Genomic DNA, 72,089 nt, shown 5'->3' on the forward strand with positions numbered 1-72,089 from the left:
AGGAGGATTTTTACAGACTTAGTGAGTGGGCAAGAACATGGCAGATGGAATATAATGTGGAAAAATGTGAGGCTATCCACTTTGGTAGAAGGAACCGATGTGCAGAGTATTTCCTAAATGGTAAGAGATTAGAAAGTGTAAAAGGGACCTGGGTGTCCTTGTCCATAAGTCACTGAAAGCTAACATGCAGGTGCAGCAGGCAATTAGGAAGGCTAATGAAATGTTAGCCTTTATCGCAAGAGGATTTGAGTACAGGAGTAGTGAAGTCTTGCTTCAATTGTTTAGAAGCTTGGTTAGACCACACCTCGAGTCCTGTGTGCAGTTTTGATCCCCTTACCTCAGAAAGGATATTATTGCCATAGAGGGAGTGCAATGAAGGTGCACCATACTTGTCCCAGAGTTGGCGGGACTGTCTCTTGAAGAGAGATTGGGGAAACTGGGCCTATACTCTCTAGAGTTTCGAAGAATGAGAGGTGATCTCATTGAAACTTACAAAATACTTAAAGGAATAGACTGGATAGACGCAGGTAAGATGTTCCCCTTGGTTGGGGAGTCTAGAAGCAAGGGACACAATTTCAAAATAAGGGGGAAGCCACTTAGGACCGAGATAAGGAGAAATTTCTTTTTTCAGAGGGTTGTGAATCTTTGGAATTCTCTACCCCAGAGGGCTGTGGAAGCTCAGTCATTGAGTATGTTTAAGGTAGAGACTGATAGATTTCTGAATAACAATAACATAAAGGGTTATGGGGATACTGTGGGTAAAAGACATTGAAGTGTTTGATCAGCCATGATCGTATTGAATGGCAGGGCAGGTTTGATGGGCTGAATGGCCTTCTCCTATTGCTATGTTCCTATGTTGGAATCATACCTAGCACAAAAGAATATGGTTGTGGTTGTTGGAGGTCAATCATCTCAGTTCCAGGAGTTCCTCAGGGTACTGTCCTCGGCCCAACCATCTTCAGCTACTTCATCAATGACCTTCCTTGCATCATAAGGTCAGAAGTGAGGATGATCGCTGATAATTGCACAATGTTCAGCAGCATTCGTGACTTCATCAGATACTGAAGCAGTCCATGTCCAAATGCAGCAAAACCTGAACAATATCCAGGCTTGGGCTGACAAGTGGCTAGTGACATTCATGCCACACAAGTGACAGGCAATGACCATCTCCAATGAGAGAGCATCTAACCATCACCCCTTGATATTCAATGACATTACCATCGCTGAATCACCCACTATCAACATCTTGGAGGTTACCATTTATGAGAAACTGAACTGGACTAGCCATATAAATGTGACTACAAGAACAGGTCAGAAGCTATGAATCCTGCAGTGAGAAACTCACTTCCTGACTCCCCAAAGCCTGCCCACCATCTACAAGGCACAAGTCAGAAGTATGATGGGGTACTCTCCTTTTGCCTGGATGAGTGTAGCTCCAACAACACTCAAGAAGCTTGACACCATCCAGGACTAGGCAGCCCACTTGATTGGCACCCCTTTCACAAACATTCACTCCCTCAACCACCAATTAACAGCCAGCCAGCATGAAACATGCACTGAAATGCTCAGCACTGCCGGGGTGGGGGCAGGAAGAGGGCGGGCGCCAATGTAACCGAGGGTGTGGGTGAGCTTCCCCAGGGAGCTGCAGACCTCCACGGGCTAAAGGACACAACACAAATGCTGCAAAGTATGTCCATGCAGCACAATCAAGCACCAGAAAGCATACCTCATACAAAACCAATACCCAGATATCTCTTTTTATTTTATTTCCCCACATAGATTTCATCCCGCCCTGGATCAAGGTTTGAGCAAAAATGTGAATGCTGTCTGAGAGACTGGCCCGTCCGCCAACTGTAAATCTGGACAGGCCACATAAAATCGCTGCTGACTGCATCGATAACAGGCTTAATTGCCCACTTAATTGTTGGCGGGCGCGCTTCCAACTGCTGCGTGCACCGCTAAGCAAAATATCGCACGACTGCACACGATGTTGGGACACTCTCCCAACATCACGTGCTATTTCACGTCCATTCGGGTTGGGCGTGCGCCTGCCCATGGGATGTAAAATTCTGGCCAGGATCTCCACATGCAATATACACTGAAATTGAGACAAAGTGAGTGCAACCAGATGTTTCAGTTCTGAAAACATGAGCTTTAGAGTGGCCTATAAAATAAAGCCACCATCATCAGTCTCCCAATAAAACTGTGGGCTGGCAGAACTGCAAAGGATCTCATTCTGCATTTACGGATAATCATTTTGACACCTTGGGACTGAAATTGTTTGGCCTTCTAGTACACTCACCATAATGTTTTTCGCTACCACAGCACTAAGATCCCTCATCTTAATAAATACAAAAACTATTTCCAATGTTTGCTATTTAGCATTTGCAGTTTACTTGCAAGTGATAACAACATCCTGTTCCTGTCCTCTTTAACCTGTTTGGATATAATTCCATGTGTATTACAGTTGTCATTTTGGCCAGGTGTAACCAATAGGTTGACAGCCAAGGGCAGCTGACCACTCACTTATTCTTCTACCCTCAAAGATGTACACTGACAGTTCTGCAAATAAAAGACAAGTCAGATCTCTCCATCTTGGTCTTCCTCGTCCCAGCCACATGACTCAATCTGTCCTTCCTGTGGGAAATCAACTTCTAGGTCATAAACAAACTCTGGGTCATTGGGTTTTCTCCGGTTCTTTTCAAACAGTTCATCCATGATTTTTTTCTTTTTCGCCAATTCATTGTCATCGAGTTTGTTGAGATCCTCCTCTGGGTTGATGGAGTTTTCCCTCAGGATTGTCTCCAGACTCTGGTCAAGGCTCAATCCATTCAGGCTATCCCTCAGTAGCTGGTGTAATTTCTGCAACTGCTGCTGTGACACTCTATTCAGATACACTTGGTGCCGAGGGTTGTTCTTCAGCTGTTCCGCAGCTTGGCCGCAATCTATAATCAAATATTTTTAAAAGGAGAAAACATATTATATGCTGTCATCATTCAATGTTTCTTCCATTTCTTTCCTTTTTTCCCTTTCTAACAGCTTTGACTCAATTGAAGTATGGTTTGCAATAATCTAATCAAAGAAGAAAATAACTGACGTTATTTAAAGGTCAGATAGCAGGGGTAATATAATCCCAACGTATAGTCTTTTGTGATGGTAGCATGGCCTTCGGCCCCTTCACCCAAACTTTCACCTAGTATAGTTCCATGTTAGGAGAGTAACCTCACAACATTACACTGCCCATGAACGCAGAATTAATGTACGAAGGTATCAAGAGTGGCGAAAGCAGGTTCAGTGGTAACTTTCAAAAGGGAATTGGATAAATACTTGAAGGGGTGATATTTGCAGGGCTGTGGGGAAGAGAATAGGCGTGGGACTGTTCAAGTAGCTCTTTCAAAGAGCTGGCAAAGGTATGATAGGCTGAATGGTCTCCTTCTCTGATGTATCATTCTATGATTCTAGAGGGATGAGCTGAATGGCTGTTTCCCATTTCTTGCTTTTCTTATATAGAAATAAATCACTCCTGGTGCAGAACACCAGTAACCAGAGTGCGTATCAACAATTTGGTGGTTAGTGAGTTCCACTTGATTTTCCATCTACCAGGACTAACAGATAAACACACTGACCTCAAGACCTGGATTCCTGATATATGCCCCAGTTTCAGAGCCTGCGTTGTCCCATTAGCAGCACTAACTTGTAGCTGCAATTTTTTCCCCTCAATTCTCCTTTTGTTAGTTGTCATTCAACTGGTACTGCATAAAGACAAGGAAAAGGGAATGGAGCAAAGTAGTCTAATTTCTGTCCAATATACATAGGATATATGGCTCAATAGACCTTTCAGCCTAACCAGTTCATGCCGGTGCTCATGCTCAACCTGAGCCTCCTCCCATCTTTTCTCATCCAGATCTATCATAATTCTATATTCCCATCTCCCTCATATGCTTGCCTGGTTTCCCCTTAAAACATTATTATTTGATTCAACCACTCCCTGTGGTAGCGAGTTCCACATTCTCACCATTCTTTGGGTAAAGATGTTTCTTCTGAATTCCCTAATGATATATTGATAGCGTCTAGTTATGCTCTTGCCCACAAATGGAAATATTCTCTGTATTCACTCTAGCAAAACCTTTCATAATTTTAAAGACCTTTATTAGGTCACCCCTCAGCCTTCATTTTTCAAAAGGAAAACAACCCAGCCTGTTCATCTTATCTTGATATTTATACCCATTCATTTTGGGTATCATCCTTATATGAGCATTATGTAAACTCTCTCTTCAGGTCTACCAGCCTGACACACTGTCTATTCCCTCACTTGTCTCTTTTTACCTTGTGGAAATTCTCATGTATTGTGTCATGAAAATATAATAATTTTCATAATATTGTGATTTATTGTAAAGGTAGGTTAATAGTGGGGTTTGGATCAGTTTCTCTGTGTGAGGTTGTGTGTGTGGGGGTTTAATTGAATTGCAGACAGCTAGTCTGGAGCTTTTGAGCTATCAAAAGGGAAGCTAGGTTTGAAATGCTAAATACGTAAACATGGCTGAAGTTTTAGAATGTGAGGTTTGAGGGACATTTGCATTTTTAGATAAACCAGAGTCATGAATTTCAAAGAGATGGTAAGGTATTACACCTAGCCAACAGAGGCTAAGCCAAACAGTGTATTTATTTTTCCCAAAGATTATTGATAATATGAGTACTATGGAAGATTTATATTATGGAAAAAGTAAAGTTGCAAAGACACATTGGGACAATGGGATTTACATTAAAAAGAAAGAAACCTGTATAAAGGAGATGAGGTTATGTGTAAGGAGAAGGCATTCTAAGATCTAACAAGTATGAAGAGCCTCCAGCCTCTGTGTATCAAGCTGCTGTCTACAGGAACCAAAGCTAAGAGAATTCACTTTGAATATCACTGTCCAGGGTATTGTGGGCTTTGCCTGGGTCTGTTGAAATCTATCTTGTTTTATTGTTGCCTTAATGGAGGTGTAACTGGGAGCTAGATTAATTAGGGATTTAGGAGTTACTCTGGTAGTAATTTGTAGACCTATGTATGTGCTTAAAATCTTTTCTTCTATTAATAAATGTTTAATTTAGTTTTGTAAAGAACCTCTAAGTCTCAGTGGGCTTATTACTACTGAATTCAAGGCACACATCTCGAAATAGAGTACAAATTGAAAACAGTTGTGGCAGCTGTTTCAAGATTCCCTCTGGGATTTCAGCAGCTCAGCATTTACCATCCGCTGTGCCATAACAATTGTTCCTTTGGCTCATTATTTTCTTGCATGTCAACTTCTTACGATTTGCTACTTCAAAGCACTTACATTAAAATTTCCCAGCCCAGTTTGGAGGTCACACTTCAAGAGGAGATGTGGATGAGTTGGGTCTGTGAGGGGAGAAAGGGCAAGTGTAACATGACCACAGTGCACTGTTCTGCTCAGAGATAACACCTCAGCTATGTGAGAAAATGCACCATTCCATTTGGTTGTGCATCTTCCTATGAGGAGTGAGATGAGCTGTTAATTTGTTTTTTTGTGTGGTGGTTGGCAGCAGCGACACATTGGCTAGGAGATTGGAAGAACTCTGTTCTTCAAAGAAACTATTCATCTACATCAGTATTTGTAGACAGAATTTTATCAGGAAATCCTGAGTGGGTTTAGCTTTTTAAAAAAATAGATACGAAAAAATTTACATTCATATGATGCCCTAAATCTCCAAGGGTGTGTAAAACACTTCACAATCAATGAACTACCTGTGTAGTGTGATATATAGCCAGTGCAGATTATCACCACACAATGTGTTACACTTAACCAAACAGCTTTCATGTTGTGAGATAGCTTCTTAAGTTTAAGTACATCACCTTAAATTGCTCCCACCATTAACTACACCAGTGGGAAAATGTGTAACTCATTACTTAACCTAGTGTGCTGTAGTTATATTACACAAAATGTTCCAAGTTTGGAAGGGAAATGATTTTAGTTATAGTGTTTGTTCTTTTTAATAGTCTAAGTGGATGGAAAACTTCACTTACTCAGCATGCTTTACTGAAATCGTACTGTCAGCACTGTAATACCACTCCATGTTAATGTGATCATTGTTATTTCCCACTTACTGCTGGGATTAGCATCTGCTTGATTGGTGCAGTGTTTGATGGGCTACTTGAGGATAAACATAAAACTAAGTTCTCACCTGAAAATTTGGAGAAATTTCGAACAGGTATCAGCCTTTGTCGAATTTTTTTAGTATTTTCATCTTCATAGATTAAAACAATAGTAGGTGGTTTGAATTTAACACCACACTTCCTTGGAACGTAGGCCATCTTGTTCAGCTACAAGAGCCTTCCAGTTTACAGGCAATTCATCAGCAAGGTCGGAGAGTCAGTGATGTTGTGACACTCAACCTTTGTTTCTGGCTCTAAGGATCTTCATAACCTTTTTCTACATTTTAAAGCATTGGTAAAGAATAATCCACAAGGAATATCCTGTATGGAGGGAAAATAAGTAAATGTAAGTAAATGCGTCTGAATCTCTCCTGTAAAATTAGAGGAAATAAGTTGTGTTTAGAACACAGAGCAGTTAGTGGCAGTAGTTTTGAATACAGGTGTATCATAGCTCTTGATGTAAATGGAACAGGTCACCGATGTATTTTCCTGGGGAATGCTTCCATTGGCATTGGTACCTTCCAGTAGCTCACTCAAGTAGCCATTGGTCAGAAGCAAAATTGTACAGTATGTATCCACAAGGAATTTGACTGTGATCCTCAAGAATAGTGAGCCTGATTATGCCCACATGTACGAGTTTTCCAATAGGAGTCACTGGTCAGCAAGCAAACACAAAAGCTGTGGCTGATTTTTTTCCCATTCCTATTCTTGGGATCATGAACTTCGCTGGCTGGGATCAGGTAAATCAGCATAAACTTGGCCAAAACCAGATCTTCTGGTCTGTATGGCACATTTACTTCCTGAGCCATTGGAAAAGCTCACCTTACAGTGTTAATGATATACACAGTGCACAAGATTTTCTTGGCTTCACTGTAGTCCTTGGTTAATGTGAGCATCATTCACAAATACGTTGAGTACTGGTATTTCTAACTGTAGCCTTCCATCTCCATCCTGATGACGGCAACAGGAAGAGTTGTTGCTTTATTGACATTGGCAGCCTAGTTGACCTGACATGGGAGACTCATCATCTATGGACTCCAACTCTGGCTTCACAGGTGAGCCTTATCCTGTCCAACAGTAGCCAGTGAACAGCAATTTAGAACAGGAAGCCTGTTTGTCCTTGGGCACAAGTTGAAAATTTCACTTAAGGCAATTGCAATGCCTCACCAGTTCCCTGGCTAAGATCAGCCCAGACAAGGGTTGGAACCTAGGACAACACAGTGCAGTGGGCATATCAATCATTTTCATAATGAGCTATGATGAAAGCCCAATTTAATTTTAAAAGGTGAATTGTCAGAAAGTTTTGACTTTCAAGACTGTAATTTGTGCCCCAAACAAGTTGCCTGATTGTCAGGATGCGATGAAAGACAGGGGTTGGTTTCCCATTACTCGGAAGCTGTTTATGTAATCAACGTGATATTTTTCAATCTTGGTGACATTCTGTGCCACTATTAGCCTTGACCTTTCCCTAGGTTTGTCAAAAAACAGCTGTAAAATTATTCAGCTCTAAATAACTCACAGGTGATTCATATGAACATATGAATTAGATGCTGGAATAGGCCATTTGGCCCCTTGAGCCCGTTCGGCCATTTGATAAGATCACGGCTGATCTGATTGCACCCTCTACCCTCCCGTTTACCCACTATATCCTTTGACTCCCTTATTAGTCAAGAATCTATTTAACTCAGCTTTAACAGTACTCAATGGCCCAGCCTCCTCTGCTTTCTGGCGAAGAGAATCCCACAGACTAACGACACTCAGGAAAAAAAACTCATCTCCGTTTTAAATGGGAGACCCCTTATTTTTAAACTGTGTCCGCTAGTTCTAGTCTCTCCCAAAAGGGGAAACATCCTTTCGGCATCCACCCTGTAAAGTCCCCTCAGGATCTTATATGTTTCAATAAGATCACCTCTCATTCTTCTAAACGCCAATGAATATTGGCCAACCTGCCTAACCTTTCCTCATAAGGTAACCCCCACCCCACCAATCCCAGGAATCAGTCTAGTGAACCTTCTCTACACCGCTTCTAATGCAATTATATTCTTTCTTAAATAAGGAGACCAAAACTGTACACAGTAATCCAGTTTTGAGTTTCAATAGTTCTGTGCCATACCACAGCTATTAAGCCTTTAGTGGAGATGTAACAAGCAACTGCAAAGAATTTTAATCCAGTTTCTCAGGTTGATTTTTCCACTGCATTTCTTTCTTTGTTTTAAGAAGACTTTTGCCTCAAACCCCATGAGTGGAAAACAGCATTGAATTGTTCTTGCGCAATATTCTGTGCAGTTCAGTGCAGTCAAAACACCTAAAGAATGTGTTCTTTAAGATGCATGTCTGCTGAGAAAGCCATTACCCTCAACCCTCACATCCCTAACAGCAGTGTGTGTGTACCTGCACCATATGGATTGCAGTGGTTCAAGAAGGTGGCTCACCATCACCTTCTCAAGGGCAATTAGGGTTGGGCAATAAAAGTTGGTCTTGCCATCAATGCTCATATCCCAATAAAGAATTTTTAAAAGTTAGTGGCTGAGCTACTTGGAAGTTCTCAGTTTCGAAACATGGTTTATGGTAAATTAGCTGATCTCACTTAGGACAGGGGAGGTGCACTTCAATAGATTTCAGTGTCACTGGTTTAGGAGCAGGAAAATCAGCCAGATTCCTGCTTCCAAATGCTGTCAACAAGCCTTGCCAGAAGTACACAAAATGTATGTTTAATGAGGGCAGGTTTGGGCTCGGTTGTGATGTCAAATTAGCCTCGACAATCATCATCAAGTTTTACAAATAATGGCCACAGAAATGAGATACCAGGGAATGAGTTGGACCCACAGAACCATAACCCAGCATGGAGAAGAGGAAAAGAAGTGATGGGATAATAGTAGAGTTTGCTAAACATATGGTAAGGGCAAGGCTATTTGCTGCTCAATTGTGGCTCTTTTTCTTAAATTAAAAGATATTTAAAGACTAAGCATTCTGAGAGAATAAGTCTATCGATGAAACCTGACCCAGGGTTCTAGACTTTGTCAGAACAGCATGTTTCAGATGATCAAAGTATTGCTGGCACAGAGGCCCTCATCATTTAGCTCTGCTTGTTGATGGTAGTGTCACTGTCACTTGTTAAGAACAAAATACATTTAGGAACAAGAGAGGTTACTAAAACCAACAAACCCATCCCCTTTTCATGAATTTCAACCCCAACACTCCTAGCTCTTAAGAGATAATACTCCAAAACCAGGCGTAATAATTATCATTATGATTGCTATATGTAGTGGACTGATTTGGAGGCAGGAGACAGAGAGTAGGGATAATGGATGTGTACTCCAAATGACAGAATGTCACCAGCGGTGTCCTCCAGGGATTTGTACTGGGAACTCCAGCATTTCACGATGTTTATCAATGATTTAGATGAAGAAAGAGAGAGCCATATATCCAAGTTTGCTAATGATACCAAGTTAGGTTTTACAGTAGATAGTGTAGGTGGGAGCAGAAAGTTGCAAAAAAATGTTGATAGCTTAAGTGAGTGGACAATACTGTGGCATACAGAGTTCAGTGAGGGGAAGTGTGAGTTCATCCACTTTGGGCCTAAGAAAGGTAAATCAAAGTATTTTCTAAATGGCGAGAAGCTAAGAACTGTGGAGAAGCAGAAAAACTTAGGGCTCCATGTACAAAAATCACAAAGCTTGCGGACAGGTACAAAAAGGCAATTAAAAAGGCTAATGGAATATTGGACTTTATCTAAAGGGACTGGATATAAAGAGGTGAAAGTTATATTGCAGCCTTATAGAGCTCCAGTTAGACCCTTTGTGAAGTACTCCATTCCGTTCTGGGCACCACATCTCAGGAAGAATATACTGCAGATTCACCAGAATCACACCAGGGCCTTAAAAGGGGTAAATTATTAGGACAGGTGATAGAGTGGACTTGTTTCCCAAGTATTGAAGATTAAGGGGTTATCTAATTGTGGTGTTTAAGATGATTAAAGAGGTTGACAGGTAAAGAGTACTCATTGCTTTTGGTGTGGGAGTTCAGAATAAGGGGCATAACCTCAAAATTAAAGTTAGGCTGATCAGTGGTGAGGTCAGGACTTCTTCACACAAAGGATAGAGGAAATGTTGAACGCACGCCCCTAAAAAAGCAGTTGAGGTTGTGGTGAGGACGGGGGGGACGGGGTGGGGGGGGTGGGGTGGGGGGGTGGCGGGGTGCAATCGAAAACTGAAAACGGAGATTGATAGATTTGTCGGCCAAGTGCACCAAGGGAAATAACTGAATGGCCCACTTGTCTTGAATTATAGTCCTGAGGTAATTACTCCCACACTTCTGGAATAATCCAAGTGTTGATGAAAAAATACTTTAAACCTCAGCAAAAAAATTCCTTCTTACCATTCAAACTCCAGAGAAAATGCTAACTCTTTGACAATATTGACAAACCAAAGGGCAAAAAATCCAGTCAATAAGTTATTGAGAAAAACTCAATTGTGGAGGCAAAAATGACCTCAAAACTGAACTAATCCATGTCTTCAGATAAAACCATCTCAAAACCCAGAGCAAATTGTGCATTTAAGTCACCTCTGATTGCAAGCACAAGCGAGGCCTCAGCATAATTCCTGATGATCCTGGATTCCAGGGGCAGAGTTGAAATGTTCCTCAGGCTGAGGCTAGGAGTACAGGCATTCCCAAGGTTGGGGTGAAGAGGAGCAACTGCAGGCTTTCACAGCAAAGAGAAGTTCTGTCCTTCTGATATAAATTATATGTAGTTCAGTCTTGAGGAGACGGTATACCTTTGTATTAAAAAAATGTGCTAGAACATCTCTGCAGGTCTGGCAGCATTTGTGGAGAGAGAAACAATTAACACAGAGTCCAATATGACTCTTCTTTGGGTTCCGAGGAAGAGTCATATTGGACTTGAAACATTAACTCTGTTTCTCGCTCCACAGATGCTGCAAGACCAGCTGAGCTTTGCAGCATTTTCTGTTTTATTTCAGATCTCCAGCTTCTGCAGTATTTTAGTATACCTTTGCGGTAGCCACACTTGTAAAGCAGAGGTAGGGAAGACTGGTCCCTTCTTTGACAATATACTCTGTCAGAATGCAGCTTTCCGCATTAAACTTAAAAGAAACCAACAGCAAATGGTGTTTCTTTGTGATATTGGAGAGGAACTGGGGATCTACAGCAAGCCATCAACGTAGAAGGAAAATTTCCCAACATTTATTTTCCAATTGTTCTCAAGTTATTTTTACACCAATTAGACTTTTGGTCTTAAAGGATTTAGACAATGTTCCACCGTTGCATCAGAATATTAAATTGTGGGTTACATGGTACAACACTTCTGTTGTTCTGAAATGCCAAAATTCCTTAATTAGCATTGCCACAGGAGATCTACTAATTATTAAAATAACTATCACCACTATTATGCTATAACTATCAGGTTTTTTTTAGAATTACAATTACTGTAAATAATCACTATTACAACTTCACCAATATTATTCTAACGATCACTGTCAATTACTATAATTATTAATCACTATCATAATTCTCAATATTAGCACTGGATAGATCATATAAACAGTGATTCGACATAGAAAGAGATACATATGATCGAAACAGCCAGGCCAGCTAGGAACAGACAACAATGGAGTTAATTCATTCGGCCCCACTGGCACTGCTGAGCTAAGAATTTAGCAGTCACTAGCATTGGTAAGACCAAAGTCTTTGGTCCCCAGGACAGACTCTGTACCCTTACACGGATTCCATTGTACAGATTCTATTGCCCTCTCCCTCCCCCTCCAGTCTCAGCGTCAGCCAGACTGTTTTCAGCTTCTGCATTCTATTTGAGCCTGAACTGATTCTACTCCCATATCCTTTCCATCATAGTAACATCACTTATCTGTACACAGTTTCAACCCCAGTACTACCGAAACCCTCATTAGTGTCTGTCACCCCACACTCGACTATTTCAGGATTCTCCTGGCCATCCTCCTTTTCCTCCTCAATAAACATCAACACATCCAAAATCCTGCTATTTATATCTTATCCTGCATCAGGCCCTACTCATCCATCAGCTCTTGATCTACATTGGCTCCCAGAACCACAATAATTCAAAATTACACAGTTAGAAAGTATAGCACAGAAATTGGCCATTCGAGCCAATTTGCCAATGTTTATGCACTATACTAGCCTCTTCCTATCTATCTTCATCTAACCGCATCAATGAAGCTTTCTATTCCTTTCATAGGTATTTTTCTAACTTTCCCTTAAATGCATCCAAGTGTTACAGACACGAGGGGGTTTAATTTAAATGGCCCTGATTTCTCCTCTTACCACCAGCCCGTAAACAGAAAGGTGTTTTGATTTTGATTTCCATTTCCCTCTTTGTAAGCGGTAGCGTATTTCCCAACCCCTCGGTTTTGGTGTGATCCAATTTCTATGAATCACCTCACAGCAAACTTGACATAGGATGAACTCAGAGTTAATTTATTTGCGCACACTCAAAACATGAGGTGGGTGGGGGGGGGTCACTCCATGGCCCCTTGTGCATTCATACAGTAAAGAGGGATAGAGAAAGAAAGATTTAAAGGGCAAAGATGACAGAGAAATTGTTTCATGTGTGTGCAGAGTCCAGAATCAAAAGTCCAGTGGTGTATTCTTTCACAGAGGTTGGCAAGCTCAAAACGGATGTTGGATAATTCACTTTTCCAGTAGATATGGCTTCCACGATGAGATAAGCACGCAGAGATGAATCAGTCCTGTAGGCGATGGTATGAAGTTCAGCAGTTTCAGTAGAAACAGTGTAGATGGAGCCAGGCATTCACAACTGAAGAGCCCTTTTCTGTGCTGCTCCTTGGTATGAAAGGTTGAGCTGCAAAGCAGTCTACCATAAGGCAATATTACAGGTTCCACTAGCTAGGGGGCTTATGTCACATGACTCCCATCTCTCCACATTGGCTTTGACAAATGGATGTATATCCCTTTACCTGGGCTGAGATCGTTAATGTTCTAACCATTAAGAATTCGAAAGGAAGGTTGCAGGCCTCTTTGCCCTAGCAGACTAGTAGCCTCCGGTTGGCCAGCCTGGGTTCTGAAATGCAGATGGACTCTATAATTCCCTTTGAATTTGGTCTCTGCAGCCCCCAGGGGTCGTTAGGGTCTCTTCGGAGATAACAGGGTGTAAATTTCTTTGATACTGCCAAATAGCTCTTATTGTTTAGGGTCACAGCCAGACATGGCTTCAGTTCTGGATAAAAGAAATTCCACCTGAATTCCCTATTAGGTTTAATGGTGACCATCTTATAAAAACACCCCCAGTTTTGTACACCTCACAAGTAGAAACATTCTCTTTACCCCTATCTTAATGAGCCCCTTCATAACTTTAAAGGTAAATTTGAAAATGGTCATCTTTGCACTTTAATCCCTTTGTAGCCCCACCCTTCCTACCTCTGTAACCTCCTTCAGACCTACAATGTTCTCCAAACAGCCTGTTCGCCCAGTCACCATGTTATAGAGTTCATAGAATCGCAGAATTGTTAAGGTGCAGGAAGCCAGCCAGCCCATTGTGTCTGCACGGCTCTCTGGATGAGCATTGACTCTGTGCCATTCTCCTGCCTTTTTCCCATTTCCTGCACATTGTTTCTATTTAAATAATCATCTAATGCCCTCTTGAATTCCTTGATTGAACCCGCCTCCACCACATTTCCAGGCAGTGCATTCTAGACCTGGACCACTCGTTGTGTGAAAAAGTTTTTTCTCACATCGCATTTGCTTCTTCTGCAAATCACTTTAAATCTGTGCCCTCTTATTCTTGATCCTTTTACGAGCAGGAACAGCTTCTCCCTATCTACTCTGTCCAGCCTCCTCATGGTTTTGAATACCTCTATCAAATCTCCTCTTAGCCTTCTCCTCTCAAAGGAGAACAGTCCCAACTTCGCCAATCTGTCTTCATAACTGAAGTTTCTCAACCCTAGAACCATTTTTTAAAATCTCTTCTGCAATCTTGCCAATGTGTTCAGATCCTTCCTAAAGAGTGGTGCCCAGAACTGTACAATTCCCTCATTAAACCACTCTGCTTCTTCATCTCCTTCTTCGGATATCTCCTTCTCTGGTGAAACTTTCAATTTTTCACCACAGCTTTGTGAAATGTTTGGCACTTCATATTTAAAAAAAATCTAACAGTACTTCACAAAGGCATAATCAAAAACAAAAATAAGTCATTGATATCACGACTCCTCAGATACTGACGCAGTCTGTGTCCATTTGCACAGGCTGGTAAGTGGCAAGTAATTTTCGTACCACAGAAGTGCCAGGCAATGACCACCTCCAATAAGAAAGAATCCAACCATCTCCCCTTAACATTCAATGGCATTCCCACCGCTGAATCCCCCACTATCAACATCCTGGGGGTTATCATTGACCATAAACTGAACTTTTTTTGATTCATTCACAGGATGTGGGCTTCGCTGGTTGGGCCAGCATTTATTGCCCATCCCTAGTTGCCCTTGAGAAGGTGGTGGTGAGCTTCTTTCTTGAACCACAGTGATCCATGTGGTGTAGGTACACCCACAGTGCTGTTAGGAAGGGAGTTCCAGGATTTTGACCCAGCGACAGTGAAGGAACGGCGATATATTTCCAGGTCAGGATGGTGAGTGGCTTGGAGGGGAACTTCCAGGTGGTGGTGTCCCCATGTGTCTGCTGCCCTTGTCCTTCTAGATGGCAGTGGTTGTGGGTTTGGAAGGTGCTGTCGAAGGAACCTTGGTGAATTTCTGCAGTGCATCTTGTAGATGGTACACACTGCTGCTACTGTGCTTCGGTGGCGGCAGGAGTGAATGTTTGTGGATGTGGTGCCAATCAAGCGGGCTGCTTTGTCCTGAACGGTGTCAAACTTCTTGAGTGTTTGTTGGAGCTGCACTCATCCAAGCAAGTGGAGAGTATTCCACCACACTCCTGACTTGTGCCTTTTAAATGGTGGACAGGCTCTGGGGAGTCAGGAGGCAAGTTACTTGTCGCATGATTCCTAGCCTTTGACTTGCTCTTGTAGTCACAGTATTTATATGGCTAATCCAGTTCAGTTTCTGGTCAATGGTGACCCCAGGATGTTGATAGTGGGGGATTCAGTGATGGTAATGCAATTGAACATCAAGGGGTGATGGTTGGATTCTCTCTTGTTGGAGATGGTTATTGCCTGACATTTGTGTGGCATGAATGTTACTTGTCACTTCGCAGCTCAAGCCTAGATATTGTCCAGGTCTTGCTGCATTTGGACATGGACTGCTTCAGTATCTGAGATGTCCCGAATGGAGCTGAACATCGCGCAATCATCAGCGAACATCCCCTCTCTGACCTTATGACGGAAGGAAGGTCATTGATGAAGCAGCTGAAGATGGTTGGACCTAGGACAGAGAACTGGACATATAAATGCTGTGGCTACAAAAGGCTGGGAATTTTGTGCAGAGCAACTCACTGCCTGACTCCACAAAGCCTGTCCACCATCTACAAGGCACAAGTCAGGAGTATGATGGAATATTTTCCACTTGTATGAATGAGGGCAGCTCCAACAACACTCAAGAAGCTCAATACCATTCAGGACAAAGCAGCTCGCATGATTGGCACCCCATCCACCACAATAAACATTTACTCCCTCCATCACCAACGTACAGTGGCAGCAATGTGTACCATCCAGAAGATGCACTGCAGGAACTCACCAAGGCTCCCTCGACAGCACCTTCCAAATCCGCGACCTCTACCACCTACAAGGACAAGGGCAGCAGATGCATAGGAACACCACCTGTAAGTTCCCCTCCAAGCCCCACACCATTCTGACTCGAAATTATATCACCATTCCTTCTCTGTCGCTGGATCAAAATCCTGGAACTCCCTCGCAAACAGCATTGTGGGTGTACCCACTCCACATGGACTGCAGTGGTTCAAGAAGGTGGCTCACCATCACCTTCTCAGGGGCAATTCGGGATGGGCAATATAAATGCTGGCCTGGCCAGCGGTGCCCACATCCCATGAAAGAATAAAAGTAATATAATTTAACTCACTGCTTTTTACTCTTAGTGTGATTAGTTACTAATATAACTGCTATTCGTCAGTACTAAAATGCTCACTGGTATTATTTGAAAAACTCTCATCGTTATCAGCTCCTGGTAGAACGCTCATTAATTACTAATGTAACTCCATACCTAAATGGAAAGAGTATAAATATAGCACCTTCCACAATCACAGGACATCCCAAAGCACTTTACAGCCAATGGAATATTTTTTCAACTGTGGCCACTGTTTCCTTCACATAGGAAACGCAGCTGCCAAATTTGCACACAGCAATCTCATACAACATGTGAAAGTGACCAGATAATCTATATTTCATGGTGTTGGTTGAGGGGGCCAGAACCCCCTTGTTCTTCTTGGAAACAGTTATGGGAAATCTTTTACATCCACATGAAAGAGTTTTAATGCCTTGCCTGAAAGACAGCACCTCCAAACAGTGCAGTACTCCCTCAGTACTGACTCTCCAACAGCGTGGTGCTCCGGTACTGACCCTCCGACAGTGCAGCGCTCCCTCGGTACTGACCCTCCGACAGTGCGGCGCTCCCTCGGTACTGACCCTCCGACAGTGCGGCTCTCCCTCGGTACTGACCCTCCGACAGCGCGGCGCTCCCTCGGTACTGACCCTCCGACAGTGCGGCGCTCCCTCGGTACTGATATGAATCTCTCACTAGCTTTATTACTCTCATTAATCACTCATTTTTATCTTATTTTGCACTTAATACAAACTTCAGTGTGACTGAACTGGGCCTTGACCACCACCGCTCTGTCCCCATGGCAACCCAGCCAATAAAAGACCCCTCTCTGAGACCGATTGATGCACTGAGATGAAAAAAATAATTCAACGTTGCCGCCACCTATTTTAACAGGAAACATAGTTCAGCAGAACGAAATATCCCGTACCCCTCTGCTTTCCACTGCCTTCTGTCAAGGAGAGACTCTGAATTGAAAGGCTTGATCGATATGCACTCAGGCAGTGCTGAGGGCAACTGGGACCTGGGGTCCTGGGCCGGGCCTGCAAAGCCTGCGGCTAAATTTAAAGGCGAGAGTCAGGCCCGGCTGGAGAGAAGCTAGTCATGGATGTTGGCGGAGTGCTGCTCACTGTTGGATGCATTTGTGTCGCTGTCACCACATGTAAGAGCAAACAAGCGAAAGTTTCATATCGCTAACGGGGGAGCGCCGCGCAGTCGGAGGGTCAGTACCGAGGGAGCTGCAAACACCTTATTTATCCCCTGTTATCGACAGGGTCATGGGCAGGACTCTGCTCACCTAGAACTCCAGCTGTATGGAGATCCTATTTTCTGCAGAGTAATTCCAGTTCTCTGCATTGTCTAGTTATTGTCAGGCAGGCTATACACAGAACAAACACTCCCCGAGTTCAGGGAACTATGGTCGGTGTTCTCCCAGCTCTGAGAGATGACACGGAAATTGGTGGGATGGTAAGTAGTGCGGAGGATAGCCTTAGATTACAGGAGGATATAGACGGGCTGATCAGTGGCAAATGGAATTTAATCCGGATAAGCGTGAGGTGATGCACTTGGGCAGAACAAAAGGCACAGGGATACACGATAAATGGTAGGACCCTGGGAAGTACTGAGGATCAGAGGGACCTTGGTGTGCATGTCCACCAGTCCCTTAAGGTAGCGGGACAGGAAAATAAGGTGGTTAAGAAGGCATATGGGATACTTGCATTTATTGGCCGAGGCATAGAATGTAAGAGCAGGGAGGTAATGCTGGAACTGTATAAAACGTTGGTTAGGTCACAGCTAGAGTATTGCATGCAGTTCTGGAATCCACATTATAGGAAGGATGTGATTGCACTAGAGAGAGTGCAGAGGAGATTTACCAGAATGTTGTCTGGGCTGGAGAGTTTTAGTTATAAGGAGAGATTGGATAGACTGGGGATATTTTCCCTAGAGCAGAGGAAATTGAGGGGAACATGATTGAGATGTATAAAATTATGAGGGCCATAGATAGGGTAGACAGGAAGGAACTTTTCCCTTTGGTGGAGGAATCAATAACCAGGGGGATAAATTTAAGATGAGGGGATGTGAGGAAGAATTTTTTTCACCGAGAGGGCGGTGGGAATCTGGAACTCACTGCCTGAAAGGGTGGTAGAGGCAGAAACTCTCATAACATTTAAGAAGTATTTGGATGTGCACTTGCGATGCCATGGCATTCCAGGCTATGGGCCTAGTGCGGGAAAATGGGATTAGAATAGTTAGGTACTTGTTTGACCAGTGCAGACTCGATGGGCCAAAGGGCCTTTTTCTGTGCTGTAGACCTCTATGACTTTATGGTGGGGACTGCAGACTCAGAACCTTGGTCAGGTCAGATGAAATCATCTGCCGCATTCCCTTTGATGCCTGAAGAAGCTGATTGTGGAAAGGCCAAGTCGGCCACAAGCGTGACATGTGAAGTTGACCCTTATCGAAAAGCAGAATACTGTGGATGCTGGAAATCTGAAATAAAAACCAGAAAATGTTGGAAATACTCAGCAGGTCAGGCTCCCTATGGAGGGACGATCAGTTAGCATTTTAGGCTGATGAAAGGTGAAAAAGGTGAAAGGTCATTGACCTGAAATGTTCATGCTGTTTCTTGCTCCACAAATGCTGCCTGACCTGCTGAGTGTTTCCAGCATTTTCTGTTTTTATTTGACATTTTCCCTTGCCATTGGTGTGGGATGATCTCTGCTGACATGTTGCAAAGCTGACGGACTACTGCAGCACATGGTGTGTCACGTTAAATTGCTAAAACTATATACAGTATATTCTACCTCCGCAATGGCAGTGCCATAAAAGAATTGCATATCTGCATGGATGGCCAGAGACTAAAGCATGATCCCAACCTAACATACTTGGGACTCACTCTAGGTAGGACTCCTTTCGGGAACATTTGAAGGAAACAAAAGAAAAGCAGCAAAGGTCAAAACCAGAAACGACCTAATGACCAAACTTGCTAGATCTCTGTGGGAAACTGCTGCCAGAACATCCTGTACCTCAGCAGTCGCCCTATCATACTCCACAGTGGAGTACAGTACAGCTGTCTGGCAAAAGTCATCTTGCACATATCTTGTTGACAATTCATTTGAATGTAACAATGTGCATCATAACTGGAACTCTCTGCTCAACACCCCTCCCCTGGCTTCCTGTCCCTGCAAACATCACTCCGCCTCACATCCGCCGACGGAAGAAAACCCACAAACTGGTTGAAATTATCCGTGCTGCACCTCATTTACCACTCCACAATGATATATTCAATCCACTCGCTGCTCGCCTTCCATCTCGGCACCCTTCCTGAGTGAGATCTACCAGCAAACATCCTTTGGATCAAGGAATGGAAAACACAGGAAGTCACTAACAAGTTCCTTGTGACAAACCCCATCTATCGAATGGTAGGCTTTGAACTGCCAGGTAACAGTGGTCCTTGCTAAACAGGTTCATGACAGGCCAAGGCCCTTTGCAGCCAACCTTCATGGCTCTGCCCCCAGTGTAAACCCGTCATGCACTTGTGGAAAGACAAACCATGCTGCACGTTACTGAGGAGTGTCCCCTCTAAAGATTAAGTGGTGGACTAATCACCTTAAACTCAGAAAATGAGGAGGCCGTCGTTTAGCTTCAGGGATTTGCATTCATTAAATAATTAAATCTCTGTGGATGCCTGTTTGCAGGGATGGTGTTTACTTTGGAACTTATGAAACCTCATGTCATAATGGAGGTGAATTCCTGCCCACATCTGGTGTCGTCATTTGTATCAATCATCACAGATTTCCCACTAGTCGTGATTGATGTTGAGGCTTTCATGACTGTTTTGACAGCATCCTTGAATGCTCTGGGTGTCCTGCTGGTCTCTTGGCACACGCTATCTCCACATGCAGCATATCTTTGAAGATGTGCCAATCTTCTATCCTGTGCACATGACGAAGCCAGCGAAGCCACCTTTGCTTGATTAGTGCTGGCGTGCTTTGCCCTAGAAAGGACTGATTCATTGGTGGCTTTGTCTTTCCATGTGATTTTTTTATTTTTATTATTCATTCATAGGATGTGGGCTTCGCTGGCTGGGCCAGCATTTATCACCCATTCCTAATTGCCCTCGAGACCTATTTGTGTCCTCCTTTGTGAAGACAGAACCAAAGTATGTATTTAGTTGGTCAGCCATTTCTTTGTTCCCCATTATAAATTCCCCTGTTTCTGACTGTAAGGGACCTACATTTGTCTTCAATCTTTTTCTCTTCACATACCTATAGAAACTTTTACATTCTATTTTTATGTTCCCCACAAGCTTACTCTCGTACTCTTATTTTCCCCTTCTTAATCAATCCCTTGGTCCTCCTTTGCTGAATTCTAAACTGCTCCTAATCCTCAGGGTCTGTTGTTTTTTCTGGCCAATTTGTATGCCTCTTCCTTGGATCTAATACTATCTCTAATTTCCATTGTAAGCCATGGTTTGGCCACCTTTCCTGTTTTACTTTTGCGCCAGACAGGAATAAACAATTGTTGCAGTTCACCCTTGCGCTCTTTGAATGTTTGCCATTGCCTATCCACCGTCATCCCTTTAAATAACGTTTCCCAATCCATCATAGCCAACTTGTGCCTCATACCATCGTAGTTTCCTTTATTAAGATTCAGGACCCTAGTCTCAGAATCAACTTTGTCACTCTCCATCTATCATATTATGGTCGCTCATCCCCAAGGGGCCTCACACAACTAGATTGCCAATTATTCCTTTCTCATTACACAATACCTAGTCTAGGATGGCCTGTTCTCTAGTTGGTTCCTCATTGTATTGGTCCAGAAAACCATCCCGTATATACTCCAGGAATTCCTCCTCAACGGTATTGTTACTAATTTGATTTGCCCAATCCAAATGCAGATTAAAGTCACCCATAATTACAGATGTTCCTTTATTGCCATTCCCAACATTACCACTACAATTTGGGGGTCGAAATACAACCCCCACTAACATTTTTTGCCCCTTAGTGTTTCTCAGCTCTACCCATACAGATTTCACATCGTTGGAGCTAATATCTTTCCTCACTATTGCGTTAATTTCCTCTTTAACCAGCAATGCAACTCCACCGCCTTTTTGTCTGTCCTTCCGAAATACTGAATACCCCTGGATGTTCAGTTCCCATCCCTGGTCACCCTGCAGCCATGTCTCCGTAATCCAGACTTATTTAATACCTGTTTACATCTATTTGCGTGGTTAATTCATCCACTTTATTGCGAATGCTCCGTGCGTTAAGGCACAAAGCTTTAAGGCTTGTCCTTTTTAACATTACTTGTCCAGTTCCCACTATTTTTCACTGAGGCCCTGTTTGATTCTTGCCCTTGATTTCTCTGCCTATCGCTTTTCTTATTCCCCTTTCTGTCTTTTGTTCTTGTCCTTGATTCCCCCTCCACTGGCTCCTTGCATAGGTTCCCATCCCCCTGCCATTTTAGTTTAAACCCAGCAAATATTCCCCCAAGGACATCAGTCCCGGTCTTGCCCAGGTGTAACCCATCCATTTTGTACTGGTCCCACCTCCCCCCGAACCGGTCCCAATGTCCCAGGAATCTGAAACCCTCCCCCTCACACCATCTCTTCAGCCACGTATTCATCCAATATATCCTGCTATTTATACTCTGACCAGCACGTGGCACTGGTAGTAATCCTGAGATCGTCAGCTTTGAGGTCCTACTTTTCAGCTTACTTCCTAACTCCCTATATTCTGCTTTTAGGACCTCATTCCTTTTTTAGTAATGTTGTTTGTACCAATGTGTACCACAACCACTGGCTGTTCACCCTCCCCCTTCAGAATGTCCTGTAGCCACTCTAAGACCTCTTTGACCCTAGCACCAGGGAGGCAACAAACCATCCTGGAGCCTTGTTTGCGGTCACAGAAATGCCTATCTATTCCCCTTACAATTGAATCCCCTATAACTATTGCATTCCCACACTTTCTACTCCTCCCCTGTGCAGCAGAGCCAACCGTGGTGCAACAAATTTGGCTGTTGCTGCTTTCCCCGGAGAGGCCATTCCCCTCAACAGTATCCAAAGTGGTATAACTGTTTTGTAGGGGAATAGCCACAGGAGATTCCTGCACTGCCTGCCTAGTCCTCTTGCTCTGCCTGGTGGTCAGCCATTCCCTTCCTGCCTGTGGACTCTTAGCCTGCGGTGTGACCACCTCTCTATACGTGCTATCCACGATATTCTCCGCCTTGAGGATGCTCTACAATGTCCCCAGCTGCCACTCCAGCTCCGAAACCCAGGCTTCCAGGAGCTACAGCTGGAGACACCTCCTGCACACCTGCTGGCCCTGGGCACTGGAAATGTTCCTGGCTTCCCACATAGAGCAGGAGGAGCACACCATGGCTTTGAGCTCTCCTGCCATGACTTACCCCTTTAAATAAAATTAAACCTTTTGGAAGATACTTAATGTCAAATAATATCAATTACTTTAGGGCCCTTCTTCCCTGCTCCTCATAGTTACAGAATATAGCCCTTACAAACGATGAACCACAAAATAAGACCTTAAAAACTATAAGCGATAAAAGTAGTAAATACTTACCCGACCATACTCGCGGTACTCAAAGGATCACCTTGTTCCCTCCTCACTGAACTCCCTCAGTCCAAACTCCAACTTTAGCACTCTACTGCAGCCCAAAGCAGCACTCCAGTGCAGACCTTCATGAAGCCATTCTGACTTTGCTTGATTATGTATTTCTAAATGCTCTACCATTACCTCCTTTATAATAGACTAACATTTTCCCAATGACAGATGTTAAGCTAACTGACCTATAGTTACCTGTTTTTTGTCTCCCACCCTTTTTGAATAAGGGTGTTGCATTGGCAGTTTTCCAATCCTCTAGGACTTTTCCAGAATCTAAGCATTCTTGGACAGTGCATCCACTATCTCTGTTGTTAATATCCTGGGATGCAACCCATCAGGTCAGGGGACTTAGTGACCTTTAGCCCCATTAATTTCCCTAGTACTTTTTCTCTAGTGATTGTTATTGTATTTATTTCCTCCTCCCACATTATGTTTTTTCTTTCAATTTGATACTATCCATAACTTCCTTGGTTAACCATGGATGATATAACCCCTTCCTAGAATCCTTCTTCCTCACTGGGATATATCTTTGTTGTGAGTCATGAACTATTTTCTTAAACGTCTGCCATTGTTCATCAATCATCTTTTCTGCTAAACTCCTTTCCCAGTCCACACAAGCCAACTCTGCCCTCATTCCTTTATAATTACCCATATTTAAGTTTAGCACAATTATTTCTGACCCAAATTTCTCACTCTCAAACTGAATGCTAAATTCTACCATGTTATGGTCACTGTTTCCTAGGGGATCTTTTAGTTTGAGATCATTTATTAAACCTGCCTCATTACACATTACCAGATCCAAAATAGCCTGATCCCTGGTTGGATCCACAACATATTGTTCTAGGAAACAGTCCCAAATACACTCTATGAATTCTTGCTCGTGGCTACCTCTGCCAATTTGATTTTCCCAATCTACATGAAGATCAAAGTCACCCATTTTTAATGTACTGCCTTTTTTACATGCCCTCATTATCTCCTGACTTATCCTCTTTTCTACAGTATAGCTACTGTTAGGGGACCTATAGACTACACTCACCTGTGTTGTCTTCCCCTTGTTATTTCTTACCTCGCCCCTTATGGATTTTACATCTTTCGATCCAAGATCATTTCTTGCTATTGTACTTATTCCATCTCGTACTAACAAAGCTACCCCACTACCTTCCTGCCTGTCCTTTCGAAAAGTCACATACCCCTGGATATTTAGTTTCCAGCCTTGACCTCCTTGTAACCATACCTCCGTAATGGCTTTGGGTTCATAACCATTAACCTCTATTTGTGGTGTTAATTCATTTATTTTGTTCCGAGTACCATGTGCATTTAAGTAAAGAGCCATTAATTTTCCCTTTTTACTATTTTTTCCCCCTTTGACCCTGTTTGCTTTTTTTTTGTGTTTGTACAGTCTGTCCCTTCCTGTCACACTCTGGGTAACATGACCTAAATAGCTGCCCTGCAAGGCTGCCATATCCTTTTGCTTTGTAAGCCTACATATCCCCTCTCCAAAACCCTCCCCTTCCCCACTCCTTTTAGTTTAAAGCACTCTCTACAGCCCTAGTTATTCGATTTGCCAGGACACTAGCCCCAGCACAGTTCAAGTAAAGCCTGTCCTGTTGGAACAGCTCCCTTCTACCCCAGTACTGGTGCCAGTACCCCATGAACTGAAACCCATTCCTCCCACACTAATCTTTGAGCCATGCATTTAACTCCTTGACTTTATTTACCCTATGCCAGTTTGCCTGTGGCTCAGATAGTAATCCCCTCATCAATCCTCTCCATTATTTTTTCAAAGAACTCAATAAAGTTTGTCAAAAGTTAGTGATCAGCCGGAAAAGGATTTTTTTCCATGTGTGAAACTGCATTGTTCAAGTTCCTTAGAATTAGCTACAGACAGGGGGCCATTATTCTCTATCTAATTTCCCAATGCAATAACAGTGTCTGAAGAAAGAAAGACTTGCGTTTATAATGTGCCTTCTTATCTCCAGACGTCCCAAAGCACTTTACACCAAATGAGGTGCTTTTGAATTGTTGTTACTGATATATAATAAATTTGGCACCTAATTTACACACAGGAAGATTCCACAAAGAGCAATGTGATAATGACCTGACCTTTTTTTAGAGATGTTGATTGAGAGCAGCCAGGACTCCAGGGATAACTACTCTGTTCTTCTTGAAGATAGTGCCATGGGATCTTTTATGTTCACTTGTGAGAGCAGACAGGGTTTTGGTCTAACATCTCATCTGAAAGATGGCACCTCTGGCAGTGCAGCACTCCTCCTTCAGTACCGCATTGGAACATTAACCTAGATTCTTGTCTCTGGAGTGGGACTTGAACCCAAAATCTCCTGACTCTGGTGAGTGCTACCAACTGAGTAGGACTGATACTTCAAAAAAAAAGTACTTCATTGGCTGTTAATTGCTTTGGGAAGCCCTGAGGTCATCAAAGCTGTTACATAAATGAAAATGCTAACTCCTTTCCCCCTTTCTCTTTATTCCAAGCCTTTTCTCAGAAACAGTTTGATCAATCAGCCTAACAGTTTTATAAATGATGTTCAGCTATTTGCTACATGTTTGGTACGTGAATCCCTGTGTTTTCAGTTTTCTCTGGAGACCTGGCTTTCCCAGAATTACAGTAGCAAACCTTTGGATTTTTCTAGAATTCAATAGTGTGAGTTTTTAGAAGAAAATGTTCTCCAGAATGTGCTATTCTGTGGGAGAATAGATTCTGTGTTAGTGGGAGAAGAAAACACAGATGGGAAGTTTCAATGAGTAACAGAAAATTAAGAAAAACAGATCCTGTGCCTGGAATCTCCTAAATTTGGGAGAAAAAAAAAGTTCTTACCCAATCCTACCTGTTAAATACTGTGTCAAGCCAGGAGTGGAATGCTTACCGTTCTGTGTTTCTACAGGCACTGATCCCTTGTATTCTGAACCCTGGCTGCAATCAGTGAGTTTGAACAGACGTATTGTAAATAATGGATTTCATAGGTAAGAGATGTAAGAATATAGATATGTTTCTACATGATTTTAATACAGGACAGCAAATGTAAGCATAATTGATTGAAGCAGTGTGCTCGCAAATCCTATCTTTTGATCATACGGACACTCATAAGATTGGAGGAGGATGAATCTTTAGGTAATGTAACAGAATTTCAGGGCTGAAGACTTTGTACTCTGTAAGGAAACACACATATAAGTTATTAAATAGAATAAGCGTTGCTGAAAAAAGAAATATGTCAAAGCTTTTTGTCATGCACTCATCAGGATACTTCGCAAGAATGCTAATTTAATGGGAAACAACAATTTATACTGTATGTGAAGAGACTGCTGATTAGTTGGCAAGTGGACTCTGATTGGTAGAGGCGTTGCCATGGAGAATGCATCAGTGATGGTGACTGGCAGTTAACTGCCAAGCATTGTTTGAAACTTAAACCAAGTAGCTTGACCCTGATTGTTCAAGACATTGCCCTGAGGAATGAGTCAGCAAATGGTTATCACTTATTCTGTTTAGCTGAAACAGGTGCAATGTGTGTGCATGTTCTTTCTGTCTGCAAAGAACAGGGCCCTACGTATTAATATCTGTAGCTTCCAGTACATGCATGTGCACCACAATGTGGGCCAGACTGACAATCTTAAATTGGTTGTCAGCGTAATTCTTAGCACACTGAGGATTATTTAGCAAATGTTGTGTAATCGCAGAATCACATATAATGTTGGACACTGTTTTGAGTTTTGCAAGCACAGGCTGGTTGGGTACCGTCTGTACCTTGCACGTTGCCAACAGTGGCTGGGACATGCTGTTTGGTATGATCCGCCAGTCTTTGGGACATACAGCCTACATACCTAGCATCATATTTGAACTGAAATTCATATATCACGTTACTCATTTGTGTGATAGGCAGAACGTCTTCCTGTTAGTGGTGAATACCACTTGTGTTGCTGCTGCAAAGGAGCAGCGTGAAACTGCTAGCTTCACCTGTTGCTCGAATTTTTGAGATACCTTGCCCTTCCAGGGTAATCTGAGATAGACTGGGCACTTTTCAGGCCTGAAAGTGATGGCCTTAGGCCCGTTCATGAGTTTGCATGATATACAGCGTGAAATGATCTGATCAGGATAGCCATTATACTGCAGGATGCCTTGATGCGCCCTATTTGTCAGTTGGGCTCGCAGTGTGGCGCATTTGTGGGTACTGGAAGCTACATATATTAATACACAGGACCCTTTTCTTTGCAGACAGAAAAAACATGTACACACATTGAGCCTGTTTCAGCTACACAAAATAAATGACATCCATTCACTGACTCATTCCTCAGGGCATTGCTTTAACCAATCAGTGTCAAGCTGCCTGGTTTAAATTTCAAACAATGTTTCGCAGTTAACTGTCAGTCAACATCTCTGGTGCATTCTCAATGGCAACGCTTCTACCAATCAGAGTCTACTTGCTAACCAATCAGCACTCTCTTCGCATACAGTATACATTGTTGTTTTCCCCTTATATTGGTATTCTTGTGAAGTCTCCTGATGAGGGCAAGATGAAAATCTTCAACATGTTTCTTTTTTCAGCAATACCTAAGTTCTGTACCACCAAATGATTAAATAGAATAAGCTAATTTTTATTATATAGAATTACATAATATTGAGCTGGAATTGTTGGGTTAAACCAGAAGGACACACAGCAGGCCTTTCTCACAGTGGTGGGGGAAGGGGAAGAGTGTGTGGAGAGAATTTCAATTATCGGTGTATATTGGGGGAAAAACTGGTTCTCTGCCAATAAATATTGAAAGAGATAAAACATCAAAGATGTATACTGTGGAGAGTGAAAGCTAATTCACTCTCCTAGACTAGATTTTAGCAATAGAATCAACAGGATACATACAGGGAGATTGTGATGATACAACGATAGACACGTTTGTCCTATGTAATTTAACATTTAGGAATACAACTCTCAAAAGCTCAGATCGCACACTTTAATCTACTCTTTCTGAGGCTAGTATATGCTTGTTAAGAGGACCCCTGGTCCAGTGCTGGAAGAGTCTTGGCTTTTGCCCTTATCCAACATGTATGAGCTTCTAGCTACCTGTAAATGGGGGCAAAGTCAGTAGGATGAATGAGCAAACTGACCATGGTACAGGAGACCACTCAAACCAGGGAAAGGAAAGGAATGTAGTAGTGATGGGGGACCAGTATAGTCAGGGGCTAGGTACTGTTATATTGTTGTTATACTCATAAAGAGCAAGGAACTAATTGCTCTGAGACAGTACATCCAGAGTGCCACATTTCACTGCTGCAATGCAGTCAGGTGCTGAGCAATGATGTTTCAGTACACCAAAAGGAACAGTTTTTCCCTATCCACTCTGCCCAGACCACTCATGATTTTGAATACCTCTATTTAATCGCCTCTCAACCTTCTCCTGTCCAACGAAAACAGTCCCAATTTCCCCAATCTACATAACTGAAGTTCCTCATCCCTAAAACCATTGTAGCAAATCACAAAGTTAGAATGCAGGTACAGCAAGCAGTTAGGAAAGCAAATGGCACAATAGCCTTTGTTACAGAGGGATTAGAGTATAAAAGTGAAGTACTGCAATTGTATAGGGCCTTGGTGAGGCAACACTTGGAGTACTGTGTATGGTTTTGTTTTCCTTACCTAAAGAAGGATACAGTTGCCCTAGAGGGAGGACAACGAAGGTTCCCCAGATTGATTCCTGGGGTGAGAGGTTGTACTAAGGGGAGAGATTGAATAGACTAGGCCTACATTCTTTAGAGTTTAGGAAAATGCAAGGTGATCTCAATGGAACATACAAAATTCTTAAGGGACCTGAAAGGGCAGATGCTGAAACGTTGTTTCCCCTGGTTGGAGAGTCTAGAACTAGGGGTCACAGTCTCTGAATAAGTGGTCGGCCATTTAGGTTCAGATGAGGAAAATGTCTTCATTTAAAGTGGTGTGAACCTTTGGAATTCTCTAGCCCTGAGAGCTGTGGATGATCAGCTGTTGAATATATTTAAGTCAAAGATATACAAATTTTTGGATACTAAGAGTATTGAGGGATATGGTGATAGTGCGGGAATGTGTAGCTGAGGTAAAGGGTCGGTCATGATCTTACAGAATGGTGGTGTAGGTTCAACGGGCTGAATGGTCTACTGCTTTTCCTATTTCATATGTTTTTATGCAGCAATGGCGGTATCTCCTGAGACATTTGAGTATTTTGGTACTAGATCTCATATACACTGCATGTAAGAGGTTATGTTTTATTATCTCATTGACTTTATTGAATAAAGAATACCAATCCAACATTTTCAGTGGTTCCCTGCTCCTTGAATCTGTTTGACGGTATCCTATATAAATCTAAGAAAGCCCAAACCTTTCCTCTGGTTGCCATCCCCCACCCATTTTCTAGCTTGTGCTTCCATTCCTCTCCCACATCATGATGCGACATCTTTCCATGGATACTAGCCAATTCAGACCAGGCAGATCGTAGATCTTCTGTTCTAATGGCTCAATACTGTGTGATGTCTTTACCTACTGAGCCAGAGAGTGTTGCAAAAGCACTTCAAGGTTAAAGCAAGGTATGGAACATGACAAACTAAATTTACATGCCCTATTCTTCATGTGATTAATTTGGAGAGTGCATTGATGAACAGGTAAGAGTCTGACTTATTGTGACTGATTGACTGCTTGTTACTTTCTGTAGAGAGTTAGTCATGGATGTTGAGCTTGGTGAAGGTGCTCACCAAGACTGTTGCGTTATGATTAAGGAGCAGTTGCCCCAAGGACTTTACGTGGATCCATATGAACTCGCATCACTACGAGAGCATAAGCGTGAAGAGGTATGACTGCTTTATTTATCAGTAAGAAGGGCAGAAGTAGGAGTATTGTTACGTGGCTTAGTTACTTTTGGTCACTGTCACTGTGAGGAAGTGGAATATGTTTTTCAAAATGTTAGTGTTAAAATCCATCTCTCCTAAGTGCATCACTGGATGTATCGCTTGACAACCCAACTTCCCTTCTTGTTTCCCATGTTAGTTGATATTGTTAATGGTTCTCTGTCCTTAGGTTCTGTCCCTCTCTCATTCAAATCTGCCATAATCACCCCTTCTCCTCAAAACGTCAAACCTTGACCCACCCCATCCTTGCAACTGCCACCCCATCTCCAACTTCCCTTTTCTCTCAAAAGTCCTTGAAAGTGATGTTGCATCCCAAATTTGTCCCCACCTTTTCCAGAACTCCATGTCTGAATCCCCGCAATCAGGTTTCCACCCTTGCCACAGTACTAAAACAGCTCTTATCAAAGTCACAAATGACATCCTGTGAGACTGTGACAAATTATCCCTCCTCATCCTTCTTGACCTATTTGTAGCCTTTGACATAGTTGATCACACCATCTTCCTCCACTGCCCCACAATTGTCATCCAGTTGGCTGAAATTGCACTCGCCTGGTTCCTATCTAATGGTAACCATACAATCACCATTAATGCCTTGTCTTCTTGCTTCCACAGTTACCTCTGGTGTTCCCCAAGGATCTATCCTTGGCTCCCTCCTATTTCCCATTTACTTGAAGCCCTCAATGACATCATCCAAAAACAGGTCAGTTTCCACATGTATGCTCAGGACAGTCAGCTTTACCTCACCACCACCTCTCTTGACTCCTCCATTATCTCTAAATCATCAGACTACTTATCTGATATCCAGTACAGGATGAGCAGAAATTGTCTCCAATTAAATATTGGAAAGACCATAGCAATTGTCTTTGGCCCCTGCCACAATTCCACTCCCTCGCCACCGACTCCATCCCTCTGCTGGATAACTGTCTGAGAGTAAACCAGACAGTTCACAACCTCTGTGTATATTTGCCTCTGAGACAAGCTTTAAACCATGTATCAGCACCACCACTAAGACTGCTTATTTTCACCTCGTGTGACTCCCCACCACCCCCCCCACTCCTGCCTCAGTGCTCCTCTTGCTAAAACCCTCATCTACATCTTTTTTACCTCTGGACTTGACTATTCTAACAGACTCCTGGATGGCCTTTCACTTTCTACCCTCCGTAAACTTGAGGTAATCTAAAACTTTGCCCATGGACTAACTCTCACTAAATCCCATTCACCTATCACCCCTGTGCTCACTGAGCTGCTCTGGCTCCTGGTTAAGTATTTATTCATTCTTATTTTCAAGTTCATCCATGGCCTCACATCTCCCTATCTCTGTAATCTCCTCCAGCCCTACATCTCTCTAGATATCTGCGCTCCTCCATTTCTGGCCTCTTGAGCATCCCTGATTTTAATCGCCCCAATATTGGGTGGCCATGCCTTCAGTTGCCTAGACTGTAAGCCTTCAAATTGCCTCTTTAAAACCTTTTTCTGAAACCTAATTCCTTTAAGACACTCCTTAAAACCTATTCTTTGACCAAGCTTTTAGTCATCTGCCCTAATATCTCCTTATGTGGCTCAGTGTTTTATAATGGGCCGTAACTTCTGACTAGTGTCGGAAAGTGCTGGCCTGCAGGAATTAGAAGAAATAAGTGCACACTTACCTGGTCTTGAAAATTGTGTTGCCAATTCCATTCACCAGAGCTGCTTGGGGCCTGCATCGAAAGAATCCTCGTAGGCCCCAGCAAAGCTTAGATCCAGGATATTCAAGAAGGCCACACCCCCATTTTTACAGCACTTGCTTCCGTAAAGCAGTTAAGTTTAAAGGGCCAGGGAAATTGACATGCCAGGGAAAAGGTAAGTGTCTAAGGTAAGTAGAAAGGATTTTGGGGGGGCTTGGGAATGTCTGGGGTGGGGCTGGGGATTGGGGGTGTCTGGGGGGTGGGGGGTCCAGAGGTGGGGATGCAGAGTTATGGAGGTATGGGAGTGTCCGGAGGTCGGGGATGGGGGTGGGGTGGTCCAGAGATCGGGGCGGGAGGATGGGGGTCCAGAGGTCGGGGTTGGGAGAGGTCATGGGGAGTGGGTGAGTGAGGCTGTCCAGGGGTGGGGGAGTGGGTAAGTCCAGGGGTCGGTTGGGGCATGGGGGGGTTCCGGAGGTCGGGAGGAAGTGGGGGGAGTGGGGAGATCCGGAGGTTGGGAGTGAGAGGGTCTGGAGGTCGGGGGGTTATGGGTGGAGATTGGGGGCTCCAGAGGGGGCGAGGATCCGATGTCATTGGGGGGTGAGGTTAGTGTGGGGGTGAGGTGGGGTTGTCAGAGTTCAGGGGGGATGGGTCTTTACAATATTTACTCAGAAATTAAAAGAGGTTTTAATTCTTCTAACGTTTTCTGGGTAACTATTGGTATAATCCCAGCGGAAGCATCCGAACTTTGCAATTTAAATTGCATTTTCGGATGGTTTCCAGCGCAGCGCAATTGTCCAGAGGAAGTTAGCACTTCTGGGCAATTGCCGTGCAAAAGCCTTGCCTGGGAACTTGCCAGAGGGATTCCCCAGCACATTTTTGGGCTACCCCTCAAATCCAATGCTGGGGAGTACGGAAGTTACGGGCCAGTGTCTCTGTGACACGTCTTGGGGTGTGCTGAAGGGTTGAAGGTGCTATATAAATACAAGCTGTTGAAGGATGAAACTGAAATATCATCATCATAAAAGGTCAATACTGCTATCGTTCCTTACATGGCCCATTAAATAATTCCAGACCCTAGTATAGAACAAGGTAGATATAAGGTACAAACCATATACCTTCAATCCAACTTCAGGCATTATTATAGTCATACACAGCTTTTATAATGCTCTTTGACTGATAGTTCTTGTACCTGACATTTATGTAGATCAATTTTCCACAGATCTTTCTGCCTGTCGCTGATTTTATTGAAACTTGTAAATGAACTACTGCCATGTTTTGGTGCTGTCATCATAACACCATTATGCCCAAATATTCTTTTTAGAGACATTTGTGACAGCTAACCCTGCATTTGTGCAGCTGCTGTACCTTATGAAATAAATGCAGGAGAGTTTTTTTCAATTAGGTCCCTCTTGGTGCCTGATTGTAATGTAAAAACAGCTGTACATTCTAACATGAGAATTGTGAAATGGGAAGCACTATTATAATTACTGGGTATTCTGTTTTATTAGCAATGCCACTTATTTCAACAGCAACAATGGTGCTAACACTATTGCGTTGTAACTGGTAGTACTAACTATTGAGAATTACTCACTTGGATGTATGTAGCGACAGTGGTTATTGTTTGTTCCTTGCTATTGATGCTGGCTGTTAACAGTTGTAACTGATGTGCAGATATTCGTTCAGAATGAGATCAACATTGAAGCTCCAGAATACTTGTCAACAGCACACACGATTATCATCTACCTCAAGCCTGACCCCAAACACAGTGGACATTTTACTGGCACCGCCCCAGTGCATGTACGATATCATCGGCCTACAGACACAGAGGAAACCACTGCTTTGGTGACCCTTGCTGATCCACAGTTGATGATTCATTGCCAGGAAAGTATGTAACAAGTTAGGATGAGTGGCTTACGGTTTTGGTGTTTTTGTCTTCCAATTTTCTATCCTCTCCCCTGACTCCTGTTACTGTTTAATTATGGTTCTATAAGGGCTAGCTATTGTCTTGTTCCTTATCCGGTGAGCCTACATTCTTTATTTCACTGTGGAAATGCACTACAGCTAATCAAATGCCAATCCCATCCACAGCCGATTCCTACATCTACATTTACCAGCAAGAAGTCACTGGTTTGCAATCTTGAGTAACCCCTCCGTAACCCAGGGATGCAGAAATCAATCGCAGTGCCCTGAATTGCTTATCCAATTCAGGTCAGCCAACAAAGAATAGAAAGCAGATGAATCCTGTCATCTGTCTGGCTCAGATCCACACAGGGCTGTTTTTTGTGCTGCAGATTGTAGCAAGCTTGCTTTTCTAATGAAAACCTTTATTGTAAAAGCAAACTTGGAAGTAGGGCTGCCAATTTTGGTTGGAGACATTCCTGGAGGCTTGGCCGCATGCCTTCTGCAAGTGTTTACTACATTTACCCTGCAAAGATTGGGTCCCATGACATTGACCTTTACTTGTGATTTTGTGCAGCAGCTATTGTGTGAGAAGTTCCAAATACCAGGAGAAGGCCACCTGCAAGCAAGGGAAAAGTGATGGGAGAGGGGTAACCAAGTGTGAGGGGGTGGGGGAAAAATAGTGGAAATCAGAGTTGGAGTGGGGATAATTGAAGAAGGGGAGGGTAACTGAGGAAATGGGGGAGTGTCAGGAAGATATAATAATGTTATTGGAATTTATTGTAAAATAGTGATGTGTGTGTGTACGTTAATTGGATTAAAGGCAGCTGGTCTGAAGGCTTTGATGTGTTAGAAGATGAGCTAGGTTTGAAATGTTAAGTAGGTAAACATGGGGAAAAGTTTAGAATGTAAGGCGTAAAAGGACATTTACATTTTGAAATAAACCAGACTAGATTGTTTACAGAGGAGAGGTGAAATGTGTCACCTAGCCAGGTGAAGTTCAGAAACAGTGTGTTTATTTTTCCTAAAGATTTACTAGTCTTTAATTAGTAAATTAATTAGCACTGTGAGAGATTTTTGTTACTAGAAAGGTAAAGTCCCCAAAGACATAGTGAAACAATGGGAATTTGTATTCAAAGGGGAAAATATGTATAAAAGAGAAAAGGCTGTGTGTAAGGGCAGACATTTTAAGATCTAACAAGCATGAAAAGCCTTCAGCATCTACGCCTCAAGCTGCTGTCTACAATGAACTGAAGTTAAGGAAACTCACTTTGAATTGAGTTGTTCAGGGTGTCATGTTTCTTTGCCTGGGTCTTTTAAAATCGATGTTTTACTGTTGCCTTAACAAAAGTGTAACTGGGAGTTAGATTAATTAGGGGATTTAGAAGTTATCATAGTAATTTGTAGATCTGTGTATGTATTTAAAATCATTCCTTTTATTAGTAAAAGTTTAGTTTAGTTTGGTAAGAAACCTATAAGACTTGGTGGTCTTATTACCACTGAATTCAAAGCCTGCATCTCGAAACGTACAAATTACAAAATTAATTGTGGTAGTTGTTTCAAGTTTCCCTCTGGGATTTTAACAACTCAGCATTTACCATCGCCTGTGCCATAATAGGGAGAGAGAGGAAATCAGGGGCAATGGGAGAGGGGCTAACGGAGGGTGGGAAAGCGATTCATGGGGAATCAGAGATGGGATGAATTTTAATTCCACCAATAACTAATATTAACTCACTGAAAGAACACTGATAACTAATAGTATAATTCAGATTTTCCTCACAACCAACAATAATATAATAACTTAGTCTATAGGTAATGGGTAGTAATAGGTTTAACACCCAAATATCCTACCTGTTACTAATGATAATCCTAGAACCTGCTGATAATCATGGTCTCCTTGAAATTACAGCCAGAATTGCCCTGTACTGTAGCTGCTCCGGTCTTTCTCGCTCAGCATAGCAAACAGCTCTTCAATACAAACTGCTGAAATGTCAGCCCGGTGACCTTTGAATCTGTCCATTTATATAAAATAGTGTGCAAAAAATTGTTCATATTATATTATAAAAGGTTCATCATTCCTGAACAAACTTTACTCCCGAGTTGCGAGCAGTAGTGCTCAGAAGATTCCTACTGAAAGCAGGAGGGTTGGGAACCCAACTTGTAAGTCTTCCCTTGAGCTTTTCGAGAGGGCTTTAAGTGCCACCTGTATTGATTGTTGCCAACTCTGGCAGTAGCCTGCCTTCTTTGCATGGATAAATCATAGTGAATTATTTAAATCTAAAATGATCTATTTATATTTTAACAGATTTTTGAGCTGGAAAACACTTAGAAATGTAACATTCCATCCTATTACAACTGTAAATGCTCCTCTCTATCTCTGTAAGCTTGATTACAGAATTAGGTTTTGAGGAGTGTCTTAAAGGAATAGAAATGCCCCTCCCTATCTCTGTAATCTCCTCCATCCCCACAACCCTCCAGAATATCTGTGCTCCTCTAATTCTAGCCCCTTGGAGCATCCCCAGTTTTCATTGCTGCATGAACATTCAGCAGCCTGGGCCCTAAGCTCTGGAGTTCCCTCCCTAAACCTCTCAATCTCTACATCCCTTTCCTCCTTTAAGACGGTCCTTAAAACTTACCTCTTTGGCCACGGGTTTTGGTCGTTTGGTCTAAAATCTCCTAATGTGGTTTGGTGCCATATTTTGTTTTATAATGCTCCTCTGAAGTTCCTTGGGATGTTTTATTACATTAAAGGTGCTATATAAAACATTTTGTTGTCATTAGTGGATTTAATTCTCTACATGTATGAGGCCCTAGGACTCTCATTCTCGCTTATTTCAAATTGGGAGATGTTAATGGACTCGGTCCTCTTGGTTCCATTGTAATTTGTGAACAGGAATTGTGATTCTTTCTTTTAGGTGGGCTAAGACCAGGTTTTGTAATGGTTCTTCTGTGATTGAACACTGCTACGGTTTAAGATTCAGCCTAAGGTAGTAAACCTGGCATTGGAGACTGATCTTCAAGCACTTGAGGATCTTGAATCGGGAACTACATGTTCGTCTCATGAATCATGTAACTGCTGTTACAAGATGTTTCAAAGACGTTGACTTTTATGTGGTTCAAGCTGTCGCCCTTCCAGATTGAAACCTGCACTACTGTATGTCTTACTGAATCACTAACTGCAGATATCCACTTTCCAAGCAACCAAGCATAAAGTCTGGTTTTTTTTTAGTACAAATTGCACTGCTAGAGAAAGTTGAGGAAGAAATGTAGTTTGTATTTTGTATTGGATTTTACCCTTTAGAACATCTGTATTGGTTAGGGAATAATCCTGTTTGCTTTTACTTCACATATACAGTAATATCTATATAACTGATCACATAATGAGAGACCGTAAGTTTTGGTCATGCCAAACAGCTTCACAAGCTTTGTCAGCACTTCCCTCCTGAGATGGTTACTTTGCATTTTCTCTATGCCTTGTACAGAAACATAATGAGAACAAAGAGTAGACAAAATAGCCCCCACCTCCACCTTAAATCGTTACAGCAGTACTGTAGTCATGGGAATGGGAAGATATACAACGTAAATTCTAAAAACACACATTGTGTAGTTTTGAAAACCGATGGAAGGTTTTGTCCCATACCAGATGAGGTGAGAAATTGATGTGCAGATAATCACGGTACACTGGAACTGATTCTGCAATATGACTCTCCCAGCAAAGAGCAGTACTTGCAGGCAGCAGAGGTCATGAAATTGGACAATGCGGCTGGTAATTTTCCATCCAGTAAAACAGACAATCATAAGTTCTGGCCTTGAATGCCACTCTGAGCTGTGGTTCCCAATTGTAACATCATCTCTGTACAGAAATTAGTACTTGGGGTTCCTGTTAGCTAGCAGTACTTTATCTGTAGTCCCCTCTTCATGTGATTGGTTACATAAAAATATATATAAAAGTTATCCCACAAAAAACAGCAATTTGACCCAACCAGTCCTTGATGGTGTTTATCCTCCATTCCTCCATGTGTGGAAATGGTTCTATTCACATTTAGCTGCTGTTCCTATGTCCTTTTCTGCTATTTTTTCATTCACCAATTGAAGAATATTGAAATAATTTCTGCCTCAACCAATAATCCTGCAAGTGAATTTGAGAAGCCTCAACTGTGTAAAGTTCTTTTTTATTGTCGGATTTGTAAAGAAAATATTTTTTCCAATATTACTATGGGATACTGTGAAGCAGGCGCGTGTGCATGGAAAGAAAGACTTGCATTTAATTAGTGTCTTTGATGACTACTCAACATCTCAAAGCCAATGAAGTGCAACAGTGACTACGCTTTGAAAATAATATGGGAAACGCAGCAGCCAATTTGTGCACAGTAAGCTCTGACAAACAGCAGATAATAATGACCAGATAAGTTGTTTTGTGATGTTGATTGAGAGATGAATATTGGCCAGTACACAGGGGGTAACTCCTCTGTTCTTCAAAATAGGGATCTTTTGCATCCGCCTGAGAGGACGGTCAGGGCCTTGGTTTAATGTCTCATCCAAGAAATGCCACCTTTGAAAGTTCAGCGCTCCCCCAATACTGCACTGGAGTGTCAGCCTTGATATTTGTGCTCAAGCCCTCGATAGGGACTTGAACCCACAACCTTCTGACTCAGCGGGGTGAGTGCTACCATCTAAGTATTAGTTGACATCTAATAGCCCAACACTACTCTCAGTGCTCCAACTGAGATTATTTCTAAGGTTTTATAAAAGCCCATCATTAACTCTTGACTTTTATATTTTGTATCTCTTGCGGTAAAACCTAGAATTCTATTAGCTTTTAATAGCATTGTCAACCTGAGGTGTTGCTTTAATGTCCTGTGAATCTGTACCTCTCAAATCTCTTTGCTCAGCCATTCTGAGCCTATTTCCAATCATAGTATAATTATTGCTCTTATTTTTTTAACCAAAATTATCACCTCACACTTACTGACAGTGAATTCTACCTTTTAGCCAAGCTCCCCCCTACCCCAACTTATCGATGTGTCTTTGCAGCTCCCTTTGTTCCATTAAAGATTTTACTATACCTTCTATTTTGATATCATCTGCAACTTTCAACATCTTTCCCTCTAAACCTATATCTGAATCATTGATATATACAGTCAACAGAAGCGATCCCAGAACTGAACCCTGTGAGACACCACCACCCACTTCCAATCTTGTAAAACTGCCCTTAACTCCTTCTCACTTGCTTCTCCCTTCTAACCAATTTTTAATCCAGTTTGCTGTCAACTAACCCCCTCCCTGCTAATTTCATAACCCTTAATCTTCTCTAATGTGTGGTACCTTGTCAAAGGATTTCTTAAAGTTCATGTACACTACATGCACCGAATTTCCCTCAGCTAAAATGTCTCAAAAAATTTATGATGTTTGTCTTGCCTAATTGTCACCTGTTGAAATCCATGCTTGTTCTCAGCGCTTCGAGACTCGCCTCCTCTCCTGTCTCTTTACTAAAAGCCTATGCAAAGTATAACTCTGTGAAATAACTTCTATTTTTTGATCCTGATTTATAAAGAGAACCCATTCCTCTTATCCACTTTTGTCTCTTTTAGATAGTCCATTAGTGGAAAGTTGGAAAATTGGTGTGACAGAGGCTCCCTGCTCAGCGAGTAACCCCAGTACCTGTAGCTGGCTGAATGTTAACTATCGGAATGTAAGTTGGGTAACTTATTTAAGAAATTCTACCATTTCTCTGCAGCTAAAACTGTGCGTCCTTTGTATTTTCTACATACTTTGTGTCGAAATAAGCAAAATTATTCCCATTTATTTCATTGGACCCGTGGTAAAAGCAATTATGTACAATGTTATTTGATATAAATATAGTTGTAATGTTCCTATTTGTTATGACTTTTTAACATATTAGTAGTTTCAGGCAAGAGAAGAGCTTTGGTCTGTCTAGCTGATTAATTCACAATATCCCATTTCTTATTGAGAACCTGTTTGATTTCTTCTTGAAACCAGTTGGAGTTTCCTGAAATCACCTTTGCCAATAATCTGTTCACATACTTGCTACCCTTTTTTTTTATTTAATACAGCTATGAAACTGTTTGTTGGTAAACAGAGACGGGGGTTCCAAAGTGGCATCTATGGCATGCACACACGTTTCTGATGCAAAGTGCGCCAGACACCATATTGGTGAAGGCGTTGGCATGCCCACATCTAACGTCTGCCAGATGTATGCAAAACAGGCAGATCATGGCATCAATCAGTGTGCAAAGCTGATTGGACGCCAGCACTGCCATCTGGAGCTCCGCGCTCCAGCCTACAACCTCTCTTGACCTTGCACAGCTGAAAACTGAAGGACCACACCCCCTCCTGCATTATGTAAAGGGATCATCAATTACTGGCTGTTGCTGTAATTCTATGTGTCTAGGGTTCTTTTCCATATTTGGTGAAAGTTTCTGTAATCTGCGCAAATGGTCTGGCTGGTGTTGAAGTCCTTTTCACAAACCAGTTGCTTCCAGACATGGGTGGCCTTGTAGTGCTTCCTCTTGACATTAAGCATGACTGAAAGAATGAGCAGAGGCCACACAGAGCAGGACAAGCTGCTAGCAGAGGGGGGAGGAGGCAGAGGAGGAGTGGGTAGAAGGTCTCTCAGCAGGAGGCTGTATTTGCAGACGTTCTTTAGGGAGCAGGTCTGTTGGAGAACATATTGCAGGAGTGTTATGACACCCTTTGCACACTGGTATCCAGAGCCACAATGGCAAAAGTCTGAGCTTCCATGGCAGCAAGCTGAGATTGCATGACAGCCTTCTGAACTTCCACCACAGCACAAGCAGCATCCATCTGCGTGCTGCAATAGAAGTTAAGATATCTGCCATCAGACACTGCATCATGGTGCATTGCTGGAGTGGTTCTCTGTTTATGTTGAAAAGTATGGGATCCAAGCTCTATATAAAGCCTAGTGCTGAGTTGGTGCTGGATTCTTCCAAAGGAGGAGTCCAGGGCTTTCCAGTGCACAAAGCACTTTGGTGCATACGCCCATCATACTTCTTCTATAAAAGCAAAATACTGCGGATGCTGGAAATCTGAAACAAAAACAAAAATTGCTGGAAAAACTCAGCAGGTCTGACAGCATCTGTGGAGAGAAAGGCAGAGTTAACGTTTCGAGTCCATATGACTTTTCTGAACTGAAGAAGAGTCATACGGACTCGAAACGTTAACTCTGTCTTTGTCTCCACAGATGCTGTCAGACCTGCTGAGTTTTTCCAGCAATTTTTGTTTTTGTTTCATACTTCTATAGCCTGGCCTAGTAAAGTAATCATCAGTGTCCTCAGCAGCAGAACTAGTATGCGACCTCGCCCTCTGGCAAGCTGGCATCAGCACTATTTTTTCCTGGTTGGAGTACACTTGTGTCCACTGCCTCACCATGTGCAGATCTCATCTCTATCCTATCCTCAAAATTACACACTGTGTCAGTGTCTGAGCTGGTAGCTGCAACTGTGAGATTGAATGATGTTAGCTCTTCATCTTCGCTGTCTTCTTGCTCTTCCTCCTCTGCCTGGGTAGGTTACATTGCTTGAGTATCTGAAAGGAAAAAGGAGTAAGGAGAAGGCTGTGGTGAGGGAAGAGAAGTACATGCTTGTACCACCAGTATCTTCTTAATCAGAGAAGATTGTGGGGTGAGAGGGGAGTGGGATGAGAAAAGGAGGATTGGGTATGTGGATACCTTCATCTTCAATGGCTTCAGCACTGCTGGTGGTCACGGGCTCAGAATGACTTTTCCCATAATAGTCAACACTGTCTCCTCTGTGGGGGGTTAGAACATGCAGGAACACCTCTCCCTCTCCAGTTAGCCTCTGCTGCCTCTGGTTGTGTGCCATCTTCCCCTGCAAGAGAGCGGGAAGGTCAGTGACTATTGTGCAATTTGTGTGGGTGATTCGAATAGCTGACAGTGTGTGTAAGCTGAAAGATGTGGATTTGGGACTTGCAACGGTGTTAAGTGTCCAAGGGTAAGATGAGTCATATGAATGGTGGAGTTGAGTCCTGATTGACAGAGACTGTTGATAGGTGAGTAATGGGGTGTGGTGACTTGAGCAGTGGTTCAGGCTAATGGTGCATTTGCTATAATATGTCATTTAAAGATGCATTCACTAACCTTGACCACTTGTGTCAGATCACTAAACATTTTCCTGCACCGCATCCAGGTTCTTGGGGCTATATTCCTGGCATTGACCTCTGTGGCTATCTGTTCCTGCAACTTTCTGATCATCAGCCTGGAGGACCACCTGCCTCAGTGAAAATACAGGACATCTCTCCTTCTTTCCAGCACCTCCAAGACATCCAGTGCAGCATTCAAAAATCTGAATGCTCACTCTCTCCCATAATCAACCATTGATTTCTATTTCCCAGGTCAAATTCAATTGCAGAACAACTTACAGCACCCTTTCTAGCTACAATGCACACCCCTTTTAATAAGCGCAGGCTAACTTTGAGTATTGTAGGCTAGCTTTTAAGAAGTGCAAGTTATTTACAATATTGAACCCTTGCTGATGTGTGCAGGCAACGAACAATGCAGCAAGTGCAGGCTAGAAGCATCCTTGCAAACTGCTGCCTTGTCTGCAACCTCCCTTTTCCAAGGTCCTGGAACATGTTACCTCCCAAATCTGTGCCCATCTTTCCCAAAACTCCTGTTTGAATTCTGCCCCCCCAATCAGGTTTCCGCCCCTGTCACAGTACTGAAATGGCTCTTATCAAAGTCACAAATGACATGTGACAGTGACAAAGTTAAACCTTCCCTCCTCGTCCTTCCTGCAACCTTTAACATGGTTGACCACGCCATCCTCCACCAATGTCTTTCCTCTGTTGCCCAGCCGGGTAGGATTGCACTTGTCTGATTCCATTCTTATCTATCTAATTGTAGCCAGGGTATCCCTTGCAATGGCTCCTCTTCCTGCCCCTGCACCATTACCTCTCATGCTCCCGCAAGGTTCTATCCTTGGCCCCTCCTATTTCTCATTTACCCGGTGCCATTATCCGAAAACACAGCATTAGTTTTCACATGTATGGGTACACAGCTGTACTTCACCACCAGCTCTTGACTCCTTCATTGATTATAAATTATCAGGCTGCTTCCCTCCAACTAAATGTTGGAAAGAATGAAGCAATTGTTTTCGATCACCCCTCCAAACTCAGTTCCCTAACTATTCTAACTAACTATCCCACATCCATTCTTCTGCCTGGCAGCTGTCTGAGTTTTGCTTTATAAACCAGACTGTTTGCAACCTTAACCATTAGATGAGCTTCCATATCCATGCCATCAGTAAGACCATCTATTTCCACCTCTAACATCACCCAACTTTGCTCCAGCCTCTGCTCATCTGTTGCTGAAACTCTTATTCATGCCTTTGTTACCTCTGACTTAACTATTCTAACACATCCTTCCTGCCCACCCTCCCTCCATAAACTTGAGGTGATCCAAAACTTTGCATATCACCCCTGTGATCGCTGATCTATATTGGCTTCTGGTCAGTCAACATTTCAATTTTAAAATTATCTTTTTTTCAAATACTTCTAGGGCCTTGCCTCTCCCTGTCTCTGTAATCTCCTGCAACCCTCAAATCTCTGGTATATCTGAGCTTATCTAATTCTGGCCTCTTGAGCATTTCCTGTTTTAATTGCACTACCATTGGTGGCTGTGCCTTTGATGCCTAGGTCTAAAGCCCTGGGATTTCCTCCCTGAACCTCTTCGACTCTCAACCTCTCTTTCTTTAAGATGCTATTTAAAATGCACCTTTTTGATCATCTGCCCTAGTTTTGCCTTATGTGGTTCAGTGTAAAATTTTGCTTTATAACACTCCAGTGAAGGACCTTGGGATGTTTTATTTTGCTAAATTGAGTTGGATAAAGTGCCATGGAAGTAGAGAGTAATTTGGAAATAAATTGTAACACTTTTACCGTGCTTTGTGATGCTGATGTTACACGCCTTGGATATCCTCATACAGCCTCGGAGTTGAAAAGCTCGATTTTCCACAAAAAACAGGAGCGCTGCAAATTGAGCTTGCTGAGTTGTGTGTCTGATTATGCAATCTCCGCTCCTATCAAGCAACACTCCATGTTGCATAAATGTTGAATTTGTTACAAATAGGAAGGGGGTCCATTCAAACCACACTAATTTTTCCTCTCAGCACCTGTCCGTAAACAGAAAGATGTTTTGATTTGTTTGATTTTTAATGAGCGGTGTCATATTTCTCAACCCTTTGGTTTTTGTATGATCCAATACCTACTCATAACCCCACAGCAAACTTGAGGTAGGATGAACTCAAAAAAGATTAGCTTATTGCACACATCAAAAAACCACGAAAAGAAGGATCTGCAACGCTCCCCTCCATGCACATACAGTAAAAAGAGGGATAGAGAAAAGAAGGTTTTACAGTAGAGAGACCACAGAAAATAAATATTGGTTGAATTGAGGTCCGGAGTCCATAATCAAAGTCCCATGAGGAATTCCTTCACGGAGGTCGGCAGGCTGAAAACTGATGGTGTAAGATTCGCTTTTCCGGTGGCGTTGACTTCACAGGATGAAATGGACACTCCGAGATGAATCAGTTTTTAGGCAATGGTACAGAACTTTCAGCAGAGGCAGGGGAGATGGGGCCAGTTGTCCAGCCTGGTCAGAGCTCCCTCTGTGTGGCCTGCTAGTCAAATATTAAAGCAGCAGACTGGCTTGGAGCTCAGGAAGGCAATGATAACTTGTTCAACAAGCCAGAGTCTTGGGTCATGCGACCTTACCTTTCCACAGGGTCTTCAACAAAGGATGTTTATCTGGTTTCTGGAATTCAGCTCGGTCTTCAGGACTGCTAACGTCCCTGCTATTATGAGTTAAAAGAAATGTTTGAGAGACCAGTGTCTTAGTAGACTCTCTGACTCTGCTGGCAAGTCTGGTCAAATGCAAATAAGTTGGGCTGTGCAGTCCCAGGTGGTCTGTTAGTAGCTCCTCAGAAATAATGAGTTATGACATTTCCGTCACTGCAACATGGTTTCTTTTGTTCTGGTGAGTCACAGGCATAGGGTCAGCCATCATAGTGGCCTTCGTCAGCCGAAAGGTCCAGTTTAAAATTTAGAAATAGCCATGAGGATATATTTTATTAAAAATATACAGTTCTGTTCCGTCACATATTATTCTTAAAAGCACTCCCAGGATAGTGAATTTGGAACATGCAATTAGTAAGTAAGGATGTCCAGTGTAATGTTGTGACTGTTTCCTATTTACAAGTTACCAAGCCTCAGAATTTCATGCTGTTTCAGTTTCTGTATCTTATGATTCCTCCTCTTTACAGGTTGTAGAAACCCAAACACTCCAGGTTCCTGTTGGCCAGAAGAAGGATGTACTGGCTGTGATCACTGCAACATTACTCATGACCATTTTGTGCTGCAGCCTCCTTCTCAGAGCTGTGTGGGTACATGGCGAGTTTGAGCACTAACTTGGAAGGCCGTTAAAAGGTGACGTTTCCAGTCTTGGCTATTACTGGAATAGTTTGGAATTGCACATTTTTGAGGAATCCCCTTCATATATTCAGCAATTTTGTCCATTTTTATGTACACTCGATAGTCCGAGCAAATCTGCAACCAGTGAAGTTAGTATCAACTTGGCATTTTCTGGCTGTCTGAGTGCTTGCAATTAGTACACTGTACACAGGCATCTCCCTATGCTCAGATTATATGGCATGGGCGGGGAGGTGGTGGAATTGCTCTGTTTGCTAAGGGTAGATGCATCCAAAAATGGAAGCTATTCGACCCAATATGCCTGTGTCAGAGCTTTGATAGCACTATCCAGTTAATCCCAGCCCACTGTTCTTTCCCCATATCCATGTAACTTTGTTTCCTTTGAGTATTTATAGGAGTGAACCATAGCTGATCTGCACCCATATGCCATATACCTGCCTTTACCCTGTATCCCTTCATATCTTTGGTTTACAAAAATCTTATCTCAGTTTTAAAATTAATAATCGACCTAGCATCAATTGCTGTTTATGGAAGAGAGTTCTAAACTTCTACATATGAACATACATACGAATTAGGAGCAGGAGTTTCGGCCCCTCGAGCCTGCCATTCAATAAGACCATGGCTGATCTGATTGTAACCTCAACTCTACATTCCCACCTACCCCTGATAACCTTTTACCTCCTTGCTTATCAAGAATTTATCTAGCTCTGTCTTTAAAATATTCAGACTCTGCTTCTGCCGCCTTTTGAGGAAGAGTGTTCCAAAGACTCATGACCCTCTAAGAGAAAACATTTCTCCTCATCTCTGTCTAAATGGGCGACCCCTTATTTTTAAACGGTGATCTAGTGACAATAGGAAACATCCTTTTCACATCCACCCTGTCAAAACCCCTTAGGATCTGATCTGTTTCAATCAAGTCGCCTCTTACTCTTCTAAACTCCAGCGGTTACAAGCCTAGCCTGTCCAACCTTTCCTTGTAAGACAACCCTCTCATTCCAGTATTAGTCTAGTAAACCTTCTCTGAACTGCTTCTAATGCATTTACATCCTTCCTTAAATAGGGAGACCAATACTGTACACAGTACTCCAGATGTGGTCTGAAACATAACATCTCTACTTTTGTATTCACCTCCCCTCGCAATAAACAATAATGTTCTGTTAGCTTTCCTTATTACTTGGTGTACCTGCATACTAACCTTTTTCAATTCATGCGCTAGAACACCCTCTGCATCTCAGAGTTCTACAATCTCTCATCATTTAGATAATATGCTTCTTTTTTATTCCTCCTGCCAAAATGGACAAGTTCCTCGCCAGCCCTGAACAGATGTCCTGAACCCTGGCAACGCAGCCTTCTAGACTCTCGCTTTTTGCTGCAGAGAACAATGTCAATCCCCCTTAATATACTGTCTCCTATTACCACTACATTCCTTTTTGCTTCCCCCCACTTGAATGGCTTCCTGTACCACGGTGCCATGGTCAGTCAGCTCGTCCACTCTGCAGCCCCCACTCTCCAAACAAGCTGAAAGGACCTCAGACCCGTTGGACAATTACAGAGGCTGCGGCTCCTGCAGTCCTGTCCTCTGGGTCACCTTACCTGCCTCACTTGCAGTCACACACCCTCCTGTCCCTGACCACTGACTAAACCAGAAGACCCTATTCTAAAGGCTGTGACCACCTCCTGGTACCAAGTGTCCCCCTCCCTGATGCACCACAGTGTTTGCAGCTCGGCCTCCAGCACAATGACTCTGAGCCAAAGCTCCTCAGGCCGCAAACACTTACTGCAGACTTGTTTGCCCTGGAGCACACAATCAGGAGCGCCCAAATGCTGCAGCCATGACACATTACCTGTCCTGTCATTCTTTGTGTGTTTTAATTAACTACTTAATTACTTTTTTAAAAATATATTTTATTGACCATACCACTATTTTAAACCTGAGGAATAGAATAGATCAAATTCATTCACCAGACACTCACCAAACAGCTAGCTTCTTCCCCTGTAGTAGAGTAGGAGCAATTTCCTACAGGGTGAAAAAGTTAGAAAAAGTAAAGGAGCCCCTTCTTCCTCTCTTCACCACCTCCCTCACTCACCCAACTCCCAGCACTCTATTCAAAGTTGCACTATGACCCTTTTTTGTGTAGAAGTGTTTCTTAATTTCAACCCTGGAAGGTCTTAGATCATGCCCCATCTGGGACTCCCCAGTTAATAGAAATAGTTTCTCACTAGCTACCTTATCTGTTCTCCTTAATATATTGAAAACCTTGTTCAAATCAACCCTTAACTTTCTAAATTCCATGGAATGCAACCCTAGTTTGTATAATCTTTCTTTGTAATTTAACCCTCGGTATCATTCTGATAAATCTACACTCCACTCCCTCCAAGGACAGTATATCCTTCCTAAGTCGTGATACTCAGAACTGCTCATAGAGTCATGGAGGTCTACACAGAATAAGGCCCTTTGGCCCAATGGGTCTGCGCTGGTCAAACAAGTACCTAACTATTCTAATCCCATTTTCCAGCACTAGGCCCATAGCCTGGAATGCCATGGCATCGCAAGTGCACATCCAAATACTTCTTAAATGTTATGAGGGTTTCTGCCTCTACCACCCTTTCAGACAGTGAGTTCCAGATTCCCACTGCCCTCTCGGTGAAAAAAATTCTTCCTCACATCCCCTCTAAACCTCCTGCCCCTTACCTTAAATCTATGCCCCCGGTTATTGATCCCTCCACCAAGGGGAAAAGTTCCTTCCTGTCTACTCTATCTATGCCCGTCATAATTTTATACATCTTAATCGTGTCCCCTCTCAATCTCCTCTGCTCCAAGGAAAATATCCACAGTCTATCCAATCTCTCCTCATAACTAAAACTCTCCAGCCCAGGCAACATCCTGGTAAATCTCCTCTGCACTCTCTCTAGTGCAATTATATCCTTCCTATAATGCAGATTCCAGAACTGCACACAATACTCTAGCTGTGGCCTAACCAGTGTTTTATACAGTTCCAGCATAACCTCCCTGCTCTTATATTCTGTGCCTCAGCTAATAAAGGTAAGTATCCCATAAGCCTTCTTAACCACCTTATCTACCTGTCCCGCTATCTTAAGGGACTGGTGGACATGCACACCTCTGATCCTCGGTACTTCCCAGGGTCCTATCATTCATCGTGTATTCCCGTGCCTCATTTGTCCTGCCCAAGTGCATCACCTCATATTATCTGGATTAAATTCCATTTGCCACTGATCAGCCCATCTGACCAGCCCGTCTATATCCTCCTGTAATCTAAGACTATCCTCCTTACTATTTACCACCCCACCAATTTTTCATGTCATCCACGAATTTACTGATAACCCTCCTACATTCAAGTCTAAATCGTTTCTATATACCACAAACAGCAGGGCACCTAACACCAATCCCTGTGGAACCCCACTGGACACAGCGATCCAGTCACAAAAACACTCCTCAACCATCACCCTCTGCTTCCTGCCAGTCAGCCAATTCTGGATCCAATTTGCCAAATTGCCTTGGATCCCATGGGCTCTTACCTTTGTTATCAGTCTCCCGTGCAGGACCTTATCAAAGTCTTGCTGAAGTCCAAGTAGATTACGTCAAATGCATTGCCCTCATCTACACACCTGGTCTTCTTTTCGAAAAATTCAATTAAATTGGTCAGACATGACTCCCTTTAACAAAACCGTCCTTGATTAATCCCTGCCTCTCCAAGTGTAGATTAATTCTGTCCCTCAGAATTGCTTCCAATAGTTTCCCCACTACTGAGGGTAGACTGACTGGCCTGTAGTTCCCTGGTTTATCCCTTCCTCCCTTCTTGAATAACGGTACCACATTGGCTGCCCTCCAATCCTCTGGCACCTCTCCCACAGTGGCCAGAGAGATATTGAAAATTAATGCCAACGCCCCTGCTATTTCCTCCCTTGTCTCACTCAACAGCCCTCTTAGTACTCTAGGTGTGGTCTGACTAGGGCTTTGTGTAGCTAAAGATTGACTCCTACCTCATTGTATTCTGTTCATCCAGATATAAAGGGCAACATTTCGTCCGCCTTGTGATTATTTTTCTGTACCTGCTCATGACATTTTAGTGAACTATATACCTGGACCCCAAGTCTCTTTGGACCTCCACAGTTTCCAGCCTTTTGCCAAATTTTCCAATTCCCTTTTGCATGGTGCTATTAAATCTGCTTTTACTATCCTTTCAAGCAGTGCATTTCAGATTGCAATAACTTGCTTTGTAAAAAAAAATGTTCTCATGTCGCCTCTCCTCTAAAAATAGGTAAAGGGGAGGAGTCTGTATGTCTTTCTATATAAGTTACACAAATTGCACACAATTTACTGCCTATCTCTGGTACTTAAGGAGGAGACTAATGCTGGGAATGCACCCTGGTTCTTTTGATCAGCCACCATAACATTGGTCAATTGTTTAAACCTTGTTCATGCCACATAAACAGGGTTTTCGCTGAAGTTACACAGCCAATAGAGAGAATCCTCAATAAAATTGGCAGGGCATTTTACTTAGCACCAAGTAAGCTACTGATCTTGTGCCATAATTTGCAGGCATAAGCAGCTGGTTACACTGTTACTTTGGAAATTTATGTTGATCTGCCAGATTTACAGTGGGAGATGAAAAGAAGCCTGTAGAAATTCCAGGCTTTAGTCCGAAAAGGAATAATTAAAATCGCTGCCAAGCTCGTGGAAAACTGTGTGCACAGCCAGAATTCAGAAAGAACTGAACTGGAACCAGATGATATAAATTTCCTTTGAACATTCACAATGTCGCACAAACTGTTCTGTTCCCTAACATCCTCCATGTGCTATATATCAATTCTTCTCCTCTTCTTGAAGATCAGGATGGCATTAAATAGCTGCAAACAGGAGCTCAGACTTTAATGGAGCCCAGACTTTAAGGGAGCCACTGTTACATTTCGCAAATATTTCTCTTATAATTGAAAAACTTTTGTCACGGGCATTTCCTTGAAACTATGTCCAGACTGGAAGGACCTGTGGAGCTACCCAATCTCACTGTCCTGGAAAATATTTTTAAAATCATTCTTGGGATGTGGGCCTCGCTGGCTAGACCAGCATTTATTGCCCATCCCTAATTGTCCTTGAGAAGATGGTGGTGAGCTGCCTTGAACAGCTGCAGTCCATGTGGTTTAGGTACACCCACAGTGCTGTTAGGGAGGGAGTGCAATTGACCTTTTAGATGGTAGCAGTCATGGGTTTGGAAGGTGCTGTCTAAGGAGCCTTGGTGACTTCCTGCAGTGCATCTTAGATGGTACACACTGATGCCACTGTGCATCTATGGAGAAGGGAGTGAATGTTTGTGGATGGGGTGCCAATCAAGTGGGTTGCTTTGTCCTCTTGATTGGTACCACATCCACAAACATTCACTCCCTCCATTGGGGAGCTCAGGCTTTAATGAAGCCCAGGCTTTAAGGGAGCCACTGTTACATTTCTCATATACTTATCTTGTAATTGAAAAACTTATGTCACATGCATATCCTTGAAACTATGTCCAGACTGGAAGGACCTGTAGAGCTACCCAATCTCACTGTCCCAGAATTTTTTTCTATTTTGTTATGGTACAGCAGATGGTAAATGCTGAGCTGCTCAAATCCCAGAGGGAAACTGGAAACAACTGTCACAACTATTTTACAATTTTTATTTTGATTTCGAGATACATGCCTTGAATTCAGTAGTAATAAGACCACTGAGTCTTATAGGTTTTTATAAAACTAAATGAAACATTTATTAATGAAAGAAATAATTTTAAGCACATACATAGGTCTACGAATTACTACTATGATACGTCCTAGCTCCCCTAATTAATCTAACTCCCAGTTACCATTAAGGTAAAAACAAAATAGATTTTAACAGACCCAGGCAAAGCACATACAATACCCTGGACAGGGATATTTACAGTGAATTCTCTTAGCTTCAGTTCCTATAGGCAGCAGCTTGGTACATAGAGGCTGGAGGCTTTTCCCACTTATTAGATCTTAGAATGTCTTCTTTCCCTACACACAACCTCATCTCCTTTATACATGTTTCTTTTTTAATGTAATCCCATTGTTTCAATATGTCTTTGTACTTTACCTTTCTAATACTAAAAATCTTTCATAGTACCAATTTTATCAGTAAGCTTTGAGAAAAATAAACACACTGTTTGGCTTCTTCTGGATAAGTGTAACATTTCACCCTCTTATTGAAATTCATGACTACTCTGGTTTATCTCAAAATGCAAATTTTCCTTTTACACCACACATTCTAAAACCTCAGCCATGTTTACGTATTTAGCATTTCAAACCTAGCTTCTCTTCTGATACATCAAAGCCTTCAGACCAGCTATCTTTAATTCAATTAAGTCCACCCCCCCACCCCCCCCCCCCCCCCGCCACCCAACATACACACATGGTGTCCTAACCTCACTATTCCTACTTTACAATAAATCCCAATAACCTTATAAAAATTACTATATTTTCATGACAATTGCAAAGAGTCCTGCCTGAAAGGCTCCTGGCAATTTATGCACTACTGTAACAAAGTAATTGTGCTTTAGAGGCGGCTACAGGCATTGTATTATCTGCATTTTGTACTTGCCAAACCAATTCTACCTGGCAATGATGGCTCAGCTTTTTTACATGGGCCTATTCCCCAGGCGTCTCCCACTTATTATCAAAAGAGTTGTGTCCTGTGTGAAGTTTCCCTGCTCTAATGTGCTAACCTAAGTGACTAATACTGTGTTTTGTGGATAATATTAACTACATGGGAGGTTTGAACTTTCCGTCACTCTCTCTCTTCTCTTACAGGGTATCATGCCCCTTGATAGCCACATGCGGAATGATGTTTGGCATGGTGATAACTATTGCTCCACACTCCTTTGTTATGCTTGGAGCTGAAATAGCAACACACCTGCCCAAAAACTGGTGGACAGAATGTCTGACCCTTCCCAACACTGTCAGCATCAACATCTGGCATTGTGTGGGTTCTCTTCCCATCTCTGATTTCCTCACTGGTATGGATTGGATAATAATATGTACTGTATGACTAAACAACTGGCGCATACCTTCGAATAACGTGTACAGACTGTATTGTTTAAAACCATGTTGCTTATATCATTCACTATCTGGTGGGGATTGTATCCGCCAACAAATGATGTGGACTATTGTTTAGCAACTGTAGCTGTATAATTCAGTATTTGGTTTTAATGTCTTGTTAACTACATTGCTAAGGTTTGTTAATGTCAGTGTTAAAGTTAGGAAAAACAGGTGATGATTATTAGTTGTCTTTGAGCACATATAAATAGGGGACAGCTAGGACACTGGGCTGAGTGGGAAGAAAGTTGTAAGACTGAACAAGTCAATAAACTCTCTTGATAAAGAAAATCTCTGTGTCTTGGTTTCGGCTTAACCAACCAGCTTGGACCCTATTAACATTTGGCATGGACCATATCAGTGAAATACTGGTGCAGAGTGTGTCTTTGAACAAAGAGTACAGATTGTAGCATCCAACAATAAATATTGTCTGCTGTATAATAAATGGAGGCCTCTGGGAATGATAAAATAATAAAACAAACCAGGTATATCCATCGTGTTTTCGGATAATGGTATTTAAATAATTGAACTCTTTTTAAAAAAGTAAAAAAATAATTTTGAGAAATTCTAGGGAAGCAGGCACTGAAGAGTGGGCTTTTGCACTTTGAGGGAGGAAATTCAGGTCATTTAATAAAGAGAGGTCCAAAGAACAACATGGGTACAGTCAATGATGCTTTACATTCTGTGAAAGCCTTTAGAATTATGCTTAGAATTGGGGGAGTTAGTTAATGGAAAATCTTTCAACAGGTAGTCCTTCCCACTGTTCAGGTACATGTCCATTTTCTGTCCATTGTGTATACACAATCTCCTATTTTGGTGAAATTAAAATACTGCAGATTTTTTTGAAAATGCTGGAAAAACTCAGCAGGTCTGGCAGCATCTGTGGAGAGTTTATGTTTCGAGTCTGTATGACTTCTCTTCAGAGCTAAAGTAGAAGCATGATGGTGTTATGAGACAGCTTTTGGTAAAGCTGAGTTCTTTAAAAATCCCATAGGGAAACTTTAAGCAACTGTCATATCCTATATTTTTAGGTGGTATGTTTAAGATGCAACTCTAAATTCAGGAATCAGACCACCAGTCATCGAGAAGTTTTATATTAAACTAAATGAAACATTTTATTGATTTACACAAGTTAAATATATACACATGGCTACAAATTACTACTATCATAACTTTTAACAAATTCCCAAACTAATCTCCACTAAGGCAACAGCAACCCATAAGATTTACTCAGACCCCAGGCAAAGCATTTTCATCTTACGAATTCAAAATGAGGTTCCTTTTACTTTGGTTCCTGTGGAGACAGTTGTAGTCTTACAGCTACCTTGATCTTACATTGCCTCTGCCCTGCACACACAAAACTGCTGAAGTTATACCTAGCACAGCTCATTTTGAACTCCACCTCTTCTAACAATAAAACCCCTTTCATGGTACCAATTTTATTAGTAATATAAACATATTGCTTGGTCTCTGCTAGCTAAGTGCCAGATTTCACCCCACTTCTTGAATGCTCTATTCAAAAAAAATGCAAATGCACCTCTACTTCTCTGTTTACATCTCAAAACTAGTACACATCAAAGCACCCAGACTAGCTGGTTTTAATCCAATTAAGACACACCCACAGACTAAACCTCTATTTTAAAATAATTTTTTTTCCCAATAATATATACATTAATAGCTTCATGACAGATGGATTTTATGCTGTTGAAGAGGGTGGGAGAGGTGGAGCAAAATAAAAGGTCAGGGATAGGTGGGAGCTCAGGAGAGATTTGAGAAAGATGTCAGGGACATGACAGAAGGACTGTTAATGGTAATGTTAAGTGCTAAAGAAGATGCTAATAGAGGCGTAAAGGTAAGATAGTAGAATGTGTTAATAGCAGAAAAAGGGTCAGCGCTCTGTGAAAACAAAACACAGAACAAATTACAGCTTGTTACAGCTTCATTGAACTAGGGGATCAACCCTGGTTCAATGAAGAGTGCAGGAGGACATGCCAGGAGCAGCACCAGGCATACCTAAAAATGAGGTGTCAACCTGGTGAAGCTATAACACAGGACGACTTGTGTGCCAAACAGCATAAGCAGCAAGTGATAGACAGAGCTAAAATCTGCAGTTCTGCCACATCCAGTCGTGATGGTGGTGGCCAATTAAACAACTCACTGGAGGAGGAGGTTCCACAAATATCCCCATCCTCAATGATGGGGGAGCCCAGCACATCAGTGCAAAAGTTAAGGCTGAATCATTTTCAACAATCTTCAGCCAGAAGTGCCAAGTGGATGATCCATCTTGGCTCCTCTGAAGGTCCCCAGCATCACAGATGCCAATCTTCAGCTAATTTGATTCACTCCACATGATATCAAGGAATGGCTGAAGGTACTGGATAGTGCAAAGGCTATGGACCCTGACAATAATCCGGCAATAGTACTGAAGACTTGTGCTCCTGAACTTGCCGTGCCCCTAGCCAAGCTCTTCCAGAACAGCTACAACACTGGCATCTACCCGGCTATGTGGAAAATTGCCCAGGTGTGTCCTGTACACAAAAAGCAGGACAAATCAAACCTGGCCAATTACCACCCCATCAGTCTACTCTCAATCATCAGTAAAGGAATGGAAGGGGTCATCGACAGTGCTGTCAAGCGGCATTTGCTTAACAATAACCTGCTCATTGAAGCCCAGTTTGGGCTCCGCCAGGGTCACTCATCTCCTGACCTCATTACAGCCTTGGTTCAAAATGGACAAAAGAGCTGAACTCCCAAGGTGGTGAGAATGACTGCCCTTGACATCAAGGCCACATTTGACCCAATGTGGCATCAAGGAGCCCTAGCAAAACTAGAGTCAATGGGAATCAGGAGGAAAACTCACCACTGGTTGGAGTCATACCTAGCACAAAGGAAGATGGTTGTGGTTGTTGGAGGTCAGTCATCTCAGCTCCAGGACATCACTGCAGGAGTTCCTCAGGGTAGTGTCCTCGGACCAACCATCTTAAGCTACTTCATCAATGACCTTTCTTCCATCATAAGGTCAGAAATGGGGATGTTTGTTGATGATTGCACAATGTTCAGCACCATTTGCGACGACTCAGATACTGAAGCAGTCCATGTCCAAATGCAGCAAGACCTGAACAATATCCAGGCTTGGGCTGACAAGCAAATAATATTCGTGCCACACAAGTACCAGGCAATGACCATTTCCAACAAGAGAGAATCTAACCATCTGCCCATTGATACTCAATGGCATTACCATCACTGAATCCCCCACCATCAACATCCTGGGGTTACAATTGACCAGAAACTGAACTGGATGAGCCATATAAATACTGTGTCAACAAGAGCAGGTCAGAGGCTAGGAACCCTGTGACAAGTAACTCACCTCCTGACTCCCCAACGCCTGTCCACCATCTACAAAGTACAAGTCAGGAGTGTGATGGAATATTCCCAAATAGCCGGGATGAGTGCAGCTCTCACAACACTCAAGAATCTTGACATGGTCCAGGACAAAGCAGCCTGCTTGATTGGCACCACATCCACAAACATTCACTCCCTCCACCATTGACGCACAGTAGCAGCAGTGTGTACCATCTACAAGATGCACTGCAGAAACTCACCAAGGTTCCTTGGACACCACCTTCCAAACCCACGACCACTACCACCTAGAAGGACAAGGGCAGCAGATACATGGGAACACCATCACCTGTCACTCACAATCCTGACTTGGAAATATATCACCGTTCCTTCACTGTCACTGGGTCATAATCCTGGAACTCCCTTCCTAACAGCACTGTGGGTGTACCTACACCACATGCACTGCAGCGTTTCAAGAAGGCAGCTCACCACCACCTTCTCAAGGGCAATTAGGGATGGGCAATAAATGCTGGCCCAGCCAGCAGAGTGCACAGCCCGTGAATGAATAAAAAAATTGGCCCTGTTGGGGGAGGTGTTGGGGAAAAATTTGAGAAAAGATCAAAATGGAGACAGAGCTCACGGCTTGAAGTTGTTTAACTCAATGTTGAGTCCAGAGGCTGTAAAGTGCCTAATCGGAAGATGATGCGCTGTTTATCCAAAACAAAAACAAAAATTGCTGGAAAAACTCAGCAGGTCTGACAGCATCTGTGGAGAGAAAGGCAGAGTAAACGTTTCGAGTCCGTATGACTTCATCAGAACTAAAGAGGAATAGAAATGTGGTGAAATATAAGCTGTTTGAGGGAGTGGGACAGAGTGGAGCTGGATAGAGGGCCAGTCATAGGTGGAGGCAAAGGAGAGATTGCCAAAGAGGTCATAAACAAAAGGTCAAAGGGGTGTTGATGGCTAAAGGTTGTGCTAATGGTGACATCAAGAGTAGAACGCAGTTTGAGCAAGTGACAGATAGCCTTAGTGGGGGTGGGGTGGGGGGAAGGGATCGAAATAGGTGAAGATAAAACAGTGGATGGAAATAAATTTTAAAAATAAGAATAGAAATAGGTGGGAAAAGAAAAAAATATATATAAAATATATATAAGTATTAGAAAAGGGGGATCAAAAAGGGGGTGAGGATGGAGGAGAGAGTTGATGATCTGAAGTTGTTGAACTCAATGTTAAGTCCGGAAAGCTGTAAAGTGCTTAGTTGGAAGATGAGGTGCTGTTCCTTCAGTTTGCGTTGAGCTTCACAGGAACATTGCAGCAGGTCAAGGATGGACATGTAGGCATGAGAGCAGGGCGGTGTGTTGAAATGGCAAGTGACAGGAAGGTCTGGGCCATGCTTGCGGACAGACTGAAGGTGTTCCGCAAAGTGGTCACCCAGTCTGCATTTGGTCTCTCCAATGTAGAGGAGACCGCATTGGGAGCAGCGAACGCAGTAGACTAAATTGAGGGAAGTGCAAGTGAAATGCTGCTTCACTTGAAAGCAGTGTTTGGGCCCTTAGACGGTGAGGAGGGAGGAAGTGAAGAGGCAGGTGTTGCATCTTCTGCAGTTGCATGGGAAGGTGCCGCAGGAGGAGGTTGAGGTGTAGGGGCTGATGGAGGAGTGGACCAGGGTGTCCCGGAGGGAACAGTCCTTCCAAAAGCCGACAAGGGGGGGTGAAGGGAAGTTGTGTTCGGTGGTGGCATCATGCTGGAGTTGGCGGAAATGGTGGAGGATGATCCTTTGAATGCGGAGGCTGGTGGGGTGATAAGTGAGGACAAGGGGGACCCTATCATGGTTCTGGGAGGGAGAGGGAGGTGTGAGGGTGGATGCGCGGGAGATGGGCTGGTCACGGTTGAGGACCCTGTCAACCACCATGGGTGGAAAACCTCGGTTAAGGAAGAAGGAAGTTTGTCAGAAGAACTGTTTCGGAAAGTGGCATCATCATAAAAGATGTGACGAAGGCGAAGGAACTGAGAGAATGGGATGGAGTCCTTACAGAAAGCAGGCTATGAGGAGCTGTAGTCAAAGTAGCTGTGGGAGTCGGTGGGCTTGTAATGAATATTGGTGGATAGTCTATCACCAGAAATTGAGACAGAGAGGTCAAGGAAGGGAAGGGAAGTGTCAGAGATGGACCATGTGAAAATGATGGAGGGGTGGACATTGGAAGCAAAATTAATAAATTTTTCCAGGTCCAGACAAGAGCATGAAGCAGCACCGAAGCAGTCATCAATGTACCAGAGAAAGAGTTGTGGGAGGGGGCCTGAGTAGGACTGGAACAAGGAATGTTCCACATACCCCATGAAAAGACATGCATAACTGGGGCCCATGCGGGTACCCATGGCCACACCTTTTACTTGGAGGAAGTGAGACGAGTTTAAGGAGAAATTGTTCAGTGAGAGAACAAGTTCAGCCAGACGGACGAGAGTGGGGGTGGATAGGGATTGTTCGGGCCTCTGTTCAAGGAAGAAGTGGAGAGCCCTCAGACCATCCCGGTGGGGGATGGAGGTTTAGAGGGATTGATCCCACCACTGAACATCAAGCCATTGTTTTCAGGACTGTCACTGACCTCATCTCCTCTGCACTTCACTTGTACTTCCCTCAATTTAGTTAATTGCATTCGTTGCTCCCAATGCGGTTTCCTCTACATTGGAGAGACCAAACGCAGACTGGGCGACTGCTTTGCAGAACAGCTTCGGTCTGTCCGCATGACCCAGACCTTCCTGTCGCTTGCCATTTCAACACACCACCCTGCTTTCATGCCCACATGTCCGTCCTTGGCCTACTGCAATGTTCCAGTGGAGCCCAATGCAAACTGGAGGAACAGCACCTCATCTTCCAACTAGGCACTTAACAACCTTCCAGACTTAACATTGAGTTCAACAATTTCAGATCATGAACTCTCTCCCCCATCCTCACCCCCTTTTTGATTCCCTTTTTTCTAATAATTATAATATATATTTTTATATATATTTTGTTCTTTTCCCACCTATTTCTATTATTATTTTAAAAATTTATTTCCATCTATTGTTTTATCTCTACCTTTTAGCCTATTTCGATCCCTTCCCCCCACCAGGGCCCCTGTCATTTGCTCATCCTGCTTTCTACCTTTAATGTCACCATTAGCACATCCTTTAGCTAATATCACCACTGTCAACACCCCTTTATCCTTTTGTCTATGACATCTTTGGTAAACTCTCCTTTGCCTTCGCCTATCACTGGCCCTCTATTCAGCTCCACCTGTCCCACCCCCTTTAAACAGCTTATATTTCACCTCATTTCTATTCCTCTTTCGTTCTGATGAAGAGTCATATGGACTCGAAACGTTAACTCTGTATTCCTCTCCGCAGATGCTGTCAGATCTGAGCTTTTCAAGGTATTTTTGTTTATGTTTCAGATTTCCAGCATCTGCAGTATTTTGCTTTTATGCTGTTCCTCCAGTTTGCGTTGAGCTTCACTGGAACATAGCAGCAGGCCAAGGACGGACATGTGGGCATGAGAGCAGGGTGGTGAATTGAAAAGGCAAGCAACAGGAAGGTCGGGGTCATGTTTGAAGACTGAGTGAAGGTGGTTTGCAAAGTGGTTACCCAGTCTGCATTTAGTGTCCCCAATGTAGAGGAGACCGTATTGTGAGTAGCAAATACCATAGACTAAATTGAATGAGGCACAAGTGAATCACTGCTTCACTGAAAGGGGTGTGTGGGGCCTTGGATGGTGAGGAGGGAGGAGGTAAAGGGGCAAGTGTTATACCTTCAGCGATTGTATCGGAAGGGGATGAGGTGTTGAGGGTGATGGAGGAGTGGACCCGAGAGGGAACGGTCCCTACAGAATGCTGACGGGGAGGTGAGGGGAAGATGTGTTTGGTGGTGGCATCATGCTGGAATTGGGGGAAATGGAGGATGATCCTTTGAATGCGGAGGCTGGTGGGGTGAAAAGTGAGGACAAGGAGAACCCTATCATTGTTTTGGGAGGGAGGGGAAAGAATGGGGGCAGAGGTGCGGGAGATGGGCCGGATGCAGTTGAGGGGCTTGTCAACTACATCAGGGGAGGACCTTGGCTACTTTTAGCTCCTAATTTGGATTTGGTACGCATGAATGTCATTGATGCGGCATTCGTAAGGACTGAGCCTGTGCTTAACTCTTGTGTGTCAGTGCTTTGGAGTGGGTCCTCACTTTGGAAGCCATAATAATAGTAGATGGCCATATTGTATCCTTGCAGGACAATGTATTGCAACATAGGTGTATTTTTGGTACCGGTTGAAAGTAATCACTGTAAGGAACTGTGGTCTAAATGCAAAAGTGATGAGCATAGCTTACGTTTCTCCACCACCTAGTCAACACTTAGATATTATTTCTTAAGTATTAAATAAGGAGTAGTCTGTAGCTTAGTTAGATGTTGGGGTGTTACTTCTCACAGTCATTCACCTGGCACTGATGCCCCTGCCTGTGAAAGCTGAGTAAACATTTACCTGACAGAATCTGCAATATTTCTGCATCAATGGACCAGATCAGTTTGTTCGGCTTCATCCTGTGTGTAACAGTAATGACTTTAGACATCCATAGAGCCTAGGTTCTCTATCTCCACCCTCCTGAAAGGTTTGTTAATGGGCATTATAATAGTGCTACAAAATACACATGCGTTGTTAGGAAAAAGGAAGTACTGCAACAACTTTTTTGTATATTTTACCCTCTCACAAACCCCCTCCCCACCCAACCCTTGCCCTTGATCCAAGGTTCTTCAAGAGGGATGTCACGCTTTAGTAAATCTTTTGATACACCCCCAGTACCCTCACAATTCTTCTGGTGCCTGTGTCTCAGTTAGATTTCATCTTTAATGATGAAGTAAAGCCCATTTTTCTATACATTGGTTCAAGCTGGGAGCTCTGATGAGCTGGGTGGCTTCATGCCCCAGCCTGTTACAATTGGTGCATCTCCAGTGTCACCACTCAGGATCTTACTCTACAGCGCACCCCCGACTCTGAGTCCTATATGCACATCACGTTGAGCAGATGTCCTGGATAACTGGGAGGCATCTGATTGCCTGGCCTCTGGGGGCCAATATTCTTGAGGTTGCAAGGTACTCAGCTCATCATCCTAACTGTCTGAGAGTTATCAACTGGATCAATTACATCCAGACGTGCTGTTGATATCTTTCTCAATCAGTTCAAGAGGTTGCTGTACTGTCTTTTCCTTCTTTGCTGTATTTCCTCAAAACCTAGACATGTTGTTGAGATTTCCTCTGTCCCTCCAGCATGAATTTCCACTAGTATTCCTCTACCAATCTTTCTATCCATGTGGTCATTTTTATTGTTATTACTTCCTGAGCTTCCATCAAAACTCTTGGATATAAATCTAGTCCTCCTTTGAATATCTCACCCTGTGCCACCCCTCACATCTTTCATTTGAAATCCTCGTTTTCCACTGCCCATCCAAGTACCACACTGAGTTTTTCACTGAGACATCTGAGTTTTCTTGCCTCAGCCTCTGCAACAAGCAACTTCTCCTCTTTGGTGATTTCAACCTCTATTTCAACTCATCATGCTACAACTATATGTCAAGTCCTCTGAGTTCACTGCCTTCCTATCTTCCATCAATCCCTCCCTCTATGTAAACTCCCCCTATTCATATTTACAGCCGCCCCCTCGGCTTTGTATCTCACGTGGTCTCTCTACTCCCATTGTGTCAATCACAGATAACGGCCACCTCTGATCACTTTCTTGTATCCTCAGCAGCCATGTCTCCCGTCCCCCGGCCAACCGTATTTGCTACTATGCCCCAGATAAAATTCGCCCCAAGTGTCGTAACCACACATTCACATTCCCGGCTGTCTAGCCTTTGGTCCTCCATTCGCCTCATAATTCTGCATTACCACCCTGCTCAATTACATCCTCACCTCTGTCTTTTATCGACCTTGACCCCAGTAAAACCCTACCCCTCCCATCCTGGTAATTGACCTGTGTATAGCATTCATCTCCGCTTCCTTAAGTCCAAGGGTTGGAGACTCAAACATCTATGGTGGACTAATAGTTTAGTCATTCATCACCAGGTCTGCTTTGGGTCCTGCTCTCCTCTGCCAAATCTGTTCAATATTCCAGTATTGTCCTGGAATGCAAAGATAACCCCATGGCTTCCCTTCTCCAATGTAAATTGTCTTCTTAAAAGCCCTCCCCACTTCACCCTCATGGACTTCTTTGTCTCTAAGACTGAGTGATAGATTTTCTTTTTGATAAACTTAATAGCCAATGATTCAACACTGTTATGATCCCCATAGAGAACAATAACATTTAAAAAGAAGTTCAAACTTCCAGTGAATGGCTGAAAGGATCACATGACAAGATTTCAAATGTTAAGACTGTAATAAAGGCTGTTTGGTATTTCATGAAGAGGTCTGGAGGCTCGTATGGTTGAATGTAAACCGTCTATTGTTAACCCATAACTATGTTACTGCTCTGTATGGGTGCTGTCTCCATGCTGGCTCCTTCCAGACCCTACTCCTATCTATTATCATGTGACTCTCTACATCACTATGTGAGTGGTACTATTCTCCAGTTCCACATTAACCCTTACTCTGCCGAACACCCTTATCCTACATCTCCCCCCAAATCCTTATCCATATACATTTACAATGTAATCTTTACTTTACTTGCTACCCATTCTGTCCCCACCACCCTTCCCGCCAGCACCACCCCCGCCACCGTCCACAAAGTTTCTGACTTCATAAATTCAGATGGTCGGAAGGCTTGACAATTCTTCCAGATCTCGTTCTTTCACATTTGGAAGGATGGTAATCTCAGTTACTTTGGGTTGACTTTGTTGGTTTGGCGTTGAAATTGTAGTACTCTGTGTTTCCGGTACTTGGTTATCTCCATTTGATTCGCTTGTTGCGTTCCTTTGAGTTGCATTTCTCTTTATCTACAACCCAACTTCTTTGTTCGGACACCATGCATTTGTCCTGTTCCTTCTGAAGGGAATGTGCACTCCGTTCATTCCCAGAGTGGACTCGGGTTTTCTTTATCCGTGGGTCTGCCATGTTCTTCCTGGAAGTTGACATTTCAAAAATGGAACCATCATGTCCACTCGATTCACAATTTCAGCCATGGCATTTTTCAACAACTCAGTGGTGCTCAGTAAGTTTGAGGCATCCAGTGCTTTTCCTTCTAGTTCCTTGAGCTTCAGTGCAGGATTTACATTTTCCAATCTTATTTCTGTCTTTTCTTTCTCATAGACTCATAGACATCGACAGCACCTAGAAGTAGGCCATTCAGCCCATCATGTCTGCACTGATCAACAAAGATCTGACTACACTAATCCCATTTTCCAGCGCTTGGCCCATAGCCCTGGAGGCTATGGCAACGGAAGTGAACATCTAAATACTTCTTAAATGTTACGAGAGTTTCTGACTCAACCACCCTTTCACGCCAGCGAGTTCCAAACTCCCACCACCATCTGGGTGAAAAGATTTCTCAACTCCCCTCTTAGCCTTCTACCTCTTACTCTAAACCTATGCCCCCTGGTTATTGACCCCTCTACTAATGGAAAAAGTGCCTTCCTATCTATGCCCCTCATAGTCTTATACACCTCTATCAGGTCCCCTCTCAACCTTCGTTTCTTCAAGGGAAACAACCCCAGCCTATCCAATCTTTCCTCATAGCTCAGACGCTCCAGCCCAGGCAGCATCCTGGTAAACCTCCTCTGCACCCTCTCTGAGTGCAATCACATCCTTCCTATAATGTAGTGATCAGAACTACACGCAGTACTCCAGCTGTGGCCTAACCAGCGTTTCATACAGTTCCAGCATAATCTCCCTGCTCTTGTATTCTATGCCTCAGCTAATAAAGACAAGTATCCCATATATTTTCTCAACCACCTTAGCTACCTGCCCTGCTACCTTCAGGGATCTATGGATATGTACACCAAGGTGCCTCTGATCTTCAGTACCTTCCAGGGTCCTACCATTCATAGTGTAATTGTTTGCCTTGTTAGCTCTCCCCAAGTGCATTACCTCACACTTTTCCAGGTTGAATTCCATTTGCCACTGCTCTGCCCACCTGACCAGTCCATTGATATCCTCATGCAGTTTACAGCTATCCTCCTCACTATTTCTCTGTCTGCTGCAGAGCTTTGTCCTTGTCCGTCATTTTGGTTTCACTGTTAGCCAGGTCTGTCTCCAGCGAAGTCTTAATTTGTTTCAGTTCTGTAATTGTGCTACTCATGGCTTCATTATCCGCTTGCAGCTTGGAAAGTTTTACTTCAATGCCTCCTCTTTTCCATTCAGCTGGTTCTTTAGCTCTTTAGTTTCTTTCTTGTACTTCTTGGCTTCCTCCTGGAATACTGAGCCTTCTCTACCAACTGGTTGCTCAGTTTGTTCAGAGTGACATTAAATTAAACGGCTTTGGATAGAAAATTAGATTCTGCTGTTGGGGACTGGAAATAAACCGGCAGAGTGAGAGTTCCAGTGAGAATCGGGGCTTCGAAAAAAAATGATGTGAGGTCAGAGCGAGAGTTTTAGCAAGGGTCGGGGATTTTAAAAATAACCAGCGTGAGGACGGAATGAGAGTTAATTAACATTTTATCGTATTTACTTAAATTTTATTTTCAGCGCAGTAAATAAATAATTTGAAGCATGGAAGGGCTGCTCATACCAGTCGAGTGCACATTCTGTACCTGGTGGGAACTCCAGAACACTACCCATTTCCCGGGCAATGTGCAGAAAGTACCACCAAATGGGAAAACTCGAGCGCCGTATCATGGAGCTCGAGGAGCAGCTGGTGTCACTAAGGAGCATTTGCGAGGGTGAGAGCCACGTGGATAGTATGTTTCAGAAGGTAGTCATCCCGCAGCTTATGAAAGAGCAGGCAGAGAGGGACTGGGTGGCCGTCAGACAGACAAGGAAGGTAAGGCAGGTAGGACATCCCACTTTCTAACAGGTACTCAATTCTGAGTACCAATGGGGGAGAGGGTTCCTCTGGAGAGAGCAGCGAGAGTCATGACCGGAGCACCCTAGGTGGCTCAGTTGTGTGGGGTGGAGGGGAGTGGGGAAGAGAGGAGAGCAATAGTGGGAGGGGATTCTATAGTTAGGGGATCAGACAGGTGCTTCTGTGGTCACAGATATGATTCCAGGATGGTATGTTGCCTCCCTGGTGCAAAGGTCATGGATATCAGCAAGTGGCTTCAGAGCATTCTGGAGGGTGAGGGTGCACAGCCAGAGGTCGTGGTTCATATTGGTACCAATGATATAGATAGAAAAAGGGATGAGGTCCTGCAAGCTGAGTTCAGGGAGTTAGGAAAGAAATTAGCAAGCAGGACCTCAAAGGTAGTAATCTCTGGATTACTTCCAAGGCCGCGTGCTAGTAAGTATGGAAATAGGAGAATCCACCAGATGAATGCATGGCTGGAGAGATGGTGCAGGAGCGAAGGCTTCAGATTTCTGGGGCATTGGGTCCAGTTCTGGGGAAGGTGGGATCTGTACAAGTCGAATGGCCTACACCTGAACAGGACCGGGATGAATATCCTCACAGGGAGATTTGCTAGTCTTGTTGGGGAGGGTTTAAACTAGATTGGAAGGGGGATGGGAAACTGAGGGCAGATTCAGATATGACAAATTCAGAGCAGGGGGTGGGAGGCAGAAAATTAGCAGGCGATTGAAAGACATAAGACGCAAAGGTTAAAAGATTTACAGCACAGGAATTTGGCCATGTTAAAAGGTATTTATTTAAGTGCAAAAAGTATAGCAAACAAAGCTGATGAGCTGAGGGTGCAGATAGACACATGGCAGCATGATATCATTGCTATAACGGAAACTTGGCTTAAAGAAAGGCAAAAATAACAGCTCAACGTCCCTGGATAAAGGGTTTTAAGGCAGGATAGAGAGAGAACTAAAAATGGTAGGGGGCGTAGCAATATTAGTTAAAGAATCGATTACAGCTGTGAGGAGGGATGATATACTATATGAATCATCAAATGAGACCACTATGCACCAAAAGCTCAAGAATAAAAAGGGGGCAGCCACACTACTGGGGGAGGTGGTGCATAGTGGTACTATCACTGGACTAGTATCCAGAGACCCAGGGTGATGCTCTGGGGACCCAGGTTTGGATCCCACCATGGCAGGCAGTGAAATTTAAATTCAATAAACATCTGAAATTAAAAGTGTGATGATGACCATGAAATCATTGTCGCAAAAACCCATCTGGTTCACTAATGCCTTTTAGGGAAGGAAATCTGCCATCCTGGTCTAGTCTACATGTGACTCCAAACTACAGCAATGTGGTTGACTCTTAAAAATAAATGCTGGTCTAGCCAGCAATACCCACATCCCATGAATGAATGAATAAAAAAAAACAGGAGTATACCATAGACCCAGACCCCCAAATAGTGAGAGGGAGATAGAAGAAATATGTAGTGCAAAAAAACAGGGCAATAATAGTTGGTGACTTCAATAATATCAACTGGGATACAAACAGTGTAACAGGCACAGAGGGCATAAAATTCATAAACTGCATTCAAGAGAACTTTTTTAGCCAGCACGTAACAAGCCCAACGAGAGGGGGTGCAATTCTAGATTTAGTCTTAGGAAATTAAGCTGGTCAAGCGAATGAAGTAGCAGTGGGTGACCATTTTGGAAATAGTGACCATAATACAGTTAGATTTAGCATCATTATGGAAAAGGACAAAAACAGAACAGGAGTAAAAATTCCAAATTGGGGGAAGACAAATTTTACGAAGTTCAGGGGTGAGCTCGTGAGAGTGGACTGGATACAGCTATTAGAAGGGAAAAATGTCAAATCAGTGGCAGGTGAGATTCTACGGGCACAGTGTAGACATGTCCCCACAATATAAAGGGTGGACTGTCAAATCTAGAGCCTCCTGGTTCTCCAGAAGCATACAGGCCAAGATAAAGCAGAAAAGAAAGCTTATGACAGTCACAAAAGACTTAATACTGTAGAACACCTAGAGGAGTATAGAAAGTACAGGGGTGAAGTAAAAATGGAAATTAGGAAAGCAAAGAGAGGATACGAAAAAATGTTGGCAGGTAAAATCAAAGAAAACCCAAAGATGTTTTACCAGTACATTAAGAGCAAGAGAATAACTAAGGAAAGGGTAGGGCCTATCAGAGATGTACATGGTAATTTGTGCATTGATGCTGAAGATGTGGGCAGGGTTCTCAATCAGTACTTTGTCTCCATCTTCACTAAGGAGAGATGCAGACATTCCAGTTAATGAGGAGGAGTATGAAACAGTACATACAATATGCATATTGAGAGAGGAAGTGCTGGAGCAACTGACATCTTTGAAGGTGGATAAGTCACCGGGGATGGATGGATTGCATCCCAGGCTGTTAAAGGAAGTCAGGGAGGAAATAACGGATGCTCTGAGGATCATTTTCCAATCTTCACTAGATACAGGCGAGGCACCAGAGGATTGGAGATCTGCAAACATTGTATCATCATTTAAAAAGGATACGAGGGATAGACCAAATAATTGTAAGCTGGTCAGTCTGACTTCTGTGGTGGGCAAATTATTAGAATCAATTCTGAGAGACAGGATAAACTGTCACTTAGAAAGGAACGGATTAATCATGGATAGTCAGCATGGTTTTGTTAGGGGAAGGTCGTGTCTTACCAAGTTAATAGAATTTTTTTGGGAAGTAACAAGGCGGATTGATGAGGGTAGTGTAGTGGATGTTGTCTATATGGATTTTAGTAAGGCATTTGACAAGGTCCCACATGGCAGACTGGTCAAAAAAGTGAGATTCCAAGGGATACAGTGGAATATGGCGAGTTTGATTCAAAATTGGCTCAGCAACAGGAAACAAAGGGTAATGGTCGATGGATGTTTTTGCGAATGGAAAGCGGTTTCCAGTGATGTTCCACAGGGCTCAGTGATGGGTCCTTGGCTGTTTGTTGTATATATTAATGATTTGGACTTAAATGTGGATGGCATGATTGTGAAATGCGCAGATGACACAAAAATTGGCCATGTGGTTGAAAGGATAGCTGTTGTCTCCAGAATTATATAAATGATTTGATTGAATTTGCGGAAAAGTGGCAGATGGAATTCAATCCCGAGAAGTGTGAGGTAATGCATATGGGGAGGGCAAACAAAGCAAGGGAATACACAATAAATGGGAGGATATTAGGAGGGGTAGAGGAAGTGAGAGACATTGGTGTACATGTCCACAGGTCCCTGAAGGTGGCAGGACAGGTGGATAAGGTGATTAAGAAAGCATATGAAACGCTTTCCTTTATTGGAAGAGCTATAGAATACACAAGCAGGGATGTAATGGTGAAACTGTATAAAACGCTGGTTAGACCACAGCTGGAATTTAGTGTACAGTTCTGGTCACCACATTACAGGAAGGACATAATTGCTCTGGAAAGAGTACAGAGGAGATTTACACGAATGTTGGCAGGGGTTGAAAATTGCAGCTATGAGGAAAGATTGGATAGGCTAGGGTTGTTTTCCTTGGAACTGAGGAGGCTGAGAGGTGACCTGATTGAGGTGTACAAAAGTATGAGGGGCCTAGATAGAGTAGACAGGGATGCCTGTTTCCCCCAGCAGAGAGGTCAATTAGCAGGGTGCACAGATTTAAGGTGATTGGTAGAAGGATTAGAGAGGACATGAGGAAAATCTCCTTCACCCAGAGTATGGGGGGGTGTTTGGAATTTACTGCCTGGTTTGGTGGTGGAGGCAGAAACCCTCAGCTTATTTAAAAGGCACCTGGATCTGCACCTAAAGTGCTGTAACCTGCAAGGCTACAGACCAGGTGCTGGAAGGTGAGATTAAATTTTTTCTTTTTCAGCCAGCACAGACATGATGGGATGAATGGCCTCTTTCTGTGCTGTAACTTTTCTATGGTTCTATTTTGCTTCTCTGTAATCTTCCAGAGGAACAAACTTTGACCTAAGGTTTCCTTGTAACATGTTAAGGTCCTTCACCAGGTTCTCCTTTTTTTTTGTGAGACTCAATTGCTTCGTCCTGAGTTTTCTTGTAATTCAACAGAGTTTCCTTGAATTTCTTCCATTGTTCTTCTATTCTGCTGTTCACAATAGTCTTCACTTCTTCATGCTGCTGAAGGATTACATACTCATTTTGCTTTTGATTTTGAAGGACAATCAGCTGTTCTTTCAACTGTTTATTTTCTTTTTACCTCTTGCTAACTTACGTTGTGCTTCAGTGCATTGCTTCATTGCTACTGATAGCTCCAACGCTGCTTTTGCAGAAGTAGTATTCAACATCTTTTTTAGTGCCTCATATTTTTCCAGGGCTACGTTTGAATCTTCAAACAGTCTTTCACGGCAGTGACTTCTTTGAGAACCTTTTCTGCTTATTACTTCTGGTTGAGTTCTTTCAACTCAGCTTTGATATGAACATTTTCCTGTGGAATAGCTTCATTTTCATTTTGCAGGTTTTGTTTCTTTTGGGTTATCTCAGATAGCTTTCCTTCATTCACAGCCAGCTGCTCACTCTGCACTGCCACCTGCTGTGCAGCTTGGGTAATGCATCAGCATTTTCAAAAAGCTCTATTTTTAAGCCTTTCGGCTCTCAGCCTCTTCTTTCTTCTACACTAAACTCTTTGGCTCGTGTACTTCACTGTTTGACAGAGTCCGCGACCATCTTGTGGTTTGCTTGAGTAATACTCCCCTCGGCCTGGGGTCTCCTGTTTCCCTCTCTCTGGGATCTTTTGTCGCCCTGGCTCTGGGGCCTTTTGTTGCCCTGGCTCTGGGGCCTTTTGTCGCCCTGGCTCTGGGGCCTTTTGTCACGCAGGCTCTGGGGTCTTATTTCGCCCTGGCTCTGGGGCCTGTTGTCTCCCATGGTGCTTTATTGGGGTTGTACTAGATCTTCTTTTAAGGCCTGTGCTCTCCAGAACTTGGAGTTTAAAATATTTGTCAGAGGCTTTTACTATCTCGCCAAATGTGGTTGAGAACGTATCTATAACTTGGTTTAGGATTACTTCATCCATAAATATATCAAACAAGTATAAAAATGTATTAACTTTTACTTCCTCTGATTTCTTCATTAATCCTGATGTACTCCTGTAATATAAGAATTTTCTTCTCCAAGGCTCCTAATTTTGGGTCTGGTTTGGCTCTTGTCTTATCCTAAACTGGCATGGAAGTTTTAATTTTCTATTCATGGCCATTTTTTGTAACAGGTGAGTACCTCCTTAATTGTTTTTCTTCCTTCAAGATGGCTCTGCTGCCACCGATTTTTTTCTCTCTCGCTGTCTCTCTGATCCCTTTCCCGTGCTTTATCAGTTTCAGCAGGCTCCCACTGCAATCACGGGCTGCTTTTTAAAAAAGTATTCGAATCTGCAGGACACTTCAAAACAGGAAGCCTGGGTCCTCTAATGGACTTTTAAATCAGAGGAGAGATAGTGGAAGGCAATTTTTTAAACTCTGCCTTCTATATTTTAAAAACTATTTTTTCACTTCAGCTCGGCCACCTGGTGTTACAGTGCTGGTTGGGACCCATTGCTACAGTTTTCTTCTAGCTGCGCTCTAGATGTGCTGATCCTGATGGTCACCTATTTCAAAAGCTAAGTTCAGCTTTTTTCTACTGTATTTTTTGCTCACCCTTCTTGTGATTTGGGTCGGCCTGTTGACTCAGCTTTCACTGAGGTCTGGCTTTTCATCTGCACGGTGAATTCTTGTTTTTCTTTCATCCTTCTTTCTTTTTGAAATTTGCTCAGTCTTTTTTTATGATCAGGCCAGGTTTGAGGGGTTAAAATCAGATTAGCAAACTTGCCAGCCTTTTGTTCCATACATCCTGTCCAATGCCCACTGCCATTTTAACTGCATGCATTTCACAGTTGATCAAGGCTCCCATTACAGGCAGATTGGGGTTCTTTTGATGAAGTGGGGAACCAATGAGATCTTTATCAAAAAGCATGGGTGCCTCACACGTCACTCAGTCTGCTAGATGACACCTAGCCAGATTGATTCCAGATAGCACTGGAGTGATAGAAAAAAAAATTCTTCTCAGTTTTAGCAGCTTTTAATATCCCTGTTTGAAACCTTATGAAGGCACTATATAAATGAAGAACAAAATACTGTGGATGCTGTAGTTCTGAAATAAAAACAGAAAATGCTGGAAAAACTCTGCAACTCTGGTAGCATCTGTAGAGAGAAAAGCAGAGTTAACATGACAGGCTGATAATGTTTTATATAATGCATGTTTTTTGAGTCAAGGAAAGAGTAAGTTTATTAGTTACTAAAAACCCAAGAGAAATAATAAAAACGCAATACACATGCACACAGATCAGAAATTAGAAGTTAAGAGTCCAAATAAAAGTTTAAAAAGACATACAAATCAGTCTTTGGCTTGTCCCTGAAGTATTGATGGTGAAACGTTGCGCTCTTTAAGTTGGGTGATTCCAGTAGGGCTGACTTTGGCAGCTTCGTAGTGGGTTTGGAGGCACTTGGTTCTGCTGGTTGGTTGAAGAAGCTGCCCTATTTCCTTTTTGATTGTGGCTTCTGCTGCCTTGCCTCCAGCAGCAAAGAGAGAAAGAGAGACTTAGCCTGCAACTGCAGGGGTGACTAGTTGGTCGTCTTCTTGCTGCCACACACACAGCACACCAGCATACTAGCACACCATGCACTGTCCTGCAGCTAGCTTTTTAACCCATTTTTCCCTGTGTATTCCTGTAAGGAAGCCTGTTTTCTTTGATCTCTGACCATCTTACACATCCTGAGACATGAATCAATAGGAGATGAATTTTAGATGACTGCTGAGACATGGTAATCAGTCTTTTGTCTCTGCAACCACAGGAGATTAAAGTTCAATCTTTTGCATCTTTCTTATCTCCTTTTTAAATGTCTGCTTGAAAAAGGCCATGAAACCTTTTCAGGTGTGACATTAAATGTTCTCTCAGGACAGGTCTGTCAGTATAATCCGCATAGGGATTTTTCCAGAAAGTGGTCACTTTACATAATCAGCCATCTTTTGCTCAGTGTCCTTGCTCGTATTTCTTTAGAAACACATGTCTTCCATAAAAAGTTCAATATGCCCATAAGAAAATGGTTGTAATTGGCTTTTCATGACAGGGTGGCCTTAAATACCATATTTAGACCATAAATCACATCAGTTGCAGGGTCTTTATGAAATAAATAATTAGGCCGACATGACTTTTCACTGATTATTTTCCATTCATTGCATTTGTTTCTATTTCTTATGATCATTTTTTGAGTTCCTTTTAGGTACTGATTTACTTCATTATTTATAGTTTCCTTTCTTGATTAAATATTATTCATTGTAGTGCTTGTTAATTCTTCTCAATAGTTATTTATTTTAAGTAAAATGAATTATTTCAATAACATTTTCCCTTTCATACTGTTGTTATCTTTTTTTCATTGCCTTGATCTCTATTTTTCTTATCGCTTTTTAATTTTGATTGAAGTAACGCATTTATTTCAGTGAATTAACGCTTTCTCTTTGATTCATTTATTACTTCTTTGTGCCTTGATATCTATAACTTCTTATTACCTTTTCACTACCATTATGTAAAGTAATTTATTACATTGAGTTAATGCTTTTCCTTTTGTTCAGTGAGTTCTGTTTTAAAATTCTATTTAACTAAAATGATTTATTTGTCATTAATGGTTCCCTTTAGTTTTGCGACTTTTACTGCTTCTGATCCGTCTTGAATTCTGTAAAGTGATTAATTTCTTTGAGCTAATAGTTTTGGACTCAATGTGAAGTTTTAGAATTTCAGATCATAATTTGTTCCCATTTCTTCGAACGACAACTGTTGGTGAGGATTCTCTTGTTGCCATTTACACCTCCTCTGGACTGATCTTTTGTTTCTTTACTTGTCCCATTACCACCCCCTTTGGCTTTGCACTATCCAACCCCACTCCCCCCACCCCCATCTCCTTTCCATGTCTCTGTACTTGTTTTAAACCT

General features: G+C 42.8%; 2 protein-coding genes across 6 annotated transcripts; one reads left to right on the top strand and one right to left on the bottom strand.

The window, feature by feature from the left end:
- Nucleotides 1-359: 359 nt before the first annotated feature.
- Nucleotides 360-17,128, bottom strand: cep19 (centrosomal protein 19). Of its 5 annotated transcripts, none has more exons than XM_078563515.1 (4): nucleotides 17,096-17,128; nucleotides 10,721-10,885; nucleotides 6,187-6,478; nucleotides 360-2,945 (listed from the first exon to the last, which is right to left on the bottom strand). In XM_078563515.1, the coding sequence occupies exons 3-4, from the start codon at nucleotides 6,314-6,316 to the stop codon at nucleotides 2,581-2,583; spliced, it is 495 nt and encodes a 164-aa protein (XP_078419641.1). In that variant the 5' UTR covers nucleotides 6,317-6,478; nucleotides 10,721-10,885; nucleotides 17,096-17,128; the 3' UTR covers nucleotides 360-2,580. The 5 variants fall into 5 exon arrangements, with proteins under 5 accessions (XP_078419641.1, XP_078419639.1, XP_078419642.1 ...); XM_078563513.1 differs by lacking the exon at nucleotides 17,096-17,128 and adding an exon at nucleotides 16,922-17,026; XM_078563516.1 differs by lacking the exon at nucleotides 10,721-10,885 and having other exon boundaries at nucleotides 16,609-17,120.
- A 44-nt stretch (nucleotides 17,129-17,172) lies between these two features.
- On the top strand, nucleotides 17,173-52,103 carry pigx (phosphatidylinositol glycan anchor biosynthesis, class X). The gene is made up of 7 exons (XM_078563511.1): nucleotides 17,173-17,326; nucleotides 25,688-25,766; nucleotides 29,472-29,607; nucleotides 33,000-33,213; nucleotides 38,819-38,919; nucleotides 44,546-44,708; nucleotides 51,528-52,103. Exons 1-6 carry the CDS (start codon nucleotides 17,269-17,271, stop codon nucleotides 44,687-44,689), a joined length of 732 nt encoding a protein of 243 aa, XP_078419637.1. The 5' UTR covers nucleotides 17,173-17,268; the 3' UTR covers nucleotides 44,690-44,708; nucleotides 51,528-52,103.
- The last annotated feature ends 19,986 nt before the right edge of the window (nucleotides 52,104-72,089 follow it).

The sequence above is a fragment of the Cetorhinus maximus genome, chromosome 19 (assembly GCF_964194155.1).
Source record: "Cetorhinus maximus chromosome 19, sCetMax3.hap1.1, whole genome shotgun sequence".
Lineage (NCBI taxonomy): Eukaryota > Metazoa > Chordata > Chondrichthyes > Lamniformes > Cetorhinidae > Cetorhinus > Cetorhinus maximus.

Excerpts from the sequence above, each read along its gene's own strand:
- cep19 (XM_078563515.1), bottom strand. The coding sequence starts at position 6,316 with ATGGCCTACGTTCCAAGGAAGTGTGGTGTTAAATTCAAACCACCTACT. Across the intron at positions 2,946-6,186 it reads AAATTTCTCCAAATTTTCAG|ATTGCGGCCAAGCTGCGGAA; the intron begins GTGAGAACTTAG and ends ATTTGATTATAG.
- pigx (XM_078563511.1), top strand. The coding sequence starts at position 17,269 with ATGGATGTTGGCGGAGTGCTGCTCACTGTTGGATGCATTTGTGTCGCT. Across the intron at positions 33,214-38,818 it reads GATGATTCATTGCCAGGAAA|ATAGTCCATTAGTGGAAAGT; the intron begins GTATGTAACAAG and ends TGTCTCTTTTAG. Across the intron at positions 38,920-44,545 it reads TGAATGTTAACTATCGGAAT|GTTGTAGAAACCCAAACACT; the intron begins GTAAGTTGGGTA and ends TCCTCTTTACAG.